The sequence below is a fragment of the Helianthus annuus genome, chromosome 9, assembly GCF_002127325.2.
Source record: "Helianthus annuus cultivar XRQ/B chromosome 9, HanXRQr2.0-SUNRISE, whole genome shotgun sequence".
Lineage (NCBI taxonomy): Eukaryota > Viridiplantae > Streptophyta > Magnoliopsida > Asterales > Asteraceae > Helianthus > Helianthus annuus.
Window position 1 is genome coordinate 146,061,806 of NC_035441.2, and position 52,653 is coordinate 146,114,458.

Genomic DNA, 52,653 nt, shown 5'->3' on the forward strand with positions numbered 1-52,653 from the left:
GCAGCTATAACATAAAAGAGAATTAGAATCGGACAGAAGATAGTGATGATGGCGGCGGTGGTGGATTTAAGTAACTGTTGGGTGGCGATGGTAGAACCGTGATTTGCAGGTATAGGTTTTTGACAACCACCACCGACCATTCGATTTGCAGGTCTTCAACTTCACAGCCATGACCGGAGAAGAGAACAAGCGTTTCCACGGCGGCGCGTGGAGAAAGACTGACGGTGAGTAGGAGTGCGTGAGGAGGATGTGGTGGTGGATTTAAGTGACTGTTGGGTGGCGATGGTAGAACCATGGCGGGGAACGGCGGAGAGAGAATGATTGTTGGGTGGCGGTGGTATTGTTGATAAGTCTTGATTCTTGACAGAGACAGAGTGAGAGAGGCCATGGCTGTTATAGAGAGAGAGGGGATCAGAGAGAGAGAGAGAGAGAGAATGGCATTGTTAAATATGTTTAATTTATTTATTAGTTGATTAGTTTATTTTATTTTATATTAAGGGTATTTTCGTCATCTTACATCAACTTATCTGAAAATACTAACTCCCATCCACGCCAGGGACTATCCGGGAACAAAAAAATGAAAACTTGGGGACTATTCAGGTAATTTTAGAAAGTTGGGGACTATAGGTGAAAAAAGGCGAAACCATATGGACTATCCGGGCATTTTTCTCAAAGTAAAAATATGACGATTTGTTGCCTTTAAACAAGATGGTATGAAGTGGCGGAACTAGCCTTCAAAAAGTTAGGGGTATCCTAATTTTTTTTAGGCTCAGTGGTATCCTTTATATAATGGAAATAGAGTTGAGGGATATTTTTACACTACAGAAATGGAGTTAAGGGGTATTTTTACACTACAGATACGGGGTTGAGGGGTAGCCCGTGCTACCCCTAGTAACACTCTAATTCCGCCAACTTATGAAAAAGGTTCATCTTATAAAGTGATAACAAATCACTATTTGAAGGTTCTTTTTTCATAGGTTTATGTGTTCTAAACAAGTGTGGGGATTTTAATATAACAAAGCTAGGTTGAGGAACTTTTATCTCTATTTTTGACAAATTTAGAGACTTTAATATTACCAAAATTAGCTTAAGGGATTTTTTCATGCAAAATAAGAAAAATATATTGGGTTTTTTTTTATGGTATTTACCCTAAAGTTTTTTTTAGTAACCCAACCTGAATTATTACTGGATTTAAAATGCAAGAAATTGAGCCACTCTACGGTCACAAGCCTTTTTAGGCATGTCTTTTAAGTCATTTAGAAGGTCATCCTGCTCTTTCTCGAGTGGACCATCATCAGCTGAGTTTGTAGGTTTGTTGGCCTCAAAAAATATGTCAATGAGTTTATAAAACCACAAACAGTAACTACACACAAAGGCAATGAGATAGTGTTTAAAACTTTACCAAGTGACCACATTAGTGCTCCATACACTCTCATGAGCTACAAATTTATTGTAACAACATCAATTACTGACCTACTATGAACAGAATAAAACATGTCATATTATCTATTACTGATAAACGCGTCAAAATGCAAGATGGATGACCTAAGCGACGGGTTGAGTTTGAGAGAAATTGTAAATTACGTTCAGACAGTGTCTGTTGGTTTCTTGCATTGATGAAAATGGCTATAAATTTTCAAACGGTTACATTTATGATTTATGAATGTAGAATAATATATGTATTTACAGATTGTATATACCTTTGTAAAATAATAAGTTTTTACATTGTAGGCGATTCCCTTGCCTCATGTATATAGATATGAGTTGAGTAGTAGATGTTGACTCAAAACAATTTTTGCCAGAAATTCTCATATATAATTAGTCTCTGTTATGATAGCAAAAATGTATTATTTCAATAAGAATTCTATTTATTTGCATAAAATGGTTAATAAGGCTCTATGTGTTACCGAACATTTAACTTTCGACCCGTTTCCTTTTTTTGGTGGACATTATCTAACATTAATAAATCTTGAAACTTGGTTCCTTCAAATTTATGAAAATATATATCCTTGGTTACCATAGAATAGTAATGAAGTTTTAGGAGTATTCCAATTAGGTCACTGATAAAATTTATTGTTCCAATTAGATCATTCTACTTTATTTTGGTGACCTAATTAAAACACTCTTGAAAGATGGTTACTATTGTACAAAGTTAACCTTTAAGATCTGTAGAAAAAAACTACAACAATATGTATGGACATCTTTACAGATAATATAAAAGTATGCGACAAATAGATGTTATTATGTAAACACCGTATTTTCCATTTTAATGATAAAAAAAAAGCATAAGTGAAAGATAAAGAGGGTAAAATCCATCAATAATAATCGTGTCAAGAAATCACACTAAAATACAAAAAGCTTTGCACGATTCCACCAATTGCCCGTATCAAACACAAGAATATCAGAATCAATCCATTTTGAGCTAATACTGTCCAACTCTCAAGTTTAATCATTGATCTAACCCTCTTTAGTGAATGTCCCAAAAAACACGATCTATAAGAGGACCCGGGGCACCTCAGTTAATTCACGTGATGAGATGTATCACTCCGTTATACACCGCCGCCGGTGTAACACATCACGCGTTATAAACAAAACGCGTTAAACGTATAACGCGTTGAACTTGATCAAATGAATGTGTATTACTTGTACATTGGGTATTAATACTTGTACATTGGAATCCCATCACTAGTGATACCACCCCCCCTACATTTCTATCACTAGTGATAGAATATTGGTTGTGCACATGGCATGACTTGATTGGATAGTGGGAGTGATAGATTCTATCACTAGTGAACCACCCCTAGTCCCCTAAAACTCGACCGTAAAATTATAAGAAGTAAATTTCACACCCAAATACCTTATTTTTTTTACTTTCTTATTCCCCATTGACTTGGTCTTATCAACCATACACAAACAAATTATTTTCTACTCAACAAACACAACTCGCTTCCCACGAAAAACAACACCAACATCAAACCTAGAAATTTCACAATTATTCAGCTTCCACCTCCAATTAAGATACTCGTTATCTTTTCGCTAAACAATTAAAACTATCTTCAGCAAAAGGGCATTGAGATGCATTGTATAAAGAACCCAAGTCCCATCACATAGATCATAAACTCCATAAGAATCTTTGGAACCTATACTCATGTCTTGTTCAGTTATTACATGTTTGAACAAGTATATATACCCGTAGATTATTGTTACGATCAGAAATGGTAATCAGGATAGATCGATAAAAGAAAGGAAGAAACACAGAAGAATAGGGGAAACCCTTATCAATTCATCCATAGTTCAATCTGTTACCACACACCCAACTATATAGCCACTAACTAACCAATAACCCCCTGCACTACATTGAAGCCCTTTTACTTATTTTGACACGTAACAATTATAGTTATCACAACTTTTTTGAAAAAAAAAAAGCAATATATTTAAACAGTAAGCCCTTTAGATTAACGCTACAATATAACGGAAACCTAATCTTAAAAGGGTGCTGCTTGAAAACTTGTATAGGGTCTCTTATGCAGTCACCTTCTCTACAGACTTTAAATCTTTTTCTTGCCTTTTCCTGCCACAAATATCATAACTTTTAGCATAATGCAATTGCAAATCATGTTTAACGTATCATATATTAAAAAAAACGACTTACTGTTCTTGCAGCTTAACCATTGATCTAGGCCTCTTATAACCATCCTCATCATCATTCGACTTCTTCCCTTGATTTCTCGATTCCGGTTTCCAGTTTGCTTTAATAAGCGATTGACCCAATAACTCAGCAATATCAGTCGCCATGGCCTCCGCTTTCTTCACATACGGAAAAGTTTCCTCCTTGAAGTGATTCGACAGCCATAGATACATAGATACAACTTGATGCTTACTCTCAAGATCCAACAACTCTGTATCGTTTCTAGCAGAAGTCTTCGGCATCCCCATAGCTAAACTAACCGGCACGTTTTGAGCGTACGATTGAGCAAATCTTAATAAATGATACATCGCCTTTGGATCCCGAATGTTAACCGGAGCAAAACAGAAGTTAAACCGGTCTTCAAGCGAGAGCCCTTGAACTTTCTCCAACATGTTAGCGACCTTTTTTATATGATCGTGTTTGCACAAAAAGTACGATCCATCCAAACGACAATTTTCGCCAAATTTTTCAAGTAACTGGGAGAAAGTAACGTCTGCGATTTGTCCAGCGAATAACTCGACTTGCTCGTAGAATGGGAAGAGGCCCACTTTCTTAACTTCATCGAACGATTTTTGTAAGCATTCGATCAGATAGTCCAAATCGTCTAAGTGTAAAGTGGTTGTAAGCCCATCGGGATAAATACTTCCTCTACGCCCAGCCCGACCCGCAATCTGCTTCACTTGTGATGCGGGAACGGGCACGATTTTATCACCGTTGTACTTTGAAAGACTATAAAAAACTACACGTCTTATATTAAGGTTTAATCCCATTCCTACAGCATCACTTGCAACCAATATGTCATACTCGTTACCTTGTTCGTTGAACAAGTTAGCTTGGTGTCTACGGGTCTCAGGTGGCAATGCGCCGTAAATAACACAACATTTATGATTCGTGTGCTTTTCGATAGCTAACTTCACCTCAAAAATCTCTCTTCTTGAAAACGCAACAACACAATCACCCGAACGAACGTTTCTTATGTCTCCTAACAAAGTCTTAGCTTCAACCACTAATGGTTTGAATCTTTCGTAATGATTTTCAATCAACTCATCACCGGTTTCTTGACAAATTTTTCTGACAATATCCAAAACACTTGGATCCCCACATAAATGTATCTCGTCAGCTTGCAAACCAAGCAAAGCGCGGGTCCACGCGTATCCTCTATACACATCCGACATCATTTGAATTTCATCAATAACAGCCACCTCATACAACTCTTCTGTAGAAACCATTTCAACAGTGCAGGCGGTGTGATTCCCAAAAGGAACATACTTCTTTTCTTGACCCGTAAGCAAACTACAATACACACCTAATGAATTCACCTTATCAAAAACCTCCATAGCCAAAAGCCGAAGCGGACTACAATAAATACCCTTTTTCGCTTCCATAAACCTTTGCAAAGCATTATACGTTTTACCACTATTCGTCGGCCCACAATGATATATAATCTTACGTTTAATCGCTCTAGCAAACGGAAACCACGTCTCAGGTTTCGTCAAATCCGCAGACGAAATCATACTCCTAAACTTCTTAATCTCATCCGGAAACTCTTCCAAACAATACTCGACAAATATTGGAAACAAAAACCTCTCGGATTCATTACCAGGACCCAACGACAACAAGTAGTCGACAATCTCATCATCACATTTCTTGAAAAAAAAGCTCCTAAAGTTATGCGCAGCAGTCGGGAAAAACGAAGCACCAATGTATATAGCTAGAGCCTGATTCGAAGCCCAACCCGACCTCGCAAAACACCTAAAAATTTCAGTAAGTTGTTCCCACTGCTCTACCCCTAATTTTCTCGCAACCGGACCGTCACGAAGCCTATGATAAAGTTGTACAGGATCAACATTTGCAACATGTGATGCAGATACTTGATTTTCCTCCTCCTTCTTCTTCTTCTTCTTATTATTATTATCATCATGTTCTGACACTGTAGATTCTATTGTGCAATAACTGAAACCAGGAACCCTAAAATCTAACCCTAAAGGGGAAATATGATGAAATTTGGTTGTTTTAGGATGAAAAAAGCAAAAAGATTGGTGGGTTTGTGTGGAATGTGAAGAAACTCGATTAGAAGATGGGAAAAATCTGACCTTTGAGAGTTTATATTGGGAAGAACATAGGCGGAGAAGACGAGTTGCAGGGTTTCTTGCCATTGATATTGATGGATAATTGTATTGTTTTACATAATATGAATGATTGTATGCGTGAAGGTGATGGGAATTAGTGGTGATTTTCAGAGATTTGAGGGAATGTGGTGAATGCAGACTTCAGTGACCACCAGAGGTCCTGCAGAAGCCGCCTTCAATCGGTCACCGGAACAAAATAATGAAGCCTCGACAACATAGGTCACCGGAAAATTAGGGCTGCTTGTTTACTTTTATTCCTTCCTTTCCTTCTTTATATTTCTTTATTTTCCTTTTTTTTCAAGATTTTATATCATTTTATTAACCTTTACCTCGAAACTAGGGGTGTTCATCGAATCGAATATCGAATTTTTGAATTATTCGAATCGAATTATTCGAATAATTTTTATTTTTTCTTGAATTCGTATTCGATTCAAATTCGATTAAACCCTACCAAATTCGATTCGAATTCGTATTCGAATAAAAAACCCAATTCGAATTCGATTCGTATTCGATTAAAAATTCAAATTCGAATCGAATTCGAATAAATTCGATTTAATTCTGATTCTAAAAAAAATGTAAAAAACTTTCAAAATGAAACATAAATTTTAAAGCAGTCATAAAGCACGATATCACCTTAAAAGGTTCTAAATAAAGTACCACAAGTCTAAAATTCAAAACGAGAAGTCGGGAATAACCACTCCACATTACAAGTTAATATTTTTATGCTTAGAAATCTATTGATAGATTTGTTACTTAGGTTTTAGTAATGTGCCATGTAGTGGGTTTGGTAATGGGTAATGGGTAATTTTAATACTTGGAAAAAAAAAATTGAAAATAATTTATAGTATAGCCTAATAAAAGTTATATATGTATTATATATAAAAATAATAAATAAAAACGTATACTTTTTATTCGAATTTCGAATCGAATCGAATTTGAAATTATAAATTCGTATTCGATTTGCATTCGATTTACTTGACTCGAATTGAATCGAATTCGAATTCTTATAATCGAAACGAATTCTTCATAATCGAATCGAATTTAAACGAATTTCGAATTTTTCGAATTCGAAACGAATTCTGCACACCCCTACTCGCAACTTTTTTTACTTCATAATCTCATAACACATTTTGTTTAAATTACCTTTACGACATTACATCATAACGTGTGACACATTATTATACTCTTTTATATCTATGCCTAACTACGTTAATGCCTAAATTACCTTTACAACTTTACACCGCAAGGAAATATTCTTTTTTAATATGTCTAATGTCACAAACGTAACGTGTGTAACAAAGTTAAAAACACTCATGTCACGTGCGGACACCACACGTTAATGTCATCATCATACTATAAGTGTAACCACCAGGGGCGGATGTATGTGTATACAAGGGGGAGCGCCCGCTACCGCTTGGTCGGAAAATTTTTGACGTTTTTAGTGTAAATTTTGGAAAAATTTGACGTTTTTTTGATTTCGTTACCGCCTATTTATAAAACGTTCCTGCTTGGTCGGAATCCTAGATCCACCACTGGTAACCACAATGCTTAAACAACTAAAGCGTCGACACAACAACGCACGACATATAACAACAATCTATCGATAAAAAAAGATGGCATATGGTTATAAAGTTATAGTAGTTAGTCTCATCTAGTTTGAATCAAACCATCACTCATGGGCTGCAAATTTCATGTCTTGTTTTTTTTTTCTTGTCTTTTTTTCATGATCTCATTATTTTTTTATCGGATATTTTTCATTGGGCTACAAATATGTCAAGTTTTTAAATAAAGAACGAGTGAAAGTTAATTTTATAAGTGAAGATACATAAAAAAAAAAACAAAATTTTGAATTTTGTCTTTGTCAATTTTACAATTTTGTATTGTTTGTGCATATATGTCTGATACTTATACAATTTTTTTCATATATGAAGCAAAATCCAACTAGAAAAATAGAGTTTCATGTGGTGACCACATTAAAAGGAAGATTACATGTTATGATGTCATTCCTCGTTTTTATAGCTCTCGTGTAGTTTAAGACCCTGACTTCATTATGAACTGAAATATCCTAATTTGAGTTGATAGACACCTAAACTCATAAGCTTAGTAACCTCGATGAAAAAAATCAGGCACGCCACTATAAGCATAACTAGGCCTTTTCCTTTGACACGTAGATTCGTCATTACGGATGTCCATCTTTTAAAGTTAGTTTTCTTCGGGTATATAATGTAGACGAGGTATGGAGTGTATCCATTTTAAGTCCATCATAAGGACCCCATGCGGTTATCTACTAAGCATGACAAAACAAGACTTTAGATAGTAAAGATATATAAAAAAACATGGATAGTGTGTTGTTAAACACAATATCCAGTTTAAAAATTAGGATTGCTTAGAGATGAACAACATTGTCAACGTCAAGACATTGGCGTATGTAGCTAGTAAAAACCATAATTAGCACTAAATCGATTCATTTAGATACCCATAAGTCTATATGTGATGAGTAAGAGTTTAGTATGGATAACCATTAGTAGAACTAATAATACAATATATCATAATGTTGATAAAAATAAAAATAAGAGAATGTGGACATCATGTGGTTGATATGTAGCAATAGAAGGCGTGTGGTCATTGACAGAAACAAAGCCGTGGGGCATGCTGCTATGCTATGCTATGGAAGAAGAAGCTTTATAACTGGATCTTCAACAACCCCATCATCAATGGCAGCAGCGTCAACAATGACTACTCTTCGTCTTCCCACTTCTCTCACTCTCCCCCCCACCAGAAGACGAAGGCTCCGAGTCAACTCACTCCCCCCCTTTCTTCTCAAATCCCTAATTTTCCCCCCTAATTCGCTCCCAAAACCCTTACCTACCCGCATTTTTCCCATCACCTGCCATTCCAAAACCACCAACCACCATCATAATCACCACCATAATCATGATCATGAGATTCACAGTCACGATCATGGTCATGGTCACAATCATCATCATCACCATCATCATCATCATCACGGTGGTGGTGAATACAAGCTTACGAAAACACAACTGGCGTTTGCTGATTTCGCTAAGGCTGTTAAGTGGAGTGAGCTTGCTGACTTCTTAAGGGAGCATTTAGAGCTGTGTTGTTTCTCCACTGCCTTGTTTTTAGCTGCTGCTGCTTGCCCTTACTTGCTCCCCAAGGCTTCTGTGAAGGCTGTTCAGCATGTTTTAGCTCTTGTGGCTTTTCCTCTTGTTGGGGTAATTCTTTCTTTTCTTTTCTTTTGTTAGGGTTTTACTGAGATGTTGAATCATGGAATCTAGGAGTTCATCCTAACTAAAGCAACCTAAACTAGCCTTAAACATAAGTCCCCTAAAAATGTTTTTTAAGTTATTTGAAGAGCTTCAGAGAATACTGATCATTGAAGGATCAAAAGTCTACATCTGTTATTAGGCAATTAGTCAAATCTTCCATTACTATAAGGGGTGTAATGATTCAAGTTGTATATATACTACATCTGTTAAGGCTTTCGGTGTTCCTTATATCAGGTGTCAGCATCATATGATGCACTGTTAGATATTGCTGGTGGGAAAGTTAATATTCATGTATTAATGGCTCTTGCTGCATTTGCATCTGCATTTATGGGGAATGCACTAGAAGGAGGCTTGCTTCTAGCAATGTTCAATTTGGCTCACATCGGTACTCATCTCAGTATTGTTTTCTTTTTCCAGATGGAATATGTTGTTTGCTATTTGGCTAACACATGAAAATGATAAAAACTGCAGCTGAAGAGTATTTCACTAGTCGGTCAAAAGTTGATGTCAAGGAGTTGAAAGAGAACTATCCAGAGTTCGCCCTCGTACTTGAAGTTAACAACCAAAAGTTACTAAACTTTTCCGATTTGAAATACCACGAGGTCCCGGTTAATGAGTTAGAAGTTGGATCATTTATCTTGGTCAAAGCTGGAGAGTCGGTTCCTGTAGATTGCGAAGTTTTCAAAGGTAGGTCAACAATCACAATTGAGCATTTGACCGGTGAAGTGAAACCAGTAGAACGCGATGTCGGTGACAGAATTCCTGGCGGCGCAAGAAATATAGACGGTATGATGATTCTCAAGGTATTTGCTTCTCAACTATTTTAATCTCTCTGTATGTATGAATTGCGGGCCCCGTATTCGAAAATAATCTTAACTACAAATGCTATGTGACAGGCAAAGAAGACGTGGAAAGAATCTATGCTGAATAAGATAGTGCAGCTGACAGAAGAAGCTCAACAAAGGAAACCGAAGCTTCAAAGGTGGTTGGATCAGTTTGGTGAGAATTACAGCAAGGCAGTTATCATTCTATCAGTTGCGGTTGCCCTCATTGGCCCCGTTATTTTCAAGTGGCCGTTCTTCAGTACTCCAGGTAATGCGATGTCCTTTTTAGTTATCTGAAACGAGCCTTTCACCTTCATTTAGTGCGCCCTTTGTTTCAAACTATGTAGTTGTGTAGCTTGCAGGGGTTCATTTTACCGAGCATTAGGGCTCATGGTTGCAGCATCACCGTGCGCTTTGGCTGTGGCTCCGTTGGCTTACGCTACTGCAATCAGTGCGTGTGCCAAAAAGGTACCGCTTTTTTATGCATTTTGGCTACTAAAAATGACCCATTTCAACATGTATGTCTGTTCGAGGTTTGAGAAATCTGATTTGTGTGTAGGGAATATTGCTAAAGGGTGGACATGTTTTTGACTCTCTAGCTTCCTGTCACACCGTTGCATTTGATAAGACTGGGACATTGACGACAGGGGAGTTTATGTGCAAAGCGATTGAGCCCATACACGGACATGAAGCTACCGCTTCTTGTTGCGTTCCGACGTGTGAGAAAGAAGCCCTTGCTGTTGCTGCTGCTATGGAAAAAGGCACCACCCACCCGATCGGAAGGTATTTCTGTTAATCTGTTATTATTAATGCTATATTTTCTTTTCATAGATCATAATACGTCAACAACTTTTTAATATATTGTAGAGCGGTTATAAATCATAGTCAAGAAAACGAGCTTCCTGCTGTTTATGTTGAAAGCTTTGAGAATCTCCCTGGTAGAGGTCTTTTTGCTACATTATCTAGCAATCAGGTAGAACCAAACTGAATATTTGGTATTCTTTCATTTAGGCCCGTAAACGAACCGAACGTTCGTGAACTTGTTTGGCGGGGAGATAGTTTATGTTCGTTATTTAATAAACGAACGAACATGAACGCACGTTTTTGTTCGTTCATTTATGTTCAATTATTTACGTTCGTTTATGTCAGTTAAAAAATTAATAAGTACATAAGTACTTATGTTTTTCTAAATATATATATAAAGGGGGCTTTCTAACCGCTTATATATACATATAAGTAAATCGTAATTTGACTTTTTATTAATAAAAAATAGGCTTTATAATGTAACTTATCTTAATTGTTCGCTACTTTATACAATTAAAAAACTACTTATTATTAGTATGTTCATTTGTGTTTCTTTATCGTTTGTTCAGTTAAGTTCGTTTAAGTTTGTTTGTTTATGTTCGTTTGTGTTTGTTTACGTTCGTGAACTGTTCGTTTAGGTATTAAACGAACGAATAAACGAACACGAACATGCCCATTTTCTTAACGGACGAACATGAACAAAAGAATTCTTTCGATTATATGTTCTTGTTCGGTTAAAGTTAAATAAACGAACACAAATATGCCCATGTTTGTGTTTGCTCGGTTCATTTACATGCCTACTTTCATTCCTCAGTTTTTCCGTATATAATTGTTTTCTCTGTTTTGTTTGGTTATAGCCAGGCTTTGGAGGGCGCCAAGAGTTAAAGGCATCACTCGGTTCCGTTGAATACATCACGTCACAATTCAACTCTACATATGAATCACAACAGATTAAGGATGCAGTAATCAAGTCTTCATATGGAACTGACTTGGTCCGTGCTGCACTCTCCGTCAACAACAAAAAGGTCACACTTTCTTCGATCATATGGCTTTTGGTTTTAAAACATTTATTATAAAAAATTGAATAAAAAAACGAACTATTTGTAATTTAACGATCAACATGCAGGTAACTCTGTTTCACTTTGAGGATAAACCTCGAATTGGGACAAAAGATGTCATCTTGGAATTGAAACAACAAGCAAAGCTTCATGTAATGATGTTAACCGGTGACCATGAGCTTAGTGCACGAAGGGTTGCTAATGCAGTCGGCATTGATGAAATTCATTGCAGCTTAAAGCCCGAGGATAAACTCAATCATGTCACTAACATCCCTAGAGATACAGGTGGTCATTTATATGTGCCTTTTCTTTACAAACTCACATAGTCCATACCATACATGCGTCCATGATCTCCTCGTATTTCTTATATTGTTGGTTGTGTTGCAGGAAGAGGTCTGGTGATGGTTGGTGATGGTATTAATGATGCACCGGCACTTGCTGCTGCTACCGTTGGTGTTGTGCTGGCACAACGTGCTAGTGCAACTGCTATAGCCGTTGCAGATATATTACTACTTCAAGATAATATTTCTGGTGTTCCATTTTGTATCGCAAAGTCTCGCCAAACCACCACCCTGGTACCTTTCTTTAATATCACTCGGTTCTACTGTATTTTATTTTTATTATAATTTACTCCTTTTTTCTTGCAGGTGAAATTGAATGTTGCACTTGCCTTATGTAGCATTATGCTGGCCTCCCTTACTTCAGTTATGGGATTTCTCCCTTTGTGGCTTACGGTATGAAACAGCTTGCAGATAGGCCTGTGAATGAAACGAACACGAACACAGGCATTTTGTGTTCATTCATTTAACTTTAACCTAACACGAACATATAATCGAACCCATTTTTTTGTTTATGTTTGTTTATTAAGAAAATGGACAAGTTCGTGTTCGTTCATTTAAAACCTAAATGAACAATTCATGAATGTAAACAGACATAAACAAATATAACTTAACAAACAACAACCACCGCAAATGAACATAACTGAAGAAACATAAACGGACATAAAGTAATTTATTATATCAATTCGTGATTAATTACGATAAATTCCATTGGAAAACCCATTTTTATTACTAGAAACCTAGTTACCAATTAGTTGTCTTTATATAAGTAGTTAGAAAGTTTCTCTTATGTTTAATATATATATATATATATATATATATATATATATATATATAGGATCAGGTTCAAGAGTGAACACTAGTGTAGCTTGCAAACTGAGTGAACTAATCCTGGCCATACACGTGTGTAGATCAATGGCCAGGATTTGTTCACTCAGTTCGCAAATACACCAGTGTTCACTCTAGAACCCCACCCTATATATATATATATATATATATATATATATATATATAATAACTAATGTATTTAAATTGAAACGAACATAAACAAATGTAAACTTGGTTTAAAAAAGCAAGTTTTAAGCGCGCTTAAAGCTTGAAGCGATGAAGCGTTTGGAATAGCGCTTTTTTTGGTCTGAAGCGTAACACGTGAAGCATTTTGAGGCGAGCTTTAAGCGCGAAGCGACGCTTCAGCCCAAGCAGGTGCAAAAAACAACGCTTCAGCATAGGTTTAAATGTTTTTAGAAAACAACATTAAAAACGAATAGTGCGTGCAAAAACAGTTCATGAACGTTTGGTTCGTTTGCATACTTGCAGATTCTTATATAACATATACTTAATGTCGATTTTGTATTATACAACAATACAATTGTAAATTTGCAGGTTCTTCTACATGAAGGAGGGACGCTGCTTGTGTGTCTAAATTCTATACGCGCTCTTGAAGAACCGACATGGTCATGGAGGGCAGATGTTCTACAAATATTCAACAAATTCAAGTCTCTGCTCACTTCCGTCACGAAAAACACCCCGACAATCCAGGCTGCACCCTCTTAAGACTGCAACCACATTAGTTTTAGGTACACTCTACAGCCAGTTATTTAGGCTACACTTTTTTCATGTAAATTATGCTCAACAAGTTTCTTATTCAACAGCAATTGAAATAAATAAAACTGAAATCATCGCCCATCTGTTGCTGTCATGCACTTTTTTTATGTTTAATCATATTTATTTATTTGAAAGTCAAAGGGCGGTTAGGTTTTCCTATTAATGAAAACAAAGCAGTTAGTTAGTTAGTTGGAAGCTGAAATCACAAGAAGCTAAGATAATGATGATGAAGACGTATAACCTTCCATATATTGCTGTCCCTTTGTCACAGCTTAATAAAGTTGTAACATTTTGGCTTTTGAAGATTGTAAAATCTTTTTCTTTTAGATACTTTTGTGGTTAAAGTAGCTAATTTTATCTTTATTTTTATGAATTATTTGATTATATGCATTTAGGTTTTAAAAAAATAATAATAAAAAATAAATATGCATTTATGGATAGTTGTTGTGATGATGATTGTACTGTACATGATGCAGTTACACTTTGACCAGAAGATCTCGTGTGGGTTGGGTTTTCAACTTCTCAACTAACATTTTTTTAAAAGGTAATTGTATTTGATATATAGTTTAAGATGTAATGATTGGAGTACGTGGATAAGTTTGAATTGAGATCCGTGGGACAACGTTGAACGAAAACGACCAATACATTAAATATTAATATTGTTGATTATCTCGTTAAAAATGTTACCTTCAGTAAAACACAATCTGTCTTACGTCAATTAGTTATCAATGACACCCTAACGAAAGACGTAACGAACTTGGCACTGCTTTCTTTCATTCATCAACAAAGTGTTGCATCTCTTTTCGACGTCGTACCCTCTCCAGCTTGTCCGCCTATCTGCTCCGCATTCACCAGCGCCTTCCCCCCTTCCAATGAGGTAGGCCGAAAGTTGGTATTTAGGAAGACAAAGAAAGAAAGAAAGAAAGAAAGACACGTCTTTGGCCATGAATTTAAACTAAACAATCCAATCCAGTCTACGTTAGGAGTCAAATCTGCAAGCTGTACTCGGCTCCACACAAATTAGACCACAATTTGTCGTTAACAACCTAACCCATGACATGACAGTTAAAATTAAACTAACACAAGACACTTGTTTTACGAAACATCATCATTTTAGCCCCTTCACTATACACAATTATTATTATTTCAGTTTTTTGTTGGCCTTGTTTGTTTATGCAACAAATAGACTCACTCCCCTGAATCTGATTCACATTCTCCACCCGATCATCATCATCAACCACCAACAAATCTAATTTAAATTTACGTACACAAATAAATACTTATAATCTAATCCATCCGATTCACCACCGCCCTCAACCCATCGCTACCGCCCTTCATATAATTCCTCACCTCCATCTTTATCATCTCTTGCATCACCGACAAAAACTCACCATTAAACGCCGTCACCACCTTTTCCGGCGCCGGTTTCGGGACCGGCGGACGATGTGTAACTGCTGACGTCTCACACGGTTCGACTCCGGGAAGCGATAACGTCAGCAACGTCGGCGGATCGTCAACGGCGGCCTTCACTGCCGGTCCGTACGCCGGCGAGGACGAATTCGTTGGAACACTTGAATCGCTGACGTCAGATCCCGACGGACTACTCGGGTTAAAACAAAAACCCGAAACGGGTACACCCGACCCGGTACTAACAGATCTTTTCAACAAGGGTTGTTGTATAGCAAACTCATTAAACTCTTGATTCGTCATGGAACAACACTTTCTTTTCAAAGTAGAATTCCAGTGGTTTTTAATCGCGTTATCAGTCCGACCCGACAACAAGCGGGCAATGGTGGCCCATTTGTTACCGAAGCGGGCATGGGCCCGGAGAATGGTGTCATCTTCTTCGGGGGTAAAAGCCCGGTGCTCCACCTGCGGCGACAGCTGGTTGCACCACCGCAACCGACAGGATTTGCCGGATCTTCCTGGGATGTTTTTGCTAACGAGCGACCAGTTTCTTGGGCCGTGTTGTTCAACGAGTTGTTGGAGCATGTGGTCTTCTTCGGGGCTCCATGGGCCTTTGATCCGATCCATGAGTTTTGTGCGAAGGTGAAGATTGTGGAAGTGGTGGTTTTTATATAGGGGTGGGACGGTGAGGGGATGGAAGGTGACAGGCTGTGAGTTTAGCAAGAGGTTCAGTTTGGGTTCCAGCTGGTTAACTAACACGCGTCGAAATATTAAATAACGGATTTTGCCCGTTTACACTCTCGTTTTTTCTGTTTTCTAAAAGAATCGTATTCTTTAATTTGGTAAAGAGAAAAATCTCCGATAATCCATCTGATTTGTCAATTTTTCATCTTTAATCTCTAATTTTCTAAAATTACACCTATAGTCCATAATTTTTTTAATTTTGTTCTCAGATAGTCCCTGGCATGGATGAAGGTTAGTTTTTGGTGTTATGTGCGTGTGAAATGACAAAAATACCCTTACTGTCAAATTAATTACCAAAAAGTTAAAAAGAAATATAATTAATATTTTACAATTTATACCCACTTCATTTTCCCCACTCCACACCACCACCACCACCACCACCATCTCCACCTTCAACCACTTCTACCATCCCCACCAATTTTGTGCGGAACGAAGTAAAAGGAGGTACAGATCCAATTTTGTGCACCACAACAACAAGATCAACTGGAGGTCAAGATCCGGCGCTGCAAAAAGTTCAAATAGCATCTGATCCAGCAATGAAGAAACATTAAAAATACCAACATTTCAGCTACAAAACGCACCCAAAAACAGAAGCAGGTAAGGCATAGATCAGTTTGATCGTTCAACTGTTCAAAACATATGCTTTCGAACTGAAACCGTCCCCAAAAAGGTTCATTACAATACGAATTGATGATGACACAATGACAAGATTGCCACTTGAAGACCAAACAAAACTGAAATGATAGCCAATCTGTGGACTGATATGTGTTTAAGGATATTCATGCTTGCAACCAAGAACAAACTTGAGTTGCATCATCATCCTTCCTGGGTTTATTTCCAAGAACCACCACAAAGCCCTAAAAAACACCCTTGATTTCGCAATTCATACTCAAATTACACGCCAATTAATCCAATTTCGAGCTCTACATCTTCCGAATCAGGTAACTGTAACTTTTTCACATTTCACGATTCCACAATTACACTTATTGTTGCTGAATCCCATTGTTTCGATCATTCGTAAGCTTAGTTATACTGCAATTAGTGGTGTTCAAAACTAGAAATTAGTGAATTCAAGAAGTGATTTGGACCTGATTTGAATGTTAGTTGGTTAACTGAGTGTTGAAATCAGAGGTTTGATTATAGAAATTAGAAGAATATGATATTGACTTAATCAATAGATCCTAAGGTCAAAGATCAAGGCTGGTGTGGTGGTTAACTGGTGGTGGTTGAAGGTGGAGATGGTGGTGGTGGTGGTGGTGTGGAGTGGGGAAGATGAAGTTGGTAGGGTGAGTGGTGGGTCCCATATAAATTGTAAAATATTAATTATATTTCTTTTAAATTTTTAGTTATTAATTTGATTATAAGGGTATTTTTGTCATTTCACACGCACCTAACACCAAAAATAAACCCCATCCACGCTAGGGACTATCCAGGAACGGAATTCAAAAACTTGTGGACTATAGGTGTAATTTTAGAAAGTTAGGGACTAAAGGTGAAAAATGAACAAACCACAGGGACTATCCGAGCATTTTTCTCTTTGGTAAAAATGAAAACTTAAACGTATAGACTATCTCGAATGCTAAAGGAGTCCTTAGTTGCCCTTAGCTACCACGTCATCTGCCACATAATATCCTTACAAATCTTTAAAAACCCCTATTTCATCTCTAACCCTACAAATATTCTTACCTTCTTTAATTTCCATCTCATCAACTACCCATTACACACAATATTTCAACAAAACTTTTCTTTTTTTTACTTTGGGCCCACCTCATCACATAAAGCAAGACAAACACATGCCCTTGTGCAAGGGCATCTCACCTGAGGGTCTCTAAGAATGGATGAGCTCCAATGGTAAGGGCATCTAGGGCTGTTCAAATTGCTCGGCGCTCGACGCTCGTTCGATGCTCGCTTAAAAAATGCTCGGAATTTGCTCGTTCGATTCGGCTCGATTGAAAAAAATGCTCGGTTCGGATCCGTTCGGTTTGTAAACGAACCGAGCATGAGCAAAGATCCGCTCAGTTCGGTTCGACTCGGTTGGCTTGGTTTATATATATATATATATATATATATATATATATATATAGGGAGCCGCTAAAATAGAAACCATCCCCAGTTGTAAAAACCGCGAGAACCACTCTCAACCAATCAAAGTAAGGGGTAATTTAGACATTTAACTAAAATGTCTAAGTCTTTGTCAGTAGCATTAAAGTCTCATTAGACTTTTGAGACTTCATGTTTTCTCTCTCCTCATTCTCTCTTTCATCTGATATTCACCATCTTCACCATTTATCCTTGTATTTCTCTCCCTTTCTAATTTATATCATCTTCATCCTTTTCACTATCACCCCCACTCATTTCTTCTCCCCCTCTGCATTCTCCGGCAATGGCTTTCGCCGCAACACCCGCTACTTTCTCTCTCCTCTCCACCACCACCACCACCACCTCCCGCACCACCACCCTCCACCTCTCATCGCCGGAAACAGGATCCGACCCTCCTAGAGGGGAACCCACTTGACCAACAAGATAAGCAGATGGGTGAAGGGATCAAGTCATTTTGTTCATCTAGATCTGAGACCCGACCCGTTTGTGCGGTGGTTGATGGCATGATGAGCTCCTACAAGGAGTTTTTTGTGAATTACTAGATTTCGGTGGTGCCGGATTTTGGTTTTTCGACGGTTTCGGAGGCGGTGGTGGCAGTGAAAGATGGGTGAAGGGGGTGGGTGAAAGGATGGTTGTTTGTGGTGGGTTAGGGGCGCCGGTGTGTCGAAGGCTGTGGTGGCGGTGAATGGTGGGTAGAGGTTCAGCTATGGTGACTTTGAAGAAATGGCTTCCATTAATGGAGGTTGTGAAGGTTCTTTTGTTTATTGATTGATTTGCACATAGTTTCTTTTGTTTTTGTTTAAACTTGTTTGAGTTCTAGATCTTGTGTGGCTTCCAGTTTGTTGGGTGGGGATTGTCACTGTTTGGTGGGGATTTGTCTGTGTTATTGGCTTCTAGTGAACTATGTGGGTTTGATGTGTTGGATATGGGCAGTGATGATGAAAAAAACACGCATAATTAGATGACGATGGCGCGGTAAAGACGGAGGAGGGTAGGTTTTTTGAACCTACAACCCCACTTTTGCAGCCTTTTGATTATCGGATAATCTGAGCCAAACCCCGTTTTTTTTCGAGATATGGTTGTTGGTGCTTTTTGATCTTAATCTGGATATTTGGTTTGGTTCTGAGTTTAGTATGTTGGGGATTTTGAACTGTGGGTTTTGATTTGTGATATTTAAATCTGTGGGCTTTTGATACGATCGATAGGGTGGCGATGATGTAAAAAAAGAAAAAAACAACGTAGATTTTAATGACGATAGCGCGGCAAGGACGGCGGAGGGTAGGGTTTTTGATCCTGCAACCCCACTTTTGCAGCCTCTTGATTATCGGATAATCTGAGCCAAACCCCATTTTTTTTTTCGAGATACCCTTTGTTTTTGATGTTTGTTGAGTTTTTTATATTTTTTTTTGAGGCATCGATGATGATAGCAATCTATCTGAGACGCCTACCGAGTAGCGATTTTCTGGGTGCGTTCGTTTTTACGTAGAACGTTAAACGTTTTACGTAGAACGTAAAACGTAAAAATTTTAACGTGAAACGTAAAAAGTTTTACGTGAAACGTAAAACGTAAAAAGTTTACGTAAAACGTAAATCGTAAAATTTTTTATCGTAAAACGTAAACTTTTTGACGTAAAACGTAAAAAACGGCGCGTTAAAACGTAAAAAATTTAACGTAAAAAAACGCCAATTTTCTGTTGCGTTCGGTTTTGCGTAAAAACGTTTTTGTAAAAAAAAATTAAACCGTAAACTTGTTAACGTAAACCGTAAACTTTTTATAGTAAAACGTAAAAACGTGAAGCGTAAAAAGTGTTACGTAAATTTTTTCGTAAATTTTACGTAAAACGTAAAATGTTTTTCATAAGTTTTACGTAAACTTTTTCGTAAGTTTTTCGTAAATTTTTTTTCATAAGTTTTTTTCGTAAGTTTTACATAAACTTTTTTGTAAGTTTTTCGTAAAACGTAAAAAGTTTTACGCAAAACGTAAAAAGTTTTACGTAAAACGTAAAACGTAAAAAGTTTAACGTAAAACGTGAAAATTTTAACGTAAAACGTAAAATCTTTTACGTAAAACATAAAAAGTTTAAATTTTTAACGTAAAATGTAAAAAGTTTTACGTAAAACGTAAAACGTAAAAAGTTTTCGTAAAACGTAAAAGTTTTACGTAAAACGTAAAAAGTTTAACGTAAAACGTAAAAACTTTTACGTAAAACGTAAAAAGTTTAAATTTTTAACGCAGAACGTAAAAAGTGTACCAAAAAGGGCGCGTTAAAAAAAGTGAAAAACACGGCGCGTTTAAAACGGCGTGTAAAAAAACGAAGCATTAAAAAACGTGGAGAAACGGCGCGTTTTAAAAAAACGACGCTTGAAAAACGGCGCGTAAAAACGCGTAAAAAAACGGCGCGTTAAAAAACTTCGGAAAAACGGCGCATTAAAAAACTTCAAAAAAACGGCGCATTAAAAAACTTAAAAAAACGGCGTGTAAAAAGCGTGTAAAAAACTTGGCGAGTTAAAAAACGTGGAAAAAACGGCGCGTAAAAAACGTGTAAAAAATTGCGCGTTAAAAAAATGCCGATTGAGAAAAACGACGACTTAAAAAACCGACGCGTAAAAACGGCGCGTAAAAAACGGCGTTAAAAAACGGCGCGTTAAAAAAACGCCGATTGAGAAAAACGACGCCTTTTAAAAACGGCGCGTAAAAACGGCGCGCGAAAAACGACGCGTGAAAAACGGCGCGTAAAAAACGGCGTTAAAAAACGGCGCGTTAAAAAACGGCGTTAAAAAACGGCGCGTTAAAAAATCGGTGCGCTAAAAACGGCGCGTTAAAAACGCCGATTGAGAACGGCGCGTTAAAAAACGGCGCGTCAAAAACGCCGATTGAGAACGGCGCGTTAAAAAACGGCGCGTTAAAAAACGGCGCGTTAAAAACGGCGAGTTAGAAACGGCGTGTTAAAAAACGCCGGTTGAGAAAAACGACGCCTTAAAAAAAACGGCGCGTAAAAAACGGCGAGTGAAAAAACGGCGTTAAAAAACAGCGTTAAAACGGCGCGTCAAAAAAACGTAAAAAGTTTAACGTAAAACTTAAATTGTAAAAAGTATAAAAATCTTTTAAAAAATCTCAATTTAAAAATGTTTTTAATAAATGAATTATGTTTAAAAAATAAAAGTAATAAAAAGTAATTAATGAATAGGACAAAAAAGGTAATTTAAAATTAATATATATATAAAGACAAAATAGAGTTATTTTACTTAAATACCCTTTTGGATTATAATATTAAAGATATAATAAGACAAAAAGCTTTTAATATTAATATTAACTACTTTTAATCACATCCATCCATCTAGTTGATCTAAGGGCCATAAAGTAGTTCTCATGGTTTTTACAACTAGAGGTGGTTTTCATTTTAGCGATCCCCTATATATATATATATATATATATATATATAGGGTAAGGTTCATGTGAGAACCACCTTTATTGCGAGAACCGCGAGAACCAATGTGAACAGGGGGCAATACTGTAAATATATAACAAAACTGAAATTAAGTGTCTCCTCCTAAACACCTGACATTAAGAGCCTCCTCCTAAACACCCACGTCTGATACTCCTGGACTTCAAAATTCGTCATCTCAGTTCACATCCGTCACTCCAGATTCTCCAAAATTCGTCATCTCGATCTTACCATTCATCATTTATTCGTAGTATATTCGAAATTAGGGCACAAATAAAAGAGTCATCGAGCATATATTCGTTATATATGCGAAATTAGGGCAAAAAAAGAACAGAATCATTGAAGATTGTGGCATAATTAGGGAGAATTTGAAGAACAAACGTCCAATGAACTGCCATAACCTAGTTATTGTCGGAATATCCTGCGTCATTACACCGTTCCGTGAATTTGTAAGTTTATACACTCTGTTTTGCATATTTATATGTTAGCATGAAGCTTAATCACCGATTCAGATCTTTTATATGTGAATATGAGGCTTAATCTTCATTTCTTATATGCATTAGTGAAAATGGTGTGATGTATATAACTTTTGAGGGATTAGGGGCGATTGTTGTGTGATAGCACAATCTGTAATGTGGTAGTTATGTGCTTTTTTGTATGTAATTTTGTTACTGATTAATGTTAAATATGATAGGTGGTAATACGAAATTGGATTTGTTACGGGTTAGGGTTTTTTTTTAATGAAGCAAAACTGTTGATAAGGTCAGTCATGTTAATGCACATGTGTATAGTTATGCACATATGCATATTTTGCCATATTAGTTTAAAAGGGTCAGTCATATTGATGAAAATACGTATATTTATGCACATGTGCATAATTTGCTAGAATAGGTTAATAAGGTCATTCCAGTTAAATTGTCCGCGCTTGGTACGTGGAAACAAATTGCCAATATTTCCAACGATTTTGCAGGTTTGGGGGTGGATCTAATGTCGTTTTTAAGCGGGCTCAGAAAGTTAAGCAACATTCTGGAAGGAAGTATAGTTGGGTGACCAGTCGTTGTGCAGCAGGTACACACTTTTATATGCGCTGGAACGCCGCAAATCAGCGTGTCTACAAGAGCGGATGGGGGTAGAAAACGGACAACTAACGCTGCATCTCCAATGGTCTAGGCTGCAACTTAACCCGTCTGAACTGGCTTAGTTGTCGGACTTAACCTATGCAGCGAATGCGGTCTCTTTTGAGGTGGGTCCAGACAGATGGATGTGGTCTCCGGAATCCTTCGGGTTATTTACAGTTCGTAACATCAGGAAGATAATCGAGGAAACGTCGTTTCCAAATGATGGTTTCGGGTTCTTTTGGAACAGATGGGTGCCGCTAAAAATAAATTTATTGGTTTGGAGGCTTGTTTTGGATAGACTACCAACAACAACGAATCTTAGTAGAAGAAATGTCCAAATTCCAGCCCTTGATTGCAAGATCTGCCATGACGGGGACGAAACAGCGAGCCAACTTTTTTTTCATGCAGACTGGCTCAAAGTCTATGGGATTTTGTCGCTGAATGGTGCAAGTTGGGATCAATATTCGTGCTAGATCTGAAGGATTTTGTGTATCTGCATCAGTGCTACTGCGGATCTAAAAAATAGAAACAGGTTATGATCTCAATCATTCAGATTGTGCTATTGTTTATATGGAGAAACATGAATGATGTTTTTAATAGGAAGCAAATGAATCTGACACGTCTGAAGGAGGAAGTTAACACGCTTGGGTTTCTTTGGATAAAAAATAGGGCAAAGTGCAACGCTTTAAGTATCTGTTTTTTATCAGTAACACTCGGTAAGGATCTGATTATTACCAGTAGATATATATATTGTTCTTTAGGTATCTGTTTTTTATCAGTAATTTTGATTTCCATCAATGATTTATATGAATGTGATTCAACTCGTTGATATGTTAACTGTGCTTGTTATGTTATCGCACATATCTTATACAGTGCCATAGCCGACCTAGTATGTATATGTGAACCAAATAAAGTTAATAATATCATTCATGTGCATAGTGAGTTTGAGCAGATTTGTTTAGGATACGTGTACATGATTTTGGGTAATTAGAAAATGCTGGTATTGTTATTTTAGATAATGCACATGTGCATAGTGAACTTGTGAAGTTTTGTGTAAGATACGTGGTTTTGTGTAATTAGGATATGATGGTGTTATTGTGATTTTGTGTAATTAGGATATGATGGTGTTATTGTTTCATGTGATTCACATGTGCATAGCAAACATGAGCAGCTTTGTTTAATATACGTGTATATGATTCTGTGTAATTAGATTTTGTTGATGTTGTTGTTTAAATTGATGCAAATGTGCATATTGAATTTGAGCACATAACATTAAACTTTACATATGGATTGATTTTAAGCATCATTATAAGAATATGTGATGCACATATGCATATAGATGCACGAATTCATATCGTTACAGTGATAATGATGAAAAAGGTTGTTTAATGCACATACTAATTGAAATTGCATGTTTGATTATATTATGTTTCAATTATTATTGTAGGCAAAAAAAATGGAAAAAGCGAAGAAAATAACACTTTTGTTGAGATCAAATGATAAAGGGGCAACAAAACTGCCAGATGATAAGGAAGGTGATGATAAGGAAGGTGAATACAAAAGTGTTAAGTGAAAAGCCAAAGAAGGTTGGTTATTAGTCGATGATGCAGTTGGTAATATATGCACATGTGCATCCAATTGTTACTTTCTGTTGAACGATGTTCTTTGATGTCACGTGCAGTTACGGCAGGATAAAGAAATACAAGGAATAGGACAAGTAGACGAATGCATGATGTGATGGATCTGATGTGATGGATGATAAGGGCGACAAGACAGTGGAAAACATTAATGAAAGAAAGTTGGATAGAACGATGTTATATTGAAAATTATGGTTGTTTTTTGTATGATGGTTTATATGTTAGTTATTTTCTTTTAACGATAAGAGTTAATTACACAAATGGGTCCTGTGGTTTATACCTAATTTCGCCTTTGGGTACTAACTTTATTTTTTAACAGATTTAGGTTCTATGGTTTCAATTTTGTAACACCTTTGGGTACTAACACCAAAATTAGTTAATTAATGACTAAAATACCCTTGCATTTTTTTAAGTTTATCAATGTAACACATTTGGGTACTAACACCTAATTTTATTTAAGTTTAAATCAATTTTACAAAATCTATTTATTTTTTTTTATTTTCATCTGTTTATTATATCTCTTAATTAACATAAAGTCTATTTATTTTTTTTAATTTCATATTTTTATTAAATTTCTTATTTAACATAAAATCTATTTGTTACACCAATATTTTTTTAAATAGATTTTTTAAGTAAAATCTACTAGCTATATAGTTTTATGTAAATTAAATTTCTTACTAGTTTTAAATAATGTAAACCTTACTCGTTTTCAATTTTGGATATATATGATTGATAATAATAATAATAATAATAATAATAATAATAATAATAATAATAATAATAATAATAAATATCTTTCATGTAAAAAAATTAAGCCATTTTTAACTTGTTTTTTTGTTCATTTACATTTTACTATTTTAGAAAGATATTTAATTTACATAAAATCTACTAGTTGCACCAGTAAAATCTAGTAGCTATATAGTTTTATGTAAATTAAATATCTTTTTTACAAAAAAACGAGTTAAAAAAAGGCTTAAATTTTTTTAGTTTTATCTAAAATACCTAGCTATATAGTTTTATCTAAAATACCTAGCTATATAGTTTTATGTAAATTAAATATCTTTCTAAAATAGTAAAATGTAAATGAAAAAAAACGAGTTAAAAAAAGGCTTAATTTTTTTACATGAAAGATATTTATTATTATCAATCATTTCAATCCAAAATTAAAAACGAGTAAGGTTTACATTATTTAAAACGATTAAGAAATTTAATTTACATAAAACTATATAGCTAGTCGATTTTATTTAAAATATCTATTAGAAAAATACTGGTGTAACAAATAGATTTTATGTTAAATAAGAAATTTAATAAAAATATGAAAATAAAAAAAAATAAATAGAGTTTATGTTAATTAAGAGATATAATAAAAAGATGAAAATAAAAAAAATAGATTTTGTAAAATTGATTTAAACTTAAATAAAATTAGGTGTTAGTACCCAAATGTGTTACATTTATAAACTTAAAAAAATGTAAGGGTATTTTAGTCATTAATTAACTAATTTTGGTGTTAGTACCTAAAGGTGTTACAAAATTGAAACCATAGGACCTAAACCTGTTAAAAAATAAAGTTAGTACCCAAAGGCGAAATTATATATAAACCACAGGACCCATTTGTGTAATTAACTCTAACGATAATTTATGTTTGTTTATTGGACGATGACAACTATGTGATTGTTAATTCCATAATTTGATGTAATATGGTATAGTATATGTTGGAAATGCACATGTGCATAAGGTGAATTAGTATGCATAGTGGTGATATATGATGTGTTACCGGATGATTATATTCAGTTTACAACGTTTTCAAATGTTATATGGTGGTTGGTATAGTATATGTTAGAAATACACAAGTGTGTAATATTGTGACGTAAATGATTGTTAATTCCTCAGCACGCCATAAGATGCATAAACTCCACCCATGCCTCCCCGGTTGTCGGCTTGTTCTTCCATTTTTTTGTAGTTGTCCGCCACCCAAGACCCTTTGTTTAATGCCATTCTGTACATAATTGGATAGTCATCCATAAGGCACCTGTTCAGAATCCATACATAAACAGGATCCATACATCAACGACATGGTATAATTTTCAACATAATGCACATGTGCATATAGGTTAATACAATATCATTTACAATCAACATGATGCAGATGTGCATATAATTTAATACAACATCATTTACAGTCAATATAATGCACATGTGCACATCATTTAATACAATATCATGTACAAAAGTATAAACATCGTTTACAGTCAACATAATACCTTTAGTTACAAATCGAATGAATTGCAACTCTTGATAATCTGTATTTGTAGGTGTTGTCAAAGTGATGTATACATAGAGTCAAGAGTCTGAATTTCAAACCTATGAAGGGTATGTCGACTTTCAACAGTTTTAGACATAATTCTCTGACTATCAACGGGATTGATAACAGATGGACCACCAAAGTCGGCATCAGATGTTGTATGATGATGATATTTCAGACAATATATGAGGAGGTTCATCGGATATACGAGGATCGACACGAAGACGCCATATGCCATTGTAAACATCGTGCCGACTGCAACCGCCATAAAGTACATGAACACGACTATCTATATGCCATGAAAACCACCGTGCACGACTCTCCGCCGCCGTGAACCGCCGTGAATGCCTCTCGGCCGAGTGAGAAGACCATGAACTGGTGCTGGTGAACTACCGAAACCCCAAAGTGGAGATAATATATGTGCATATAATATTGAGTAACCATAATTAAATAAGTGTATGCACATGTGCATTTTTTTCATATCAGTAACCATATGGAGTCAAACAGTAAACATGTATGCACATGTGCATTTTTCTGTCAATATAGTAAGTTTGGTCATATATGTTAGATGGATAATAATAAAATTTGAAACGATTACATATAATAGGTAATTCATAACAAAGTATAACACATACAATAGGTAATTGATAACAAAATATAACGATGATAATCATAAACATTTGAAAACAAAGTATAACGATGATAATCATAAACATTTGAAAACAAACATATAGTGCAAAACGTTTATCGTCGTAAATAGTTCAATCAAGAATAATAAGTCGGGTTGGTTGATTTACGGACTTCCGGTCTGGTTGAACGTCTAAGAGTTTGCTCAGATTCTTGTATGTATGCAGATTCTTCGGGATCATCGTCAACATCGGGTATCCAATATGGGGTGCCATTAGGTGCCAATAGGCGTACTGTTCCTGTATTGTTCCTGTGTAAATAACAAATAAAAGTTGTTTAAAATTTTGTAATTATTACAGGGTGTGGTAATGGGATGCACATGTGCATGATAAGTAATATACGTAAAAAAACAACAAGTTAGTTGTTTGATGTTTATTAATGATAAATAGGTGGTATTAGTGATGTTTAAACATATGTATAGTTATGTACCGTTGGGTTGGCTAAAAGTTTATATGTGATGATTAATTTGTGATGGTTACGGATTGTCGTTAAATGTCTATATAGTTTAATTGTCAAAATAATGCACATGTGCACAATGTAGTTGTCAACATAATAATGTCTACATAATGCACACGTGCATAGTGTAATTGTCACATAATGCACATGTGCATTATCATTTAATATATAACGACATATTGTATTTGTCAACATAATGCACATTTACATATCATTCAATGCAATATAATTTATTGCTTATCATTTTAATGCAGTAGTATAATTCACAAGTATAGATAATTTACAAGTATAGATGTATAATACCTTTTAGTCTCAAACCGTATAAACTGCAATGCACATGTGCATATCAGTCATAAAAAACTTATAAAGATGAGAAACACTGAATTATGCCAATCAGAGCAATCTCATCTCCTCTTGACGTCATTTTTATTCACTTTTACATAAGCACTTCAAATATAGTAAATGTAATAATTCAAAAGCAATATACGGACAGAAAAAAAACTTAAAATTAACACCGATTTACACAATAATAAACACTTACAAATGTCCAATCCGCAGTGACCCATCCGGGATGGTCCGGTGATGTAGTTGTGACCGCGATGTTAGATTGACGGTGGTGAACCTACAGTCACTTCCCATCTCCTTCACGCTCGCCCACTAACTACACGATGAACCGATCTGCATAAGAAAGGAGAGATGCAAACGAAAAGAGATTACCTGAATTCTCGCTGGAACACCGATTCAAGTCTCTGATTCAAGTCTCTGACTTCAAGATCACCTTCAAGTGTCCCATTCTGTATCTAGATTGGTCGATTCAAGTCAATGACGTTGCGGTTGTTCAAGATAACATTCAAGTGTCCCATTCTGTATCTAGATCGGTCGATGAGAGACACTATGAGAGACACTGGTACCCTCGCCGGAACCCTAGACACACAGTAGTCATGGTCACCACCACCAGACCATCACCACCGCCGACTTATGCCCCGCCGTGGAACCCGTGAACGCCGACTGCCGCTCCACCGTGAAATCCGTGAACGGCCGATGAGATACGAACGAACCCGTGAAATTTGTGGGATCGACCGTTGTTTACTGCCGTGAGAACCACCGTACACTCTTGTGCGCCGCCTGTACGCCGCTGTGAACAGCCGTGATCCCTCAATGTGTCGCTGCTGATGATGCAGATTGTGGTTTGGGAATGAATGTATTGAACTGGAGAAACCCTAAAACAGGGGACGTGATGTTACAGTTCAATATATTTACAATATATGCCACCGTGTGTTTTGTGTTGTACTTCGATATATTTACAATAATGCCATGTGTTCACATTGGTTCTCGCGGTTCTCGCAATAAAGGGTGGTTCCTAACGGATCTTTATCCTATATATATATATATGTATATATATATATGTATATATATATATATATATAGGATTAGGTTCAAACGTGAACAAAATCCCAAGAGTGAACTGCGTGAACTGATCTGGGCCCTTGATTTTTATGATCTTGAGATTAAAGTGAGTGGCATGATGGTAATTATTTGGTTAATTTTTTCCATTTAATTAAATACAAAATATGTGTAATTTCAATCTTAAATTGATTGCATAAATCTCTCACAAATCAAGTAATCAATTATCCTCTTAAATTGATTGCATAAATCTCTCACAAATCAAATTAAGGATTAGGAAAGATGTAACTTAATTCAATTATTAAAATAATTATTTGTTTAAATGCTATGTACACATGTGTATTCTGATTTTGCCCTCTTTTTAATGCTATGTACACATGTGTATATCGTCTGTTTTTTGTGATATCTCAGATTTTTTTTTGTATTGAATGTTGATGTACACCTATGAATTACTGTACACATATGTATGATGCTGAGTACACATGTGTACTGTTCTATTTATATCTAAGTACACATGTGTATACCGTTGAAATATGAAGGTTACATGGATCTTAAAAATCAAAATTTGAATTCTGATGATGAAATCTGAAATAAAAATTAAAATTGAAATCCGGTGATTTGTTGTTTGTTTTGATAATTATCTTATTAATAAATAAACATAATGTGGATAATGAATTTAAATTAGGAAAGATGTAACTTAATTCAATTATTAAAATAATGATTTAAATCTAATTTTTTTATATAATTACAATCCTACCATTAACAACTAAAAAGGAAATCAAGGGTCCATATCTGTTCACGCAGTTCACTCTTGGGAGGTTGTTCACGCTGGAACCCTACCCTATATATATGTGTGTGTATATATATATATATATATATAGGCTAATTATAATGAGAAAACTCACTCCAGTTGACTAAACCCTAAAAACTCTAACATGTGGCTAGGATTGATCCACGTTTAAATTTAGATTGAAAGGAGTAAGGGCATGATCGCCTTTTTCTATCTTTCATTTTTGACATTATAGTGATGGGTTGGTGATGTGTCTGCACACGCAGACTTCTCATACTTGCTTCTTCTTGTCATCTTTTTAATTAATTAATGTTGTACTTGTGTAGACTTTTCAAGTTTGCCTTTTCTCTCACATCTTCCTCTCACAACCTTCCTTTTCTCTCATTAATACATATCCCTCATCATCTCACATCATTATTTCGAACTAGAGAGGAGTGAAAACAATTAAAAGCTGTACATAAATCATCCTCTCTCTCTCTTGTTCCAATATAGATGAAACAAGATCAAAAATCAAATCTCTCATATCTCATTTCTCCCAAACAGAGTCTTTTTGTGTTTTATGAAGCATTTCTCAAATGAAGAACATATTTTACTTCCCAAAAATCTAGAGAGATAGATGGTTAGAGAGAGAAGATCGGAGAGAGAGAAGCAATGAGGATCGGTGAGAGAGGCAGTGAAGATCGGAGAAAGATCAGAAGATCGAACCGGTGTTCCATACAACATCAGACTAAGATCTGGTTCAGATCCGAAATCCAAAAAGACGTTCCAGTTCCAAGATGTTACCAGATCCAAAAGATGCTCCAGATCCGGTTGAAGATGTTCGATGTTGAAGATGATATTCCATATAATGATTCGATGTTGAAGATGATCCAAAAGATGTTCGATGTTGAACATGATGTTCCAGATCTAAAAGATCCTCCAGATCCATAAGTATGTTTGTTTTCAGGGTTTTTTTTCAGATTTGCATTTTTTTGTGTTTTATAGATCTTCATTTTTTGTGATTTGTAGATCTGCAACTTTTTTCATTTTTTTGTTCAAGAAGATGAATGTTTTTTAGTTCTTGTTTTCTGGATATGTTGTTTTTTATTACTGATTTTTTCATTTTTTTTTTGTGTAAAATTTGTTCTTATATAAACAATTTGATTTTTTTTCATATCTGAACAAATGGAAACAATTTGATTTAAGTTCTTATGTATTGGATTAAAATCTATGTTACTTTCTTGTTTATTGTTATGATGATTGAATCTAAAAAATCTGTTGTTGTTGGATTCTTGTTAATAAAGTTATATTTTTATATGCATGTTATATTTTTGATGTAACAATTCTCATAACAATTTTATGCGTCTTAGTTATGAAACTCCAAGATCTAGGCATTTTTTATGTAACACTGTGTAACCGGGTGTTAGAAAATGTAACAATCGAAGAAAAAAAACATGTTACATTTTTTGTGTTACATAAATAATGCCCGTTACATTTTTTGTAACAATCAAATCAAAAATGTCTGTTACATTTTTTTTGTTACATAAAAAATGTAACAATCAGAGAAAAAATGCCTGTTATATTTTTTGTGTTACAGAAATAATGCACGTTAAAGAAAATAAAGTGCATTGTTACACTTTTTTTAAATTACTGTAAAAAATAAAGTGTGTTGTTACATTTTTTCCAGGTTATATGTTACGTTTCTATGTAACACATGTAACAAAACAAAAAAAAAATATGTTACAAAAATAGATTGTCATATACCCATGTAACAAAACCAAAAAAAATATACGTCCAAAAATATATTATAAAAATATACGTACAAAAATAGATTGAAAAGTAGTCTTACAACTTGCAGACTTTTGTAAGAGAAGAAAAGTAGTCTTACAACATGCAGACTTTTGTAAGAGAAATTGAATTAATATTCCAAGATTAAATATATTATAAAATTGAGACAAAAGTACACAAAAGCAACTTATGGGCAAAAGTGAATCATAGCCATCCATCAAGTATGATCAATGGTTGTTATTGGGTTTTCAGGGTTTAGTCAACTGGAGTGAGTTTTCGATTTATCCTTCCCCTATATATATATATATATATATATATATATATATATATATATATATATATTTGTGTGTGTATCATTTAAAATGAAATGACTAGAGACCAACATCAACAATGTTTGGTCCAAGATCCAAATAGAGCTCATTTAAGTAATTAGAATTGAAATCCAATACCAATAGTCCATTGTCCAATACTTAAATGTTCGTTTGAGTAAATTGAGTCAAAAATTCAAATACTAAAATGTGAAGCCTCGATCAATACTCAAGTCTCAACCCGCCATTCGATTCAGAAGTACAAGACCTTAGTCAAAACCCCCCATTGGCCATCGTTATCCGATTTCTCCATCGCCACTCGCCAAGACGCCAACTCGCTAGGGTTTTGCTTCAATCGGTTCATTCAATTTCAAACTTCCGATAGAACAAGGGTATGTTTCAATCGGTCGACGATTTATCTTCCCGCTTAGTTAATCTTGATAGAACTAGTTGAGTGTTTTTGTATTCCTTGTTATTTGTTAAAGTTTTACTTGTGTTCCATTGGACGAGTCATCAGGGTTGTAAACTGCACTTTTTCTAATAACTAGCACTCCCATTGTCAGTTTCCTTGTTTGTTCTGTGACGCTCGATACTCGCTCGACGTTAGTTCAAAAAATGCTCGGATTGAAAGACGCTCGCTCGACGTTGGCTCAGTTGAAAAAATGCTCGGTTTGGTTCGGATCGGTTTGTAAACGAACCGAGCACGAGCAAAGGTCTGATCGGTTTGATTCGGCTCGTGAACAGCCCTAAGGGCATCCAAGGGCCTCTAAGGGCATGGTCTCCAAGGGCCCATTGGAGATAGTCTGAGGGATGGGATGGATTTTTTAAGGAAAATTTCATTAAAATACACAGCCAACCCAAAATCCTGGCAACACAAAACAACACATAACTAAATAATTACAAATTTATATTAATTCTCCCAAGAGACCTGGTTCGACTTAGACCTATTCTTAAACCAGAAATACCCGATCGAACGAATAACGCTAAACAAGTCATCAATCTTAGAGATCTTGCCCGAAAAAAATAACTCTTTTGCTTTCCTGTCTAACCCACAGTACTTAAATGCCTTCTTAAATATCCTTAAATGAAAAGGCCACAAAGTAAGGAGTCTTAGTCCACCAGCTGACCTTTTGCCAAAGACCCGTTGAGAAGCTGCAGGCTATGAACAAGTGGACAGCTGTTTCCAAGCTTGAGCTACATAAAGGGCAAACATCATCCGAGACCGTTTATTTAACTTTAGCGTAAACTATAACGGCAAACTTTCCCCACTAGCCTTGTATCAATTGAGTAAACATAGATTTTTATTTAACTTTAGCGTAAACGATAGCGGAAAAATTACTGTTTTGCTCTTTGGGTATTTCAAGATTTTTCGTAATATGTCTATGAACTTTTGTGGCAAAGCAAAAAATATATAACAACTCCAAATATTTTCAGAATTTAATTCGATCATTTACTATTTTAACAAAATCCACAAATGGATCCAAATATCTGATCCGACCAAAACCTGCTGGATAATTTTGTTTATGCAATAACATACTTCCAAATTACTTTAAATGATGTACAATGGATCAAAAACATTAAATAACATCATAATACATCAACAAAAACTCATATCTAATCGTTAAACCATTCACCAACAATGCTTATCTGTTCGATATTCATAGTCGTTATACGCGTATCATATAGTAGCTTTCGCGTAGGACAATTTTAGTTCAAGCTTTAGGGAAACGTGATTGGAGCTTTTTTTCGCAACTAGTGAGTTTGCAGCCCCTTTTATCTTGTTTTTATCTTAAAACTCGAGGGTGGAAACATGCTCTTTAAACTCCAAAACGTTTATGCTTGCTTTGTTATGTGATGGTTTAAACGTATTGATGTCCCTTGGTTCATAACCATTTAACTCTGGGATAGAGCCGTTGGAAAGGGTTGGGTAGTGCTATCCGGATTGACACCCCCACTCATTATTTGTGTATCTGCTAACTAAAGTACACAAATGCTCATTTAAAACGGCACTTGAGTGAACTTCTTCCAATTAAAACCGTGAGGACTTGAAAACATGAGAACTTGTAAATTGAAAACGTGGAAACTTGAGAATGGAAACAACATCCTTTTGATTTATCGTGTGAAACGACAACTTATACGAAACGAAAACGCAAGTAGGCTTTGTTGTAACTTTAATGAACATAATTGTTATTTGCATTTTTACATTACACATGCAAGCAACTCACCAACTATTGTAGTTGACCTTTTATCATGTTTTTTCAGGTGATAACAAATGTTTAGCTATGACTTGGATTTAGTAGAGACTGCGTTTGAGGATTTGACCGCATAACAATTTACCTTTTAGAGGCATTGCATGAAAGTTTTTGGCCCGTCGCATTCTCGTGTTTCCGCCTAGGCGGGGGTGTGACATCCACAACCATTATTGGACACGAAAGTAAGAGGATGGCCCGACTAAGGAGAGTATTGTGTGAACTGTATGGTTGTGTACACAAATGGGAGTTTGTTCAAGGATATCACGTCTACAAATCACTAGGAAACTAAATATGCTTCACAAAGGAAGGTTCAAAGCATTACCTATTCTACAATACTCAACTATCGAGGTTGCATTAAAAAAAAAATCGTGTTTTAATCGATCTTCATTCATGTGGGGGATTGCTGGAAAATTTAGTAAAAAATGTGTTTTTACTAATGCAGTGATGAATGAAAAATCGATTGGTTGGAATAAACGATGCTATGTCACCAATCAAGTCATGACATATTTTAAGTTGTTTTACAATATTGGATGGTTATTTAACTTGTTTACAATTTAGTATTTCATTCAACTCTTGATTAATGGGTATCGAAGTTATGGTTTGTGTGATTTTATAATGAACATGAAGGCTCATTTTATGTAAAGAAAAATCTATAAGTTTTACTAAAAATCACACCAACTCAGAAATCTTAGTATATTTCTTCATTCCACACCAAACTAGAGAGGAACACTCTTCAAACTTCATCTCTCTCTTTCCAAACTTCTAGTGCACTTATTTATCCGGTCTAACCTCGGGTGTGTGGCCTTCTCTAGCAGTACAACTGCATCGGCTATTGCACCCTGGGAGACAGACATGTGGTTTAAGTGAGACGCGGAATCTGTTTTAAGAGACCCGTGTTGAATACGAATCCTCAACCACAACCATCAACATTAGTTTGTTCATTCTTGCAGTCAAGAAGGATCGTATGAGAAGAAACGATTCAAGTTCTTGTTAAAGACAAAATGGAAATCGTACAAGAAGACAAGACTCAAGTTCTTATCGAAGACAATGCTCTGAATCACTTTATTTACATAAAATTGTATTTGTGTTTATTTTCGTTTGAATTTGTACATGATTCATGTATTATAATTTCCAAATGTATAAAGAAAGTATCTTTATTATTTTGATACAAATTTAATGCAATCTAATGCAATCGTGAGCCATCTCCTACACTCAATTCATTTACACATTTGATTGTCATCTCCTTGAGCAAATTCTTAATCTCATCTTTCTATTTTTTGGGTTAAGAACAATTTAAAATCTTGTAACAACGTCAGGTGATTTCGAAGTTCATTAAGTGACACAATAAAACCAAAAGCAACTTATATGCCTATTTATATAACTTATTAAAAGACTAAGGGGCTGTTTGACAATTTCTAAATGGTTAAGTGCTGAACCAGTAACAGTAACAGGTCTGAACCATTAAATGCTGAAGCATTAAGAGCGAGTGTAATGTTTAATCATTCAGAGGCAAATGCCCGGCCAATTCAGATTAGATGTCTTAACCATTCAGACTCAGTATAATGTTTAACCATTCAGAGGCAAATGTCTGAACCATTCAGACAGCTGCTCTCGAAACAAACATTCTGAACTATTAAGTGCTGAACCAGTAAGATGTCTGAACCATTAAGAGCATCATTAAGAGCTAAACAAACAACCTCTAAATTTATATAAAAAAAAAAATAAAAAAAAAACTACATGAAGCATTTAATATAATTTATATGTAGAATATAAATGGATGATAGCCGTTCAAAAAAATTTAAAATAATTTATATAAAATATAAAAGGATGACGGAAAGATATATTGACCGTTGGAAAGATGATGGAAAAATAACTGTTGATGCAGAGTCCATGATATATGAAGGTTGACTGATTAAAAAAAGCAAAAGCCAGCCTGGGCGCCTTCCTACTTTGGCTTAACGACGAAACCATCAACTTGTTTTCTTTTCTATTTATACACTTATTATAACATGCACATGTTTTTAAACAAATCATTATGTTTGAATTATTTCGATTATAAAACACTATAACTCGATACATAAAAATATATACATGATATAAAGAGAGTGAGTAATTGGTTACATGATCAGCGAACGTCAGGGGGTCAGCTGACACTCAGGCCGGCCGAGTGTCTATGTTAATTAGAGGGAGGGGGTGGTCACTAGTGATAAGTTTCTATCACTCTTAATATCCAATCAAATCATGCCATGTCATCACCCAATATTCTATCACTAGTGATAGAAATGTAGTGGGGGTAGGGATGGCAATGGGTCGGGTTTGGGACGGGTTTAGGTAATCCCAAACCCAAACCCGGTTAGATAAGCTTGTCCCAAACCCGTCCCAAAACCCGTCGGGTTTCTAGCGGGTAAATACCCATCGGGTATCGGGTATACCCGTGGGTTTCGGGTAAACACGTTAATTTAAAAAGATTACTCGTTGTGTATACTCATCTCAAAACCCATTGGGTATTTATCAGGTAACTGCTAACCGGTTACATTTTGTATTGTCATTATAAAAATATATATCAAATAACTACAATGTGTACGGAATAGAATACTTATATGTGTAAAAAATGGATATATCATATATATACATATTTAATAATATAAAAGAAATTATTTTGGGTATACAATCGGGTAAACGGGTACACTCTATCGGGTAATTAGGTCGGGTAAACGGGTCTATCACTAAATCCCAAACCCGTCCCAAACCCGTGAAAAAAATTAAAACTATTCCCAAACCCATCCCAAACCCGATTAACCGACCCCAAACCCGTCCCAAATGTGTCGGGTTTCGGGTTTACCCAACGGGCTTGGGTTTGATTGCCATCCCTAAGTGGGGGTGGTCATCACTAGTGATGGGATTCCAATGTACAAGTATTAATACACAATGTACAAGTAATACCCTATCACTCCTCAAAAGTTCAACGCGTTATATATATAACGAGTTATTCCTATCACTCGTTATGGAAGTGGAGGCGGCGGTGTTCGTTGTCCTATAACTCGTTATGGGGTGGCCATAACGGACCACCCCGCCTGCTCTTAGTATGGCCAACGAAAGCCTTTTTTTTGTTAGTTTGACCTTCAAAATGTATGATATATGTTCTATAGGGGATGGTTCAAATGAAAACCACTTTTATTGTGAAAACTCGAAAACTAACTAAAAAAGCCTAAAAAAACCTAAAAAACATACAAATTTTTTTTTTTTTTTTACAATTTTTTTTAGAAAAATCGCTACTTTTTATATATGGAAAAAAATTTCAAAAAAAAAAAAAAAAAAACTTTTTTGGTTGTACTGCACATGTGCACTAATACGGAAAGCCTAAACCACTTAACCCACCCCCCACCGACACCCCCCAAAAACCTAAACCCCCCACCCCCCCCCCCCCAAAACCTAAATTCACCCTCCCACCAAAAGCCTAACCCCCCCCCCCCCCAAAAAAAAAAAAAAAACTAAACCCCCCCACCCCCACCCTCCCGAAAACCTAAAACTAAACCCTAAAAATAAACCCGAAAAAAACCTAACCCCCCCACCCCCACCCCCCAAAAACCTAAACGCCCCTCCCCCCCCCCCCAAAAAAAAAAACCTAATCCTAATCCTAAACCTCCAAAAAAACTAACCCTAAAAGCTAAACTAGAATCAAAAAACCAATTTTAAGCATGTAATGCACATTGTAGTACATGTTATATTGCACATGTGCACTACTATAATAATAGTATTGAAAACAAGACGACACCATAAATCTTTTTTTATGTCATAAAAAATATGCTCGAATATACTTGAATGAAAGATAAGAAAATTTGTGATCTTATGGTGCCATTTTTGTTTTAAAATGATAACGTATGGAGAAATGAGAAATGTTTGAAAAGTTATATATTTTTTGTTCCAATTTTACCCCTCCTTCATTAAAAGTCTTCCCTCCCTCCTTTTTAGTGGGTTTTAGTTAGTTTTCTAGTTTTCACAATAACTAGTGGTTTTCATTTGAACCTTCCCCATGTTCTATAATGGTTAAAGACTTAAAGTAAAGAAAAAAAAAGTAAAAATAACATGTACTTAGAGTTTTCTGATGACCTGAAGTAAACTCTGCAACTTCCGGTGAAGAGAAGCAAAAGAAAGAAGATGAAAACTATAGGTTTTAATTGGGTTTGCTATTTAGTATAGGTAGGCGTTTTTTATCTTTTGACACGACCACTTTCTGGGCTTCCTTTCATTCAAAATAACCAATCCCGTTATTTCTTACATTAAATTATAAGTTTCTTAATCTCGTTATTTTGGAGTGATTATTTAAATTATAGTTATTAGAGTAGTACGAAAATAAGTGAATGTATTCGAATGCACTAACTATAAAAGTATAATAAATATTTTTTTAGCTCTTTTCTTTTTAACAAAAGGGCATAAAATGAAAAAGAAGAAAAGGTGAGTGTAAAGAGGCAAAAGGATGAGATGGCATATAACGACAATGTCTCATCATCAACTGTTTCTTCAGGTTTACTCGACCCTTCAAAAGATTAGAAGTTAGAATCTTTACCGATTTGCCAATGAGGTAGTAATTAGGTAGTAATGAGGTAGTGGTAAAGTGGTTGGGGAAAGACTTGGTATTCGTTGTGACTCAGGTTCGACTCCTACCTTCCTTATTATTTTCTGCGGCATCCAGATGAAGAGCGAATACGGGTGGCGCCGGTTCGTCTTGGATGGGAGACGAGGTTTTACCGATTAGTACATTGACGTGCCTTAGGGCGGGTGGAGGTCGGGTTTCTGCGCATCTGGTAGAGCCAAGGGGCTGGCGGCGGTCAAGTAGTCAACCTTGGCCATAGCGCCTGATGTAACAGTGGTTGGCACGTCGTTCCTTGCCGTTCAAAAAAAAAAGAATCTTTACCGATTTATTTGGATGCGTGTGTTACGTTTCAGATTTAGTTTTAACTTTATAAAAAAAGGGAAAATATGAGATCAACAAACATGATTAAAGAAAATATGATATTTGGAAGTTTAATGAGATCAACAAACATGATTAAAGAAAATATGATATTTGGAAGTTTAAAAGGATAATTGTCCCTAACTACTTTTATGTTAGAAGATTGTTAATAAGTGTATCAATCTTTTATTTCTAATTTAATATTAATTCTTGTAACTGCATTCAAAATCAATAGTAAAAATCCAAGGTTTGTTTTTCGGTTCTATTATTGTTATTGTTGATCAATCTGATACTAATAAAAGATTCTCATGTGGTATTTTCTCTTTTAATGAGGTTGTGGTGAAGTGATAAGGAGAGATTTGGTGTTCTAAGAGACCCAAGTTCGATTCCTGTCTTTATCATTATTTTCTGCGGCACCTGGTGATAATGGAAGACTAGGCGAATAGGTGGAGATCGCTAGTTCAATCCTTGAACTGAGCGGGTTTTACCTCACCGCACTGTCGTGCCTTCGGGCGAGTGTTCACGGGCTTCGGCCTTATGTGAGAGTTTTCCCCGATTCGGATGTGAGTGTATCCGGATGTAGTGAATTTCGCTAGTAACCCATTTGGAGTATTCGTTGGCCGTTCAAAAAAATGTAGGTCTTTTGTTATTAATTATTATGATTAATATAATATAATAACATAAAGGAGATTAATCTAATAAATTCTAATATTATTAATTAATTAATATATAACATAATGATAGGATATTGATATGAGATTCCTGTAAAAAGATCTTTTTCGTGACAAGTGCTAGAAGGCATAGAAGTTGATATGCGCGCATCATGTTTTGGACTTAGACATGATGTTTTGGCAAGAAAAACACCAAACATTATAATTTAAAACACAATCCAATGTATTATGGGCATGAAATTTAAAACACAACAAAAACACACTACTTAACGTTTTTGACATGGTGTTTTAAGCCTAGAATTCCTTGCATTATGTCTTAAACTGTTATGTTTGGTGTTTTTTTGCCAAAACAACCCAAAACATTATGCCCAAGTCCAAAATATAATATGGATGCCCTTTAACTTTATGTCCTTTAACTAAAATAATTACGGTCATAGTCCTTTATTTGGAAAAATCGTTACACCTTAGGTTCTTTAGCACTAACCAGATTAAAATTTTGAGTTAAATCTAGTCACATGAGGGTATTATGGTCATTTAATGCTTTTATCTAAATGTTCTTTAATAAATAAAAGAAAAAAAACATATATAATATGCATCCTTATTTCATTCTCTTTAAACTCTCCCTCTCTAAAATTAAACAACCAGTCAACTACTCCCCAAGTCCACTTCCGACACTGCCTATGACATGACCACCACCATCAACGATTCCGGCGAGAGAGAGAGAGAGAGAGAGAGAGAGAGAGAGAGAGAGAGAGAGAGAAGTGATCGTTCTTGGCCTGTGAAGACATATCTGATCGTTCTTGGTCAGAACCAAACAGTGAACCTCTGTTCTACAGATCTCATGTGACCATTTCTTGATATGACCACCACCATCATCGATTCCGGCTCGCGCGCGAGAGGGAGAAAGAGAGAAGTGATCGGTCTTGGCACGTAAAGACAGATCTGACTGTTCTTGGTCGGAAATAAACAACGAACCTCTGTTGTAGAACTCTGATGTGGCCTCATCTGTAAACATACATATATATATGTATATGAGTCAGTGAATTGAAAGGAAAGTGTAATAAGAGCAGATGAGACGGTGTTACCTCAGGATAAGGTGGGTGGGCGCTGTTACCGGAGAAGGGGGAGTTGCGTGGTGTTCCGATGGGGCGAAGGACTCCATGGCTTTCGTTTGATTCAGATGAGGATGAAAGATGCAAAGTGGATAATGGACGGAACTTTATTTTGGGCATATATGATATGATGACATTTGTAATTTCGTCCTTTATTCAGGTACAAATTTTTAGGCAGTGAAATGCTGGCGGTGGGGGAGTGGCAGGGGTTGGTGGCTGGATTTGGTGGTTGGTTGTAACACCCTTACTATTATATAACGGTTTTTGTACAAATAACGACAATTAAATGTGTATTTACGAATACATATCCATATAAAAATACGGGTTTATTAAAACTTTTACAATATAAAAATAATACAACATAATGTAATTGAGTTCGTCGTTTAAAAGTTACAACGAAACGCCGTGCGGAAGCTTGTATCTTGATGGTGTTCGGTTCTTCGTTGAGCTTGATCTTCATTCTGGAACCCTTCACATTTACCTATGAGCAAAACCAACTAAAAAGTTAGTTTTGATAACTTATAAACAAGTTTAAACAAGTCCGGAATACAAAATAACGAAATATAAATATTTTTGCCAGTTCAGTAGTCTGTCGCGACCCGCGACAGACTTGGCTTCGGCCTTCGCGGGGCGCCACAGCCCGTGGCGGGCGCGACCGCCTATGATGTTTCCGTCGCGGGGCGCGACGGCCTCATTTCGACAGAATTTTGTTTCTTTTGAGCTGCTGAAATTTTCACTAACTTAACATACACCAAAATGTGCATATCTTTCAATTCATAAATTCGTTTTACGCGATTCTTTTTCCTACGCGTTCGTAATTTAATTCTCTATCTTACAAAGTGAAAACACGACATCTAAATTCACAAAATTTTAGATTTCAAGCTCTCGGCTTGAAATTCATTTATGACACTTTTTGGCCCGTTCGTGATTTATCAAACAAACTTGTTTATTACCTTTTAAAATATCATGCATATCACGTTATATCAATTTACTAATATGCAAGGTTCAAATTACGGGTTTCTTATGAATTCTTAACCCGTTTTACCTACCTACTCATTTGACCCGTTAAGGGAAATTAAACACTTTTAAGCTTAAATCGCGCTTCTTCTTGGTTTACATCCTATTCCCACTTTTAATTATCAATTTGTCTTCCACCACATTATAATTATGGTGGATTTAGTGTAGTAAACTGTTTATTCCAAGTTTTACCCCTCGGTTGTCGTTTTACGGAAATTACTCATTTCAAATCATTTGACACTAAGGTTGCATATCATCCCTTTTATACTTGTCCTAAGGATTTAATTCATCAAAATGCTTATATCTAAACAACCTTCAAAGGCCGTTTGCCCGTTTTACCCATCAAGGGCGTATTGGTCAACTTAGTCCCTCCTTTGGCGGCAAGGGTCCTTCGCTAATGTAATTGACCAACATTGCACTTTTAACTATAAATCTATATATAAGCATACCTAGCTCGAGTCAACGTATAGACCCGTTTATACCTTGCTATTATTAATTCAATATTCTATGACGACACAATTATCCAAATTGCTATTCGTTCCTGTAAACATATGACTTAACAACCAACATTAGTCGATATGGTCATATGATGTTATCACCATCATTTGACCCATTTGGTCTATACGACCAAACAATTATATTTATTACAAATCATGGTTTTTAATTACTAAATCACGCATCTAACCCATTACGGATTTTACCACAAAATTTCCTTTTTCTTACATATTTGACCCAGTTTGGCTTACGCCGTGGGTATCCTTTTAATCTCGATTACAATTAGTTATCACGTGACTAAATTACCATTTTACCCCCTTTTCCATTATTAGTTAAGCTATGAGGTAACTTTAAGAAAACTCACAAATTCTTATTCAAATTATGACTAAATTACCATTTTGCCTCTTTCACCATTAATCATGATTTTAAACGTTTTTTATTCGTTCCGACTCATTTCGTTTCGTGTCGGTACCCATAAATCGAACATGATCTATTGTCATATTTATCACCTATAGAATAAATACGTATGCTACAAATAGGTGTAAGCTTTACTTACCTCTCATCCGATTTCGCTCTTTCTCTACGTTTTCAAGCCGTTTGACCTGCTTCTTTTCCCAAGCCGCCACCTAGCTCGTTAAGCGTCAAACTATCATCATCATTTACAAGGTGGTTAGATTAGTCTTTAACAATCACGACTATTCCACCTTACGTATTTCTATGTCAAAACTACTATTCGACTTCATCATTTGTTAATTCAGTTTATCAAAAGTTAACTACTTTTGATCACGTGATTTACACAATTAAGTCTAGATTAACTTTATGCTTTGAACCCTTATCGGTTCATACTTCGCATAATTTGTCATATTATTCAAATATGCGTTTCACCCGAAATTTCAACATTTTAGCTTTCATTTAGGCATTTAATCAAACACCTAATGGGCATACTTTTACACTTGTACAAACTAGTTCATAACTAGTTATTTTTACCAAAGTTAACATAAAAATTCAAACCCCCATGTCTAGTGTTCATGAACTACACCTAGTACTTGTATCATAACATCAATATTCATCAATTTAACACCCTAATTCAAGTGTTCATCACAATGATATAAAAACCCACTTAGCACATACATGGGTAATAATCAAATCCCTAGTTTCTAACACTAATTTATCAAGTTTTCAACTAGGGTTTGTTTCTAAACATGAATTCAACATAATATCACTCATACATTCAACGTTCATTCCCGAATTTTGATTATGAGTGTTCATCATAAATTCAAAACATCACCAAATTACAAAATTTAACATACCTTATGATCCTCATGACTAGGTGATCACGAATTTGTACTCATGCATTTGATTTGGGCTAGATTAACCTTCAACTTGGTGAATTTGGGGTGAGCTAGGGTTTGGAGCTCTTGTTTCCTGCTCATGGTCGTCCAAAACGCGCACACACACACACACACTCACACTCACTAAGTGTGTGTTGTGTTTTATTTTTAATTTTTATAAACCAAGTTTCCTACTTAGCATTATTAGCCCCTCGTGTTTTGTTTCCTTATCACTTGAAGCTAAATCTCACTCTTTGTCACTTAATCCCACATTACTAGCTAGGTTAATTCTGCCTAGTTAACTTAATGGGTTCGGGGAGTTATAACTCGTTTTATTTTAAGTCCCGTTAACTCGGGCTCCTTATAAACTTTGTCTTCTCAAGTCGTTTGCTCTCTTTTTTTATTTATTATTAGGCTTATTTATTTAAATCCTAATAATTTCCAGGTTAATCTTTACTACTAACGGTATTTTACCCGCTCTTTAGTATTAATGGGGTTTAATTACTAAATTCGTTTTCGGGGTGTTACATTGGTTGGAGAGGAGGGAGGGAGAGAGAGAGAGAGAGAGAGCTAGTTGATATAGATAGGGGTAAAATGACATAAATGCCCTCACATGAGGTGCACATGATATGACTTAACATAAAATTTTAACTTGGCTAGTGCAAAAGGACGAAATGTGTAATGGGTTTTGCAAATAAAGGATTGTGATTGTAATTATTAAAGTTAAAGGCTAGAGGTACAAACATAAAGGACGAAAAGTGTAATTTACCCTATAATATGATGCTTACATGTCAATTCTTATGTATTCTCACACCTCTCACGAAAAGTACAAAGTCAATGAATAAAAACACATACTAAAATTACAAAGTCATTTGAAATATATAACTGTCTTGTAGATATGTATATAAATGTATATATATGTATTAACCGGAACACTCTTCGGTACCAAGATGTTAAGAAAACAATATCCATGCTATTCGAAATCTTATTTTGTGTTTAAGTGTTTGTTAGATGGTTTTGTGTGAGTTTGATATCCAATAGAAGGCATACCGCCCATTGCAACCACCCCATTTAAAATCTAAGGATACAAAGTCATGATCCATATAGACTTGTTGCATAAAAAGATTGTTGTGTGCATTAAATTACATGCGCATCTTCAACATAAGAGAAAGGGTTGTTCATAGGGTGTGTGTGACCCTCGTGCGGTGGTGTCTGTGAATTTGCAAGAGATAGAGTGTGTTGGATTTGTCTCATGCTTCGAACAATCATAGATGAGAAAGAGAGATGGGAGGGGGAGAAGTCAATGAGATCTCCAGTGTCACAACCATCTGTTAAAGACTCCATTGAAGTAGATGCTCTAGGAGCCATTAAATGATAGTCTATTATAACCTATTTTTGTCAAAGACTCATTGAAGTAGATGCTCTAGGAGCCATTAGATGATAGTCTATTATAACCTATTTTTAAAGCTTTAGGTACAAAATACAAATGTCTTAAGTCGTAATTGTCATATTAAATATGTAATTTGTTAAACTACAACGTTATTTTATCATAGCAAAATGTTTTTGTATATTCCCTTTTACATACACACAGATAAAACTAAGAATACATGTTGGATTTTTATAGAGAATATCATGGAGGCCACAAGTTGAATTCAAAATCATTTTGATTGGAGGACAACATACACATAGATAAAACGAAGAATACATGTTGGCTTTTTACAGAGAATATCATGGAGGCCACAAGTTGAATTCAAAATCATTTTGATTGGAGGACTTATAGAGAATATCATGGAGTGTTAGGGGTATCAGATCAGAGTAGGCTCGAGCGGAAGCGGAACAAACACACACACACTAGCAGAAAATAAAGAACACGAGAATTTACATGGTTCGGTCAAGGTGACCTACGTCCACGGGTTGAAACTAGGGTTTTACTTTTATTAGATGCTCACAACTGTTTTCAGAATGACACAGACTACAATTACATCATAGGTATTTATAGAACAAGATTAGGGTTTCCTACTTGGTCAACAAGTTAACTAAGTGGGCCTAATAACTAGGGCCGGCTAACCCTAACTAGGGCAGGCTAACCCTAATTAGGGCCGGCTACCCTAAAGCCTACGAACCCAACAATCTCCCACTCGGAGGCTTTGCATAGTCCACAAAGTGCATCCAAGAAACCCATCACTAGTAACTTCAGTAATCTTTACGTTCAAGTCTTCCCAGTCTCCAGTTCCAAGAACAAGCTAAGACTTCAGTCACATCCAAGCCACCTAGTTGCAACCACACCTCTCATCAAGTAATTGAGAGACCAGTTGAAGCTCCCACAAGCTCCAACCCAACAGTCTTATCAGACCCATTCTCTATCTCAACCGGCTTGCACGATCCACCAGCTCCAGAGATACACCGAGAATTAATACCACTCTCCAGATTTTGCAAACTATTTCCAGGAGAGCATTTTTCTTCAGTCGGAACTTTCGTCTTCAAAACCCAATGGTTCTTCGTGATTGACCCGGAACACGACCCGTGCTCCCACTATCACCAATTCCCCTGACTGGCTTAAACTTAGACCACCGATTACATTTAACTGACATCCCCCAAAGCACCAGGTTTCATGTTAGACATGTTATGCTACTGTAAACACCTAATGACTATGTGTTCATTAACTTCGTACAAGCCTCCCCTAACAATGGTAGCGCTATAGGTTGAGAAACGCCCCTCCTGTTCTATGAGCAGGTATTGTTAGGTTTAACTATGTCAACCTACTCAAACTCGTTTGGGTACACTTTAATTGCGTTAAACTTTGGTTTGGGCACATAGAGTAACATCGTTTCGAGTGTATACTGTTAACATGATATTGTATTTCACATTTGGAATTGAGTAAACATTTTAAACATGTATTTACTATGTATGAAAACTTGTATACTCGCCAACATGTTTTTTGTTGATATTATTTTAATACATATTGCAGGTTGAAAGTACAAGATTCAAGAATCAAGCTAGGATGAACTCTAGAAACCCACATAACATTTGAATTATTGTTGAACAATATGTTGTATTGTTTGGAACTATGTATTTCACTTTAGAGTTTATGAAATGAATTAAATAAATTATTGTCACATTTAGTGTTATGTTGTTTTGAGCAATTTGTTCGTCTCATCCCGATGTTTCCGCCATCGGTTGGGGTGTGACAAAAGCCTACGCCATTCTCACTCAGGCGTTAAGCAAAGACATCTATCATCAGTTTGTCAGCTTCAAGACTACAAAGAAGTTGTGGGACGGTTTGAAAACCAGAGGAGTAGGGAATGAGGCAACACGCCAATTGCGTCATGATCTTTTCAAGAAGGAATTTGACAGTTTCACGTGCTTAGATAAGGAGTCTTTGGGAGACATGACGAGTCGGTTTTATCATTTGCTTACTGAGTTGAATAATTTTGGTGTAGCAACAACTCAATCAGAAGTGGTGAAAAAGTTTGCTGATGCTTTGCCTCCCCAATGGAGTAGTTTCTTGGAAATCCTGAAGTATAACGGAGTGTTGAAAACTACAAATATCAACGACTTCGTGCAGCTTTTGGAAAACAAGGATCAGGAGGAAACATTAAAGGCGAAGAGAGTTCCATTGCCACAAAATCCAGAAATGTATTTTGGAACTTCCAGTACTTCGTCTGCAAGAACAGGTCCACTTGCTCCATTGCAAACGGCGTTTGTCACAAGCACAGATATGTATGGCAATCCGGTGCAAGTTTCTGTAAAGCCGCCTCCCACCACAGACATGTATGGAAATCCAATACAACCACCTCCTCCTCCTCCTGCTCAAACACAACGTGCATCTTATGGAGGAACATCATCTGCTGGTCAACAATCAAAGCCAAGTACAGTACAGCTCGACACTTCAAGTTTCTCTAAAGTCAGTGTAGAGGTAGCTAAGGAACACATGGAGCTGCTTAACACTGTAGTGAGCGCATACTGTGGGTTAATTGAAGGTCAGATTGGCAACATTAATCTGACACAAGAAGATTATCGGCAGATTGATAAAGAAGAGATGGACTTGATGGATATCAAGTGGGCCTTTGCTAGTGCTGTGAGAAGAGCAAAGGATTGGATGGAAAGTACTGGCAGAACCAGCTTGGAGAGTAAGAGAGACACCAAGTATGGGTTCGATAAACAGGCAGTGAAGTGCTTCAACTGTGGTGAACGGGGTCACTTTAAGAGGGAATGTACAAAGCCAGCCCAGCACGGGAATCAAAACCCCTTCAGAAATCAAGGCAACCAGCAGAACAGAAACAATGAGCGTACATTGGTGCCTGTCAACAACCAAACCAACCGGGCACTTGCGGTTCAGGTGGATGAAGGTTGTGACTGGTCAATCCAGTTGGGTGGTGATGCTCCCGATGGAACAGCATGTTTTGCTCAGGTTGTGAAGGAGTTAGTTCACACCAGTGGTGGAGAATCTTCCGCCAATGGTGGTGAATCTTCTGAAGATGAAGACTCGTCTGGGTACAGCAGGAGTGTTGATGAAGAATCATCCAGTTCAGGTGATGATCATGTGGGTGAGACATCTAATGTTTCGGGTGATGCTGACATTGATGAGCTTTTGGAGGAAGCTGCAGCAGAAACTCAAAGAAGATCTATTCTGGTGGATCAAGCTGCTTATACTTCATCTTCTCTCCATTCAGCCTTTATGGCTAATGTCGACGGTTCATCAAGTCAGGTATGTGTCGATGAACCCACTGTTATTACTTGTGATGAATGTGATAGATTGCGTGCTAGATGTGCTGATGTGGAGAAAAGTATGTCTGAGTTGCAAGACAAACATGATGCTTTACAAGCTAGTTTGTTTGACTTGCAAGACAAACATACTACATTGAATGAGAATTTGAGTGACTTGCAAAGTAAGCACGAAGCTTTGCAAGAAAAGTATGATGTGACTTTTATCCACAATCAGAAATTGACTGTGGACCTTTCCAAATGCACAGAAGCCAATATGTTTTATGAAAACCATGAAAAGGAGTTCAAATCGGTAATTGAAAAATTAAAGAAAGATAAAACCGAACTAACTAAAATGGTTTCCAGAAAACAAACGGACATTAATTTGTATATATCTCGTCTTGAGACAATGCAAAAAGAAATGGTGTGTGTAAAAACGGAAAGTGAGGCAATCCAACTCAAGTTAGACAGTTATTTGAGTTCTAGCTATGTGTTGGATCACATCATTGATGTCCAAAAGGAGAAAAGGGACGTCACGTGCATAGGCTATAAGAATTGTCCACCACCAGTGAGACATAATTATGATGCCATGCCGGATGAGGAGGACAGGGTGTTCTTTGAACCATCTGTGCCTCTAGATGTGAAAGAATTTGCTGCAGGACTCGGATACCAAAAGGAAGTATCCTCAGATTCAGATGTGTCAGCAGATACATTTGTAAGTGCTGAACAGAATCAAGATCCTCCAGTTGTGATTGAGGATGCTGATTCTTCTGATGATGAATCTGATGATGCTGTCCCAGCAAAGTCTGATGCGGTAGCCAAAAATGAGGACATACCTCTCGAGAATCACATTCTATGTGATCCCCCTGTAAAACCCGCTAAGACTGTTGCAACTGAGTCCTCATCTGCAGAAGAGCCAGAGAGTGTGAATTTGCTGTACACTCTTGTTGGTGATGATAAAATTTACTCAGACAAAGATTTTCCCATTAAGAATGTTAATCAATCCTTAATCTGCAAAGTCTTTGAAAATACGACAAGTAAGTTTTTGGGAAAGACAGGACCACGTGTTACAGTTACACAGTGTCCTCCTATTCCAAAGGCTGAAATTCGAAGACAATTTGGCAACAAGAAATTACCAACAGTGCCAAAACAGCAAAATCACACCAAGCCCAAAGGAAAATCACCGGCTCAAGCCCAAAAGAAGCCGAATCAAAAGAAGAAGAAAAACGTTAACTTTGTGAAATCGACGGGAACGGATAAAATTGAGACTTTTGAAAACAAATCTAACTTAGATTTTGTCAAGAAAGCTATTATACAGAAAAGGAATGAACCAAGCAGTTCAAAACCTAGTACCTCGGGTTCACAAAGTTCATCATCATCGGCTAGACGAACACATGATACTTCGGGGTTTGTTGAACGAAGATCATGTTTTGAATGTGGAACAATTGGACATATTATTCGAAACTGTCCATATCTTCATAAACAAAAAGAAAAGGTTGATGTTCCCCGTGACCACAATGACCGTAAGCGATCTGTTTCTGTAAAACAAGATCCCCGCCTTGCAAAAGAAAGGGAAAAGAAACAGAAACGCCAACAGGTCAAGAAGATTGAAAAAGCAATTAAAACCGATGTGGTTCAAAAACAATCTGTTGCCGTAAAACCAGACAATTCTAAAACTTCAAACAATCAGGGGGACCATCACAATTCACCAACCATCAAAGACAGGAAGTTATTTTAAAGACAGGAAACCAAAATCGGTTACTGAATCAGGGGGACCATCACAATTCACCAACCATCAAAGACAGGAAGTTATTGTCATTGATGAAAATGGAAGACCCAAGACCACAATGGCTTGGGTCCCCATCTCCAACTAATTCTTTTGAGTTCATGTGCAGGGTGTTCCAGGAGGAACTGTCAGTAGTCATTGGATTGTTGATAGTGGGGCATCCAGGCACATGACAGGCGACATGAAGCTTCTCTACGACGTTAAAACTATTAGAGGAGGTTATGTTGCTTTTGCTGGAGATAAAGGTGGATATATAACGGGTGAAGGAATGATATCCAACGGGATTGTCAGCTTTGACAAGATCAACTTTGTGCAACAACTTGATCACAATCTTCTTAGTGTTTCTCAAATCTGTGACAAGCAGTTCTCAGTACACTTTGATGCTAATGGATGTTATGTGCTGAAACCCGGCTTCAAAATTCCAAAAGAATGGATTCTCTTGTCGGCTCCAAGGATAAATGATTTGTACGTCCTTGATATGAGCCAAGCTATTACTACGTCTGCACAAGCAACTTGTTTCGTTTCCAAAGCCACAGAAAAAGACACTATCTCTTGGCACAGACGAATGGGTCACATTCACTTACGCAAAATGAATCATTTGGTTTCAAATGAATTGGTGAATGGTGTTCCCCTCAAAAATTTCCATCTTCAAGACGTCTGTGTTTCATGCCAGAAAGGAAAGCAAACGAAGAAGAAGCACCCTACTAAGAAGATCAACACAGTGGCAGTTCCTCTTGAACGTTTGCACATGGATTTGTTCGGTCCTGTCAAGCACAAGAGTATTCGGGGTGATCAATACTGCCTCGTGATAACTGATGATTATTCAAGATTTTCTTGGGTAGCGTTCATGGCACACAAGAGTGAAACCTTTGGTATTATCAAAAACTTGATCATTCAGATTGAGAATTTGTATAAGTTGAAGGTTAGGCGGATACGTAGCGACAATGGTACTGAATTTAAAAATCATTCCATGACGGAGTTTTGCACTTCAAAGGGTATTCTTCATGAGTTTAGTGCAGCTTATACTTGTCACACCCCGATTTCCCCACGTGTCTCACCGGTGGGCCCGGTGGGGGATTACCGTGACGATGTTGGCAACAATATAGTCAAACCACACAATTATATAATGCACAGCGGAAGCATAAGATAAATATATAAACTTCAACCTTTGGTTGTAATATCAAATGTATTACAGGGGTTGAATATATCCACAGTGGATCGTAAATAAACATAAAGTATTTGTTCCATCAGATACTGCAATCAAGCTTGCGAGACTTATCACGACGCTAGGGAGCTAATACCAGCCAATTTTCGTTTAGGTACCTGCACTTAATCTTTTTGGGGAAAATACGTCAGTTTACACTGGTAAATACATTCAACTGACACATTTGAAAATGTTTAACAAAATTGATTTGAATGCACAAGGCACAAACTCTTTTATAACTTGGGAAAATTATAATAAAATCTTGTGAACGTTTTACATGTTCTTTTATGCGTTCAGTAGCCCGGGTCGTGCCGGGTTAAAGATTTATAGACACACCACGTTTGCGTAAAACCGTAGTATAAAAACCAACGGCTACGTCTTTTAAATTTAATGTCGACACTTTATACCGGGTGTACGCCTACACCGGGATGTCGAAGGTCGTGGCCATTTCGTAAAATGATGCCAAGGATATCCGGGACAACGGTCATTAAACCCCCCAAAGGCTTATAAGCAACAAAACTGTTTAAATGAGCCGATCATATTTAATCAATTAACCACCTGAGCGATGGAATTATATAATGCTCAATCAAGCGGTATTAATATACCGTAACCCAAGCCCATATAGGGGAAATAAGTTAAAGTATTTACCTTTGCAAGTATATTTCCTTAATTGGATTAAATCACCGATAGCTTTTACTGGGGCTCCTAATCTGGAACGAAGGTTTTAATTAACCTCTTAGAATCCTAACGAGTCGTTATAATGGCCGTAGCCTAGACCGGTTGGTTCCGATATATATAGATATGGTTTAATCGCGCGAAAAGGCGAAAACCGAGAATGGAGTGTGATTCTGACCCGACAAGTTCAGAGACTTGTTTTATATGGGTTAATGGTTCACACTCTGGATTTTGGGGTTCAAATAATATTATTTGACCCGTATCGGCTAAATTATGAAAACTAGTTTCATAAGCCGAACCGTGCGCGCAATAGGCGAAACGGTTAACCATGGGAGTCGTACGCTTATTTCCTAAGTCAATATGCCTTAAATGGGTTGTGGTATCAGTAAGATACCTTCCGTGACGCCCGTAACGAGTTTAAGTTAATATTATGCCCCGTAGGGGCTTTTCGGTCATTTTAAAGGCTTTCAAAGGGCCTTTCGAGTTCTACAGGAAATCTGAGTTTCCCGAACAGCTCATAAAGCTTAAAATACTTTATTTATTATTTAAAACCAGT

At 36.3% G+C, this 52,653-nt stretch overlaps 3 protein-coding genes across 3 annotated transcripts; 1 reads left to right on the forward strand and 2 right to left on the reverse strand.

Annotated features, from left to right (window-relative positions):
• Window positions 1–3,230: 3,230 nt before the first annotated feature.
• On the reverse strand, window positions 3,231–6,094 carry LOC110915205 (DExH-box ATP-dependent RNA helicase DExH18, mitochondrial). Its single transcript, XM_022159866.2, has 2 exons — window positions 3,653–6,094; window positions 3,231–3,571 (listed from the first exon to the last, which is right to left on the reverse strand). Exons 1-2 carry the CDS (start codon window positions 5,842–5,844, stop codon window positions 3,523–3,525), a joined length of 2,241 nt encoding a protein of 746 aa, XP_022015558.1. The 5' UTR covers window positions 5,845–6,094; the 3' UTR covers window positions 3,231–3,522.
• A 2,310-nt stretch (window positions 6,095–8,404) lies between these two features.
• On the forward strand, window positions 8,405–14,402 carry LOC110915206 (probable cadmium/zinc-transporting ATPase HMA1, chloroplastic). The gene is made up of 13 exons (XM_022159868.2): window positions 8,405–9,050; window positions 9,339–9,489; window positions 9,576–9,907; window positions 10,001–10,196; window positions 10,284–10,396; window positions 10,488–10,711; window positions 10,796–10,901; window positions 11,590–11,757; window positions 11,859–12,075; window positions 12,178–12,365; window positions 12,438–12,524; window positions 13,512–13,705; window positions 14,210–14,402. Exons 1-12 carry the CDS (start codon window positions 8,406–8,408, stop codon window positions 13,680–13,682), a joined length of 2,598 nt encoding a protein of 865 aa, XP_022015560.1. The 5' UTR covers window position 8,405; the 3' UTR covers window positions 13,683–13,705; window positions 14,210–14,402.
• On the reverse strand, window positions 14,376–15,791 carry LOC110915207 (transcription factor MYB44-like). The gene has a single exon (XM_022159869.2). It carries the CDS (start codon window positions 15,765–15,767, stop codon window positions 15,021–15,023), a length of 747 nt encoding a protein of 248 aa, XP_022015561.1. The 5' UTR covers window positions 15,768–15,791; the 3' UTR covers window positions 14,376–15,020.
• Between the last annotated feature and the right edge of the window lie 36,862 nt (window positions 15,792–52,653).

Coding starts and splice junctions, on each gene's coding strand:
- LOC110915205 (XM_022159866.2), bottom strand. CDS start 5,844: ATGGCAAGAAACCCTGCAACTCGTCTTCTCCGCCTATGTTCTTCCCAA. Junction 3,572..3,652: donor ATGGTTAAGCTGCAAGAACA/GTAAGTCGTTTT, acceptor TATTTGTGGCAG/GAAAAGGCAAGAAAAAGATT.
- LOC110915206 (XM_022159868.2), top strand. CDS start 8,406: ATGTGGTTGATATGTAGCAATAGAAGGCGTGTGGTCATTGACAGAAAC. Junction 9,490..9,575: donor GTTCAATTTGGCTCACATCG/GTACTCATCTCA, acceptor TAAAAACTGCAG/CTGAAGAGTATTTCACTAGT. Junction 10,197..10,283: donor GCCGTTCTTCAGTACTCCAG/GTAATGCGATGT, acceptor GTAGTTGTGTAG/CTTGCAGGGGTTCATTTTAC.
- LOC110915207 (XM_022159869.2), bottom strand. CDS start 15,767: ATGGATCGGATCAAAGGCCCATGGAGCCCCGAAGAAGACCACATGCTC.